This window comes from Lagopus leucura, unplaced genomic scaffold, assembly GCF_019238085.1.
Source record: "Lagopus leucura isolate 7727_CA_CO unplaced genomic scaffold, USGS_WTPT01 Super-Scaffold_100016, whole genome shotgun sequence".
NCBI classification, from domain to species: domain Eukaryota; kingdom Metazoa; phylum Chordata; class Aves; order Galliformes; family Phasianidae; genus Lagopus; species Lagopus leucura.
Genome location: NW_024962270.1, coordinates 7,846,091 through 7,918,179, shown reverse-complemented (window position 1 = coordinate 7,918,179; position 72,089 = coordinate 7,846,091). Strand labels below are relative to the sequence as shown.

The window sequence follows — 72,089 nt, the reverse complement described above, 5'->3', positions numbered from 1 at the left end:
CACACCAAGAAAATGACGGCTCATGCTGAGGAGGAGACCTCTATTAGAAACCATGTCAGAATTGCAGATTTAACTTGATAGGGTGTAAAATCACAGGGCATGGCTTTATGTCTCACTCTTCTGCCAGATTCTTTTGTTCAGATTAATCTGTTGTATGGTTTGCAGTAAAATATAGTTTTAGGTGAGAATATTCCTGAGTTGGCTCAGCACAGCAATCACATAAGAAATCATAAAGTCTTATAGAAATAGCCTTAATGTTTTGGAATAAGGTAGAGGTTATTTTTCAGAATTGCATAATTACTTAAACATTTTTATGATCCTGTACAGTAATTTCATTCCTTTTTATTTCTTTTCTGTTTTTGCAAAATTAAAGCATACACATTTTCAAAGTGCAGTTAATACATGATGAAATAGGAGAATTATTTTGGGTTTAATAATCTATCAATAGTCGCATTAGGATTTAATTAACTTTTGTGACTTGTACTTAATGCTTGTTCACCATCTATACTTTAGTAGCTCCTTTGGAGCTCTGCTAGAAGAAACAAATATGTGTTTCATATTATAGATCTTTCACAGAGTATAAACTGTTCACAGAGCTATATAACATTTCAGTAAGCCATAACAATTTCTTAGAAAACTGCTTTACACTAAATGATACTTCATTATTTTACAGACCTCAAGTATACATTTATAATTATTGTAATAACAGTCACTACAAGGGCTGTTCTGAAAGTAATGCCTGCTATTTAATGATGTTGGCCCCATGACATCAGACATGGATTTTGGTGGGATGGCAGTAGAAGTTGAACGTTCCCACCAAAATCCCACTTCATTTTGTTGCTGTGTGACAGATAGCAGCAGAGGGGCAGAGGGGCCTGACAGAATGACATCTGACATGGAAGTGCATATGAAGAAAAGATATGTCACTGACAACACTGTGAATAGAATTCACAGAAAACGTATTTTCTGTGCATTCATAAAAGACATATTTTTTCCAAGAACATTAAGGTGCTGACTCAAGTACAGTTTTCATTTTCAGACTCTGGATAGTTAAGATTGAAATTTTGATCTTCAAATCTTCCACTTGTCATCTCACTCTGGAGCCACATAATTTCTTCAGGCATGTGAGAGTTCCAAAAGTGCATCCAACCCACTCAATTCCAAAGTGATTCTCTCTTTGGCCCTCCGAGCAAATAATTTTTTTAGTGATTTACAGGAAGTGGAACAAATTTGGAAATTAGTAAGGAGAAGGTTATGGAAAATACCTCAGTGTACTGGCACAGTCAGGACTACTTTCCTGAATTTTCTGTTAGAAGATACAGAACTGAGTGAGTTCCCTGACCTGAGAAGAAAAGCATCGTTGTCAATCCTGAATGAGGAATGCATCATCCTCCAATCCAAATTGCAGGCACATCCAATATATTTCCAATATATTTCCTTAACATCCTGGTTGTTTCCAGCCACTGACTTTCCAAGGTTAAGTGCTGCAGAGATAAACTTACATCTTAGCAATGTCTCCTGTCTCTTTTTGTCTCCATTTTGAAAATGAGAAGACTATTTATTTGTTTTATAGGGGATACTAAATGGCAAATAAACATAGTACTTGGAAGACATGCTCAGATGCACACCCACTAAACTATACATATAGGAAGGTCTCAGAAAGTCCAAGCTCTTCCTCATTAAGTGCTGCTCCTGAAAGCATTGGTAAACCTGACTACGACTTTGTCTGCTGCACCTATACTCATTATTCCTAATTCATGGGAATTTGCTTGGTTGTTCTGAAACTCTTCTGATGAACTGGTACTCATGCAGTATTGATTCGTGTTCACTGTTGAAAGATGTGACCAAATTATGTTGAGTTTCACAAAAAATGACCTCAAAAGATCACTGTTGTTTTTTCTTTTGCTTCATTGGGAAATTTAGATAACTAATCAATTGAGATAACTTTCATCTCCACTATGGAAAAAAAAAACAAAAAAAAACAACAAACCTCAAACTTGTTCAAAATATCCTAAATTCCCATGAAGAAAAACTAAATTTTGTCCAGCTTTGATCTAAGCAGCAAAGCCTTTTCCAGCACCAGAGTCTAATTTCATCTTTTAAGGAGCTAGTAAAATACTGAATCCTTGTTGTGATAAATCTGATCCGGTAAAGGAAATTTTAGTGACAAAAATCTAAGCTCATGAAAATTCTGCCAAGATCATAAGAATACTATTATAAAAAGAAACACATACGGTTTACCTCAGATTTTACTTAACATCAAGTTCCCTATGGGTTCTTGAGCCAAGAAGCCTCACAACAACCAATACTCAATTTCATGGAATTGTTTTAAAATCAAGGCATGGTGAGGTGACCTCTAATGCTCATGAACTGGTGTAAAACACAGTACATCTCTACACTGAGTCATGGAATCATAGCATCACACTATGGCTAGGTTGGAAGGACCTCAAAGATCATCTAGTTCCAACCTCCTGCTGCAGTTATACACTTTATAGCTATCTCACTCCTAATTGCAATGCCTCATTTCATTTTTAAAGAAAAAACAACGCTGAAAGTGAATTAATAAAAAAATCTATTTCTGTTTACAGCCTTGATCATTAACGTTGAGTTGGCCGTTCTAAATAACCCCTTTTCCCTCCTTACTTAGCCATCTGATTCACCATTTTCAGCATGACTCCCAGAATATGCTTCATTTATGTACTTACGTTCTGTAACCCTTCTGCCCCATGGAATAAAATTTTTCCACGTATTTTGAAGAGCCAATGAGGATTGAGTGGAGGAATTCAGACCACCAGCTTTACTATCAAAGATATCTGCTGGGAGAAAGGCAATGGGCTGAGACCACTTACAGACTGTGAAGCTCTTAACTGTGCTACAGCAGTGAATATTCAGAGACCCCTTTCATAAACAAATGACCAATTTATTTTATGTGTTTTGTTTTTTTTTTATGTTCCTATTCTTCATATTTCCTCCAGTTGCACTTTTTTTCCTCTCCCCTAAAAAGGAGATGATAAATTAAAACCGTTTTCCAATATTCTTCATAATGCCTTCTGGTTCTCTTTGTCCACCCATGTATGTAAGAAATGAATCTGGCTCTTCTTGCAGCTGTCAAATTCCCACTTAGCAAATAAAAACAGAGTTCTTAATTTAGAGCTAGTGGCAGTAGGAACTGAGTCAAGATCAAAACCAAATTATATCAGGCTGATATAATAGCAGAAATTGCTTGGCAAGTATCTCAGCCAAAGGAAATCCAACACCTTCCTCTTGATATGTCTAGCATGCTTCATGCAAGGATATCATTGTGACTAGCAGTATTTCCTCTGTGTAAAATATCTGTTATTGCTCAACACAGAAAGAAAGCATCAGCGTAAAAAGAAATGTGTGATGAGCGACTACAACCCAATAAGAAGTTGTCATGAATATTTTTAACAGTGCGCATGGGGAGGACATTCCATTTAATTGCTTCTCATGCAGCAGGCAATAATATTTAGTAATTTAAAAAAAATTAAAGTGAGCTTAGATCCTCCATAGGGCTGATATGGCAGGAATAATTGTGATATTGAAAACAATAGACTTCTAATATTTGGGCTGAGCAAGCCTATTCTTGAAGGGTGGGTGTTTTGTCAAACCTTTATTTATAACTACTTCTCTGGCTTTGTAGGTTGGCAGAATAGCAGAGCACTGAACTGGTATTTTTGAGAAGAGAACTATCCACATAGAGGTATTGCAAAGAATCTCAGTAAAATATTCTTCATTTCTCAGCTGGAATATAAATGGACTTTGAAACTTCAAGGCACATACCTGTCTAGTGGTTCAGACCTATTGCTAATGTTTAAAGTAATGCCTTGAAGAATAGGCAGAAAAAGATCGTTGTGTATGTGTCCAATCATATTTTTGTTTCTATATACTGTTTCTAGTACTCAGGTGTATTACAAACTTAATGCTGTCTGTGATATTGAATATGTCATAATGCTCTATGTATTCTACTGAGCCAATTGTCACTGTTCCCTGGTGGCATAAATGCTTAGACTTAAGTATATCTAACATCTGAAATTTACCCCATTAATCTCTTTATTTTTATTTATTTATGTTGGATCAGAATGTGTATATAAATAATTAACCCTTTAATTATGGCAACTTTATAAGGCACTACACATTTAACAGTTGTTCCACCAAAATCAAGGGAGAGGCTCTGGGTTTACACTGTATGTAGAGCCTGCTGGCCCTGAGTATTAAATTGCAGTATAATGAGGACCTTGTGCTTGCTGTATAGTAGACAGGGATTTAGCTTATACTGCCAAAGATCTGGCAACGATGAAAGGCTGAGCAGCAACTGCCAAAAATTACTGGATATTGTGTAAGCCCTTGTGCTGTACAGTCTGATAGTTGAAAAGGTTCATGTGCAAGAGCAGAATCTGCGAAAGAAATGTATACAATATTTGTAATAACCATCTGTTAGGCCTCCCCTCCTTTTCCTCAATGCCTGCACACATATACACACAAATTGCATAGCAATAAAACAGCTCTTTGGGATTAATAATATGGTGAAAACATTTTGTATTTCACTATATAATATTTTTGTCTGTGGAGAGGAAGAAAAGTTATTTGAGCTTCAGAGAAGTGGAAGCTGAGATTCAGCTCTGCAAAAGTGACAGATTTAAAGTGGAATGTCCTTGTTATATTTATTTAAATTTGCAAAGTGGACCTCAAAGCATTGCATGCAAGCAGATTTGGGGTGGAAGGAGTGGTTTAAATTTTAGAATAGATTTCAATTTTCTTTCTAAAATAGCAGTAATGAAAGATTTTGCGTTGGCAAAATTACACCAAAGATCATTCTAATGCTTCTGAACTGGATGAAAACTTCCATTTATTTTTAAGCCAAAATACTGAAGGCTTTTCCTGTGTAACTCCTGCTATCTTTGAACAGAAGTGGTTCTAATTAGTTGCTCTTAGACAAGCACTTGAATAATCAGTACCTGTGTACCTTGCTCATGTCTCCCACCTTTCTCCAGCAACTGAGGCAGAGGTCATTTTAACATAGCTTTATAATATTATAATTTTAATCTCTTTGTAGAGCACACTGTGAGTTCCTGGAATTTTGTGAACACAGAAGCACAACCTTGCTTTAGTCTTTATTTACACTTCAAGATGGTTAGCCCAATTACAAGAAAGTCTCAAAAACAAAATGACCTTTAAAAATTAAGTATTTCTTGTGCTCTAACAATTCTTCTCTCCTTGGAGCATCTCAAAGAGAATGAGATGGATAGTGGCAGTACTGAAGGAAATTAAACTGTCTGTAGACAAATTGCAGACATACTAATCTTGGTAATTTGCATTAAAACATAACACTTACCCAGACCTCTGTAACGTCAGAAAGCTACAAAAGAGAAGCAGCTCTAATTTCTCAAGTGCACTTCAGCTTAAATTATTTTCTTCTGCATCTGCTGAGGAATCCTATTAAAGTATGTTTGTAACTGCAATCCTCAAGTCAAATTAAGCTGGTTTTACTTATTTATTTATTCTTTTATTTATTTTTCTGGTGATACTAGATCACTGTTTTAGTTTATTTGCTTGCACTTCTTCCCATCTTCTGCCAATTGCTTTCTTTCTCCCAACTGTTACCAGTATGATATTCATCATCATTATAGAAATTATGCAGAACTATTCTTTAGTTGTATAATCTTATTCTACCATACTTTGTTGCATTAGAGTAAAATTATATAGTCAAAACAACTTCGACTGATTGTTTTCTGATAAGTACACACAATCTAATGCTTATAAACCATGCAGGTGACAAAAATATGTATGTAATTTGTATAGAATGTATCTCACGTGATTTTAGCAATCAAAAATTAAATACGTAGTCACAGTTAATCACCAGGATTCCCTGTAAAGTTGACGGTTTAAAACTAGCAGACTGTGATTCTTTTCAGTGATTTTAGATACTTGTCTTATGCTGAGATTTAATAGCCACACCATCTCCTGAAAGTCTTGGGTTCCCAGGAAGCTCAAGCTACTATCTCAGCCATTTCAGTGTTAGGCATCGTAGTCAACGTTAGGAAAGATAAAATCTCACCCTTAGGATTACGGATTGGTGAGGGTGGTGGAAAGACAAGTTTCCGAGCCTGATTTCCGTCCTACATGGAGCCACAATAATTCACAGTTCTGTGCCGTTTCAGAGGTCTAATCCAAGCTCTTACAGTCACATACATAAGAATGAGTGATTCAGCATTTCTCAAATATCACAGAAAAATGTTTTGGTTCTGACAGCCTACTGAGAACAACAGTGTTTCATTTTGTCAGGATTTAGACTCAGTGGTTGGGTGAGCTGTCTGAGATCTGGGACTCTCCAGGAGAGCACTCACCATATGACATATGCCATTGTATTTTAACATCATCAGTGTTCAAACTGTGCAGTACGAAGAAAAGTTACACATCTTGATTAACAACTTGTGTTCCATGGAATTCCATTTAATAGGGGCAACAGGTGGATGTTTTAAATCTTTAGTAGATGCAGAAGAATGATATACTGATTAAGAGAGTTTCTCCAATTCAAAACAAAAGCCAAAACAAGATAAATGTTTCCCACTTATATAAGTAGGTGGTATACAGCTGCAGTAAAAATTGTTGGCATTGGTAATTTCATACACTGTCTGAAAACAAAATATATATTTATCTTTTTCTTTTAATGAGCATTCCAAATTTTTGCTAGCTGCCAATACAATTATTTTCACAGGCTGTTGGAACAGAGGAAAAAATGGACTGCACTTCAGTAAGGAAGTCATTAATTGTTCTAACCACATCTTTCTGTGGATTTCCATACCTAACATTGAACATTTTTAAGCAGTAACTTGAAAAAAGTATCGCTATGAAGAAATTTCCTACATTATCTGAAATACAGATTTAGCATTGTGGAAGAATGACAAATGAATAAATACATATTTGAAAAACTGTGAATTGGTGAAATGGAATAGCATTAAACAAATCTTAAGTCCAGACTAACAAATATAAACCTCCTTAGAGCCAGAAGAGAAATGTAATGTAGTCATTCTCAAATAAGGCTGAGGATTAAATGATGAAATATTTGACAGAAGCTAATGAGCCATCATCATAAGCAATAGGGTGTTAAAATGGAAAAAAGGGAATTGCTATGAAACACATTTTTTCTGATTAATTTTTAGATTTTTCTGAGTACATTTTTCCCACATGCATATGAATTCCAAATTGCTGCTTTCTTGCCAATTTGGAGTCAAAACTAATGGCTTGTGACCATATAATGAGTTGTAATATTTAACTTGGATTCTGTGATCCCAGAAGTACTTGAAAGTTTTGATATTTTTATTCTTCATGTAGCAGTGCAGGGAAAATATCTGCCTAGTCATATGGAGTTATACAAACTTTAATAATTAATCATGAGATACAAAATTTATACCTCCACCCTTTCTCTTGTCCCACGCTAGCAATGAGAAGACAGAAACTGCATTCACAGACTTCTCACAAGCACTGTGCACTCAATTCTCAGCAGGTGAATGAAACGTCTTTGTGTATTGTGTTTGTTGGAAGAGGTGACCCAATGACCTCTCTGTTTCAGTTCATGTCTTGTTATGACACATTGGCTGAAGTCATTTAGGAAAATCTTTGCAAAGGCCATCAGCCTTGATTTCTCTCTCCTGTTGTTGAGGTCAATGGGAGAGTTGGTGTTCTCTTGATTCATGCTCAAAAATATTTATGTGAAAACTCTCAACTTCAGCAGGACAGGGTGATTACTAGACACTTTTGAAAACCCCATCTGCTCAGCTGCAGTATAATGCTCCATAAAAAGGAGTAGTGACTATACTGCATGATGCACTCAGAAGGTTGAACTACTAGCATCTGAAAGAACATTTAATTCAGGTTCAGGTAGGTGATAAGTAAGTACCAATTATTATTAAGATTTTGTCACCTCAAAATATGGACATGAATTTTCTCAATCTGACAAATGGAAAGCTTATGTGCAGTGACCTTGTTTGGATATAATTGTTTCTCATTTGAAGAGAAATCAGAAGACAATGAGTAAATGTTGCCTACAATAGTTTTGAACCACTCACTTCCTTCTATCAAAGTTGCCTATGTCATTTTGAAATAATTTTGAAACCTTTTTTGTGCAGTGTCTTTGATATAGAACACAGCTAGGAGGAACTGTTATTGTTGTTCTATTGCAAAAAGGCAGACCATTTCTTTTCCTGATTCTTTCTCATTTCAAGACAGTTTGGCAGCTCTTAAAGCCTGGCAGTCTCACTCTTACAATGCTCCATTCTCTGAAGAAATAATTTTTCTCTGAGGTTAAGAGATTTCATAACTCTTTCCACCATCGTATCATCAGAGTTCCATCCAATCTCTCTGAGTATTTAAAAGTACCCTCTCAGTGCTTAAAAATGTGAGAAATTTTCCCCCCCCATGTGTGTTTCATGTGTGTTTCCCCCACATGTGGGGGAACTTCCACACCTAATAGAAGTTCATTTCCTCTAGGCCTCTAAGGGTGATTACTGTACTAGATATTTCTTATTGATGCTTTATAACACTAAGATGCTAGTTTGCATATAAGAACTGCAAATACCCAGAGGCTGGGATAAAGGTTCATGGTCTCAGTGTAAAATAATTGCTTATGGAATAGTTTGTCATGTTTACAGTATCGACAGACAAAGTAGTGCTTGGATGACCATATGTTTAAAATGCTCCCTTTAAGATGTATTCAAAGAATGGTGCTAGACTGTACTGCAGAGTCATAAAATCATCATGGAATGGCTTGGGTTGGAAGGGATCCCAAGGATCATCAAGTTCTAACCCCTGAGCCGCAGGGCAGGCCACCAACCACCAGATCTGGTACTAGACCAGGTTGCCCAGGGTCCCATCCAACCTCGTCTTGAACACCTGCAGGGACAGTGAGATAATATGGGAAAATCTTGATCACATGTGGTTTTACAGAAGACATCTACCCATGCCTGTCAAATTCATCAAGTCTCCTGAAGATTCAATTTTTTAAAAGACAGCCACAGTCAATGTAAAATCAAAGAACACAGCTATAAATTATTCATGATAATAAATCTCAATAATTGAAGTATGCCACATGATGCAAAACACTAAAAATTTGCATTGCTTGTCATTTCCAGATCAATATTAGAAGGACTGTTGAATTAAGATCAGGGGAAAACAGCAAGCATGGAAAAAATCAACACGGAACTGCAATCTAAAATCCATGAATCACTCAGTCATAAATAATGAAGAAGAACATTCCTTTTTGTACAATATACAATACATTTAGGGATCGGCACTTGTTTTAGTAACATTTCAAAATGTACAATATGCAACTCTTTGGGTTTTATTATGTAATTGTTAGCAACACTAGTTGTCAGTTCATTGCAATTTATATGAAAACACAGAACTACATTTTTTGCTGATTCAAATCTATTTAACTCCGCTAAAACTGTTGCAATTCTTACTCAGCAGTTGATGTGGTATCTTACATCATGGTACAGTCTAGCTAATAAATCTGATTATAATTTAAGAAGTAAAGAAATGCCTAAACAGTATTAAAAAGTGTTCCACTGGTTTTGGACAAGATCTGCTGTTATTATTTCATTCTCAGGTCTAGAAGTTCAGAGATCACAACTCCAGTTGTAAGCACAGAGAACACAGAGTCATGAAATTTCCCTATCCTGAAAATATTTAATGCAGTAGGCCAAATGAATTATCACTGGTCTTCTTTCATAGGTGAGTTCTATATCCCAAAATAATGGCATTGAATTGCCATCAACTATTAATTTTCTAGACCTAAGATAGCAATTACAGGTCCAGATTTTTCCAGAAAAGTGTGAAAAAATGCAGCTACAGCTGTGACACATGCAAATCTCTCACGTTTCTTAGTTCTCATACCACTGGCAGGCTTATGTCCTCTTATATTGCATCCTAAGATATGAGTGTTGAGTTGGGTCATACCACCAGCCAGGGGCTACAATGCTTTGCTGTGGCTGAGATGTAACAGGCATTATCAGTGGTCAGCTGCACTACTCTAGATGATCCCAAATGGGCAAAAAACTAAACTAATGCACAACATCACCTTCAGAGCAATCTGCTGACATGTCAGCATACCAAAAGTATTAAGCATTATTGGCAAGATTCCTAATTACCCATTTTGAAGTATTGTCACATAGTATTCCAGAAGCAAAAAGAGATTATTTGAGGATAAAGAATTCTGCCTACAAAATTACTCTAGCATACCATAGCATTAAAGCCGAGTTAAAAGTATGTTGGTATGTATAATGCACAATGAATTCAAGTTATGTAATTGATAACATTTCCTAACATAGCAAGTACTGAGAATTCACATTGTATTTTCTACAACAACCTTTTGAACTGAAGGAAAAGAACACCTTAATTCTGCTGGAATGAATGGGCATGTGGTCTGCAGTGCCCAGAGGCAGATGTTGAGGATCTTAGCCTTGATCCTTTCCGATTCACTGATTTCCATTCTAGTCACTAGCACAAAAAGCTGAATGAAAAGTTGTGCTTCCCTTGCTATCCGAGAACCCTGTTTAAACTATTTCTGTCAATGCAGAGTGATCAAATGCACTAGTTTTTTTTTAATACATACTGCTTCCCTTTTCCATTTTTATCAATGTGATCTAGTTCCTGGTTAAAAACACAGCTTAATAGACTGCTTTACATGTAAAAAAAGCATTCATCCATGTAATATGCCAGTACTGTTTCCTAATGTGGTACAAACCGCAGATGTGTTATAACAAGGATCTCTGTCCTACTAAATGAAGGACTTCAACTACTACCTTCAACTTCAGGACAAAAAAAAAAGGAAATTTTCCAGCAGAATACTGTGAAGATACCCAAGGGAAATAGTTTCAAAGGGAAGTATTTGTGGTTCTGGTTGTAAACACCAAATTACTTGCATACATATGAGACTACTTGCATTTCTTTGATGAGATTGAGTTTTGGGGCTTTCTGTTTTATTTATTTCATTTGTTCATTTTATGCTCGTTAGAGGGACCATAAAAATGAAAAGCAGAATGGCTTATTCCTTGCAGTAAACTTTGCAGCGGGAATGTTTCCAGCATCATCTTCCAAAACATAGAATGTATTGCTTTAAACAAAACTACACAATCATCATTTAAACATGTTTTTTACACTAGAACAAAAGTGTCATCAGCAGAGACTTGTCTATTTGTGCTATGGACAAGTCAGATCCTCACATTCTTCTCTTTTCTGCTCAGAGACTCACAGTGTCTCCAGCTCTACTTGAATGGAATACAGATTCTCACAGTAAAGGCAATAAAGGTATCAGCTCAGGATCAAATGTCTTTCCACCCGTAAAGAACTACTGGAGTGTTTCAGAGCTAATCTGGCTTGAGTTGGAAAGTTATGAGCCAAACATGAAGCAGAAGGGATGACAAGACAGTCATACAAATCAGTGGTGGAACCATCAAAAAATATAAAAATAAGAATGAAGGGCCATTGATAGCACAAGTTGTGCTGTGACCATGAGATTCACAGGGGATGGGGGAAAGTGCTGTATTACTGATAGCCCTCAGAAGCTACTTGTATTATTTGTGCTTAGTTAAGTAAGGCTTCAAGCACTCAAGAAATTCTCAGAACCACAATGGGTCCATTATCATCAAGGATCTGCAGAAAACAAACTGCAGACTGGAACTGCACGGAAGATTGGTGAGGTCAATGTCTGCAGAAAATGTAGTAGCTAAGGAAGCTTACAAATGTTAGGGTATGAGAATGAGATACTAAGGTGGGTTTTACTACATTTTGTTTAGGGAAATTCCCTTGAGAAATGAAAAAATGTTAAATGGGATGGGGGAGCTTCCATATACATCATATACATTATTAACATATGGAAAGCAGAGGGCTTTTTTTGTTTGATTGTTTGTGTGTGTGTGTATGTGTGGTTTTTTTATTTGTTTTTGTCAACATCATTTTTCTCTATTCTTTCTGTTGGCAGATCTGTTCCTTTCAAAATACTGCATAATCTTAGCCAGATGTCTTTGGATAGGGGATTTCAGACAGCGATGGTGACACAGAGATCCTAGTGAGTTTGAATTCAGGAAGTGGAAATGTATCTCTTGAAGGAGGATGGCTGATGACAAGAAGCAGTAACACAGAGGTCAGAAAAAGAGATAATTTCTCAGACTTTCTGATGAATATGAAAGACATCCCATTTGTGAAGAATACAGGGGGAGCAATGTGTTCCCCGTTCCAAGCAATGTGCTCTGCCAGCAGGTGCTGGATTGCCAAATGCATGGGCCACTTCAGTTGGCAGAGAGCCCTGATGAAATCATCCTATTTGGCAGCTCTGAGTTTCTAATGAGCTGTTTTCCTAATTCCATAGAGAGAATGGACAGTGCACCATGGGAACCTTGCAGAAAAGATGGTGTCAAAAACATGCCTAGAGCATCAAAAAGCAACACTGATGAGCTTTGCAGAGTCTTGGGTACCATCGTACTAAGAGTGGGCCTTCAGCATAACCACATAGGAGAAACTGGTTAAGTTAACCATGCCTCTCTGAGATTTTGGACTCTGGCACAAATCTCAACATTGCCATTTACAAAGAAATAGGAAAGCTTTCAGTTTTGACCACTGTCTTTGTTTCTTCCTCATACACAAAGAAAAAATGGCAAGAGATTGTGGCATTTGATGAGGTTTATGGCACAGTGTGTAGGCTGAGCTAGCCTAGATGATTCAAAGGGAAGGACAGTAGGGTCTGATGAGTACCACTGTAGAAAGTCAGGTTTGAGAATCTGTATTTGCTTACATGAGAGTAAGGGCCAACTGCTTGTGGCAGTTTCTCTCTGCTGTGATATAATTTATTATGACAGAAGCCAGGGTAAGCGTTATCTCACCCAGGTGCTGAGACAATGATTGTGAGCTTTTCCTTGACTTGATGCAGAGGTGTCGCTCCCTTTAAGAGAACTGGTGTTTGCAGGGTTTCTGTATTTCTGTAGGAATTTTGCCAGCATTTGGCACATAAGCTCTGCAATATGTACTTCTACAGCAAGAATATGCACCTCTACAACAACCTTAGAAGGAACGTGGGGCAATCAGGTGAGATAAGTCCCCTTCTTTCTGCAAAAATACTGTGTTCTCTTCTAGAAATAATAACTTCCATTTTAGAAATAGTAATACACAACCAAACCAGGCAAAACACTACACAAAGCAGTATCAAAATGTTGGTAAATCATCATGTTGTCCCTTCCTGTGCAGGTAGGAGAGGGGCCCTAGAAGAAAAACCCAGAACACAGCACAGAAAGTGCTAGCAAATAGCCTGAACTCCTGGACATCATTAGCTCAACACATGTTCCTTCTACCTGCTAATCGTGCAGAGTTGTCAATCACAACCTCACTGCAAGTGAAACATCATGATTAATCTTAACTAGATATATAAAATCTGCATTGAAAGGTTTGTTTGTTTGTTTTTAAATATATGTCATAGATATTTGTTATTTTACACATAACCTTATTAAGAAGCAAACCGCTTACAGCTCCAGCTGCTTTGCAAATAGAATTCATGGCCAAGTATGTCAGAAAACAACATGCTCTGCTTCTCTCTTTCTTCACTGTTTCTGGAGATAGACCAACAAGGTGACACTCAAGCAGGAATGGAGCACTGTCTTGATACTGCAACAGTAACAATAAGGAAGCTGAGAAATGAAGGTGAAGAACTCAGAATTCTCAGTAAAAACAGGAGGCATAGCCTCTCCAACACAGTACAGGGAATTTGATATAGAGAATACATTTTAAGAGATTTTTCTATTATTGTCAACTAAATTTAGGATGTTGATCTGCTCTGCTCACAAATATTTAATGAAACAGAGGCATGCAACTTTACTTTTTATGAGAAATTAAGAAGTATAAGGGTTACATAACGGAGGAAGGAAATGAACATCTGTGGCTTCATGGTGCTTTTTACACATAAGAAAATTATTTGGGGGATTTGTTGCTTACAGACATCTGCTTAGCAGTGATGCCAGAGCCAGCCCGCCTCATTAGCTCTGACAGATGACCAGTACCAACTAATAGCTTTGATTCTGACAGACAGATCATTTGCTTCAGCCATGTAAATTCTTTATAAATAATTGATAAAAACAGACATATGTACAAAATTAAAAATTTGAAACTTAAATCCAGAATCTGGCACAGAACAATGACCACAGTTTAGACTTGCAGAAAATAAGACCCCTGTGTCTTACTTTCCTGCTTTTGGGGCATAATAGGTAATCTTTTGCCTACATAGTTGGAATGACCGAAGCAGTGACCACATAGGTGCTTGTTGTTGCCTCCATGCTGAAAAACCAAGGAACCTCAATATGCACTCATCTTTTTTTATTACCTGTTTGGAGTCACCTAATTTGTTCTGTCATTAAGTTTTTAGTTTCAGTCTTGTAAATGAAGTAGATATATCAAGCAGTAAATATGTTTAATTTCTGCTATCTACCCGTGAATAATAAGCTATTCCACAACAATAAAAATATAAGGGAAGAACTATGAATTACAATTGATTGTGGTTAAAGTGATTTTTATTTCTCAGAAATACCTTTTGAAAACACTTCAGAACTTGCACCCATGATTTATTCAGTTGTGATTCTGTTTTGCTGATGCATTTACATAGTTTCCTTCATGTTTAATGATTTAGTATCACGGGGTGGTTTTTTCTTTTTTTCTTTTTTTTTTTTCCAGTGTAAATGAATAACTGACACTTGTTCAGTATTTACATTTTACCGCTGTATATCTCAAATCATTTTACTGGTATTCAATTTAATGATGTAATGTTATGAGTTCTCACTTTCATGAATATGAATATAAATGGAAAATGCTTCAAATGATCTACAAGTTTTCAAAAATTAAATATTTGGAGAAAAACTCATTATGAAAGCAGTATATGCCTTGAAATGCATACTTTTAGAAAGAAATTGATAATAATGTCAAAAATAGATGTCAAGTGTGAGACTACAATTTGAATTATACTCATCAATTAAAGTCCACATCAGGTTGTAAAAGCCAATTTTTAATATTGCTTCTCTATTCAATTTGTGATTTTTTTTCCTCTGTCAAAGGGTAATCGTGCAAGCCACAACCTCAGCTGCTGTAAATCAGCACGGATGGGTTCACTGACATCTGTAAATATAACAGTTTTCATCAGCAAATGACTAACCCCAGTTCTCCAGAGGATGCTGTGGTGTACCAACAGCCCTGAGAATATATCTTCTTCCACAAACTCACGAAATCTATGACACGTGTAATACTAAAAAATTCTGACAATCCTGTTGTAACTGTAAGCACTGGATGTTCCTGTCCAGCTGAGGAACTCCACCCAGTGCTGCTGAATACTGATAAGGAGCAGCACTTTCCCACCTCCCAGGTTTTGCTTGGAAGGTGGTCTCAGCTGATGCAAAAGTGCTTGCAGCAAACCAGGCATTATGTACATTCTTATCATCTCCCATGGCTTCTGTGTGGACATCTTCTTGATCACTAAAAAATTCTACCACATGTTGCATTTATGTTCACAGTTTGAGATGAGCATTGAATGTGTAGAGGATGGACAAGTCTAGAGCACAAGCAGTCTTCCCAATCCCCAGTCTTATTACAAACACAGGGTACAGCACACCTCTTCAGGTACACAAGCAATGAAGAACCAACTCCTTTTCTTTCAGGAGCTCTAGTTTGCATGCAAAAGCAGGTGGATGTTGGAGGGTTTGCCGCAGTACAGACCCAACAGGGATAGGGAGTACTCCCAACACAGCACTACAAGCTCTGCTGCTACCATGGCATTTTTCTGGTGAATAAATTGAAGATTCTGCTCCTAAAGAAGGTTAATCTAGCACCTTTCACAGGCACAGCACTCATTAATATGTATTCTGCATTTCTAAAAACCCTGGCTTCAGCTAAAAAATAACCCTCTTACGCATAATTATTCATATTGTCTTCTCATAACTTCCTAGGGTCTTAACCATGGAGCAAATTACTGCATTGCATTAGTACACCCATAAATGGCAATGAACCTTTTAAAATGTAAACATCAGTGTGGATTTACATAACTTTGGAGAGCAAATTTGATGGGAGAACTTTGGAACCCAGTACATTTTTTCATTTGCTTGTATAAACATATAATTTAGTTCTAATACTCTGTTCTTGTCATTACAGTATGGATCCCAGGTGCTGAAGCTCAGGCCTAACTTTAAACCTGTGTCTAATCCTGCTGCCTTCGGTGGGACTTGGCAAGAGCCCAGGCACTGCAAGGAACTGGAGTCTAGGCGATGAGGGAGGGTTAGGAATTGTATAAAAGAGGATGGAGGTTTATTATTAGGGGCTGTTGTTATTGTGGATTTTACAGATGAAACTTTCAGCACATGAAGACTTTGGCACTTGTATGACTGTTCTTGATCACAGGTAGAGGAGCAGAGAAGGGAGTGTTGTCTCCCACCATCTTTTTGTTAACATTCCTGACAAGTGCATTTGGAAAACACTGAGAAAACATCATATTGCTAATACTGCCATCCGAGCAATAAGACATGCCAAATTCTAAAAAACACCTCCCTCAGGGGTGCAACTGAAAGCTGTTTATATTAGATGAGAAAATCCTGTCTGAGATTTATCAGTGACTGTCACAGGTGAGAAGTCTTTACTAACAAAGCCACAACAAGTCACAGTGAAGGTGATGACTCCTTCAAGATGCTCAGCCTTTGGTATAATTCATCTTCTAGCAAGCAGCCCTAGCAAGTCCCAAACAAAAGCACTCCTCTGTCTGGGCAGATCTAATCTAGTCCAACTGCATTTGTATATGCCCCAAGGCAATGGAAAATGGATCAAAGTTGATCTGATTCCTACTTCCATGAAATCCCTGCACAGTTTCATTTCCCCATATTTGATTTGCTTGAAATCTTGGCTGATGGTCAGGCCATCCAATAGATATTCATCTTAACAACTGAGTACTGTGCACACATCCTTTTTACTCCTACGTATTTTTATAATTTCTTTAGCAATGTGAATTGCCCATGTCTGGAGAGAGGAAGGCTGGGCTCAGCAGTTTCAGAAGCAGGTTACTGACCTAAGCTATTGCTGTAATGCAACCCCTTCCTCCAGAATTCATTTGCATTCTTGGACAATGCAGCAGGCACTTGCTCACAAGATGGGTATGCTTCATCCACTTTTTTTGGTAACAGTATTCTACTTCATTTAAAAGCATTTTCTCTAAGTGATTTTTCAGGCCTTTTAGAAATAAAAAAAAAAAAAAAAAAAAAGGAAAGAAAAGGAAAAAAAAAAAAAAGGTACAGCAACAGACAATTTGAACTATTTGGACATCTGGACTATCAACTGCTTTTGATATTTTACTGTACTCCGAAGTTTTACCTTCACACAAATGTAGGCACCAGGTCACTGGATTAGACCTAGTTGTGACTCAGAAAGAATTGAGGAGATCAACCAGCAAAGATGCTGCCTTGAGAAAGTATGGCTGGATGTGGTAAGTTATGGGAGACTTGCTCCTATATCTTTTCCCTGTACTTACCTAAGAGAAGCAATTCTTAGGTCAGCAGAACAGTAGGCATCTTCTGCCTTTAACTACATAAAGAAAGTAGAAGCTTTGCCTAGCTAGGGACTGGCCATGTATTGTGTCAACTGTATCACAAAATCAAAAGAAATATTTGAATATCAAAATTCATAAATTATAATCTAGGAACAAAATGGAAGCTGCAGTTGGCAACTATAAAACAACATCAGTCACTTTATGGAAGAAGTCAGGACTTTCTTTTTCTTAGACATTTCATTTCTGTTATATGTTAACTGCTCTTTTTAAAAGAAAAGAAAACCTTTATTCCAAGTTTGCTACTGCAGCAGAAATGCTAAATCACCGCCTGAACCAGTGACTGAGCACCTGGTAGGAAGGCAGGGGCAACCCAGGAGAGCTAGGGCGCATACAATGTATCGGAGTAATCAGAAGGGATGGAGCCACAATCCACCCCTCCCCAGACCTCTTTTAAGGGTTGACAATAGAGGTAAGCGTATCTTTCTGGAGATCCCTTTGTACCCGAGGCCTTCTGAGGGTAAGCAGTTTCTTTCTTTTGTTTCTGTGCTGTGTGTTGTGTTGTGTTGTGTTGAAGAAGTCTTTGCTTGCTGTAGCCTAGGACCTTGCTGCTCTGCAGTTGTTGCTGTACTGTGTCTTTGTGTTGCAGCATTATACTGTAGTACATTAATGCCTTTTTCAATTTAAGAAAGCAAGTTTCAGGCCCTGACAGATATCTTCTAGGAAACTTATCTTAAATAAAGCACCCAATGCCATCTACAAGTAGGTTCCTTTAGAGGCAACTAAAAGCATCAAACGAGTAAGTGTAAATTGCTACATGGATCTCAGCCCCTCCTTTATTTAGGAGTTCAGATGCCAGTAATCTATCCCATTCTTATAAGACTTAAATTTTTTTTACATGTTTACCTTATTCTCAACACAATATAATCTTATTCCCTCACCACAAAAACACACACTGCTTGTTATACTGTGAACAGGAAGGAAAGAGCATTATCTGATTTGTTGGGTGCGTAGCATTTCTGTGTCTATGGTTAGATGATACTTTGTGCCAGCAACAGTGTATCACAAAGATGCACCTTCGTTGTTCTGGGGAACCCTATTTTCATATTAAATGTCTGTTATAAGACAATATGCATTGAATTAAGTCTAAATGAAGATAGCGTAAGGAGAATAGTACATCTTTTTTAATTCCTGAGATTATTGTTAAGCTTCTGCTTCTAGTGGGGCTTCCCTAGTGGCCTGGATTGCAGAGCCTTAGCAAATCCTCATAATAACCGTTCCTTTCTCCTGCAATGATGCCCCATTTTGACTAGAAGCTCTTTGGGAAGTAGATGACCTTTACTGCCTAGATTTAGAATGAAGCAAAACTGAGCTCTAATCTTGGTTGCTGCTCATGTGCTGTATTTTACGTAATGCTAAATGTTAAAAAAAAAAAAAAAAAAAAAAAAAAAGACCCACATTTTTACATCTACATTTTTACAGTAGTCCTTAAGAAGTTTTCCAGCAACATGCACATTTAAAGGCTTAACACAAAGTTCTACTGGAACTCCACTGGGTACCTTGAGGTTACAATACGCTGTGATAAGCAGCAGTTTGCAAGTGGTAGCCTGCAGCCATAACAAGAAGCTTGCTTGATTTCTCTATTCAAGTGATGGAAGAGTAAAGCAATGAATATGCATTGTGCTCTTCTCTATGAAAATACAGGAAAACAAAAAAACAAACAGGAACAGACAACAGCATTTGGAGAAAATGATACTAAAATAGAGACAGGTTGCAGCCTGAGGGTGCTAACCTGCTTTCCCTTCTACTGTGTAGAACCATTGCCTACAGGATTTCCATTCTGCAGAACTGTTTAGCATCCATTGATCAAGGGATGAACTACATCACACCAAATGGTGACCAGATGAACTTTTACTCTATCTTTCATCTTCTCTCTCTGTGCATCATAAATTAAACAAATTTTCATTATCCTTCCTGGATAACTCTTCCACTTTATTTATGTTGATCTAGATATCTAGAATTTCTTTTTTTTTAAATTATGTTTTGAGGAGTTTTACAAGAGCAAGAGGCAAACAAATAAAGAAATTAGGCAATATTCATGGCTTCTGAAACAGAATGTGACTCCACTGACATCAGCAAACTAAGAAACATATATAGGTATATATATTTCCTTTGCTGCTATACATAGTATGAACACTGCTAGAAGAATCCCTTTACTTTCTACTAACACAATGTGATCTTGATCTTCTCATACACCCAAATACACTTATATCTAAATTATAAACTTTTTTTTTCTGATATGCCTTTATGGCCACTTCCCATAGTTGCTGCTTCTTTCAGCAAAGCACATAAATATCCCTCAAAGTAAATAAGCGGAGAATTTATTTTAAGAGGAAATGGCTGGACAAATAAAACATAGCGATTTAAACTATATATCAAAATACTTGCCATTTTGAATAAACTGAAAATGGAAAGCCTGATACAGATCTGGTTTTGGAGCAGAACCAGAGAAAGTCAGTCCCTTGAATAGTTCTGCTCTCTCAAACTGAAGTACTTGTGATTTCTTAATTCAAAGCCATGAAAAATTCCTTCCTGTGGGCACTGTAGAGAAGTAATTATTTTATTAAAATGAACAGCCTGAACTTCTATCAGATTAATTTGTTGGTTTTGTTGTTTGGTTTTTTGTGTTTTTTGCTTTTTTTTTTTTTTTTTTGTCTTTTTATTGTTAAGATTTTTGTGGGTTTTTCCAATCAAATTACAAATTCAATGCATACAGGGAAGATGGTATGTTAAAGCTTCAGTGAAACTGCAGATAGATTCTGAAGTCTGACTTCAGAAGTGGAATGGAGTGCTTATGTCAGCAACACCAGAGAATGTATTGTAAACTTCTTTTGGAAATGCTTACCATTTCCAGTCTACCCCAGAATCTGAAGTGTGATGTTTGTAGCATTGAGTTTAATACATTAACACGAGGTTTTCAACTTCAAATATTTGTAGCTGTAGGGTTTCTTTTTTTTATTAAACAAAACAAAACAAAACAAAACAAAAAACCAACAACTGAAGCGCAATGCAGCTGATTGCCCGTATGTTATTACTTTCAGAGAGACTTCCTCTGCTCCAGTAATAGCAGCTTAATTTTTTTTTCCCCAGTGAGTCAGAAATTGTCCTTTCCGTAGCCTGAGGCAGCCATTACTGCTCTTTTGGGTGGTACAGCACTGTTATCAGTCTAGAGTCTATGGCATCCAAATGCCATGTCATCTACTAGGGGAGATAACAGGACTGCAGAGCTTGCATTTATTTTTACTGTAACAAAGTAGTTTGTTTCGTGTGTATGCAAATCTGGAATTAGGGAGTCCTAGAGCACACAGGTAATTCGGTGTCACAGAATCCCTGCTCAGCACAAAAACCAGATGTAAGTAGTGCCAGTCCCACTCATCCCTATGCTTTAATCAGTGGCTAAGGGAGAAAGTGACTCCTCCTTCATTCTAAGGACTAAACACTGGGTATTTTGTGCTGCTACTTAAATGCAAGAGCCTAGTGAACCTTCTTCCTGTGAAAGCATACTGTAGCCTGAAGAGTTGAGCAAGTCTGAAGCATGGCTTCCAACCTCCGATTGCTTTATTCTTCAGTGTTTTTAGTGTTTCCACATCTACATATGCCTGTGAGTCAAACAGATTCTTCTAGGAAGGTGCTTAAAAAGCCAGGTATCTATTACTACTATTAAAAAATAATTTATGTAATTTCTTTCCTGAAAGATCTTAAACATAAGCGTCCAGGGTACTATATATGGCTTGACAATTTATAAGGACTGACAAGCTTTTGTCTATGAATGTTTACATTTATAACAGTGATCTGTTGCTCAGTACAATTAGCACGTACCAGATCTACAGCCCTGACAGGGCTTCTTTGTTCCTTTCTTAAAGGACATAAACCATTACTAACATGTGACTTATCACTCTTTATCCGAGTCCATTTCTGTGAAGCCAAATTAATAGCTATCCTGTATAAAATGCATCTAGATACACAGGCTTTTAAAGCCTCCTATGGTGCTTCATCTGACAGTCTAGAGGATGAGAAAAAATAAAAAATAAAATATCAATTTATTTCTGTCCTCACATTTATAAAAACTGGGGGGGAGGAGGGGAGGTATTATTTGGTTTTGGGAGTATAAGGATATTTAAACTGGAATAATTGTCTTTGTATGCCAAGGACTTAGCAGTCAGATCTCAAATAAGAAAGCAAAATCCACTCTCATTTCATTTAATAGAAGATGAAATTGTATTGAATTATGTCAATGCCTCTCCTTCTCCTTCATTTCAAATAATAGGTTCTGTTGTAATAGGTTCAAAATCGGTCAAACAGCCACAATTAGTACCCACAGCCAGGCCAGTAGAGAACAACAACATGAACTTAGTAGGGCTGCTCAGCTCTGTGGGGTAGAGCAGGATGGAGATTCCAGTATTTGTTCCACTTCTCAGCAATCACATAAACAGGCTTTTGAGCATGCTTGTGCTGGAAGATGGTTGTTCTTTACTCAAATACAAACCAACAAAAGCAAACACAAATCTGTAAACAGGAATATGCAAATTCCTCAGTAATGCATGGAGCACACCCCACAAGTATGCACTTCTAGGAGCTGTCATATAAAAATGTTCTGACTTATCTAGCATAGGTGTGGAAACAATACCATCTGATTACAAAGTACAGAGGATTAACACTTACTGGCCATCAGCTGGAAGGACAGTATTAATTCTCACACTTTCTCAGTTAACATGAACAAAAAACAGATCTGCAGAAATCAAAGCTTGTTATTGACGGGGTTCAGAAACAGAGTAAATTTTCTTAGAAAAAGTAGTCATAAGTTACTTTGCTACTTTCAGCAACATGCAAAATAAGAACTAGCTTTTTTTTTCATTATTTTTTTTTTAATGATGTATTTCAGTATACCTCCTAAGCCTTTCACTGAAAATCTCATCTCAATCTTTAAGAATTGTTTGTACTCACTGGCTGTACCTTTAAATGACCAGCAACCAAGATTGAACTACAATACAAATCTAGACTTCTGGTTATGGATATTCAATTATCCTTAACTACTGTTTCATTCCTTCGGTTCCTTATTGCCTTTTTTTTTTTTTTTTTTCAAAACAAGATCCCTGTTCAACAGTCATTCAAGACAGCAGTAGTCAGCCATTAATGAGGTTTGGATCTGTACAGCTTTTTTCAGCTGCCTTACAGAGAACCAGGAACGTAGCAGAAATGTTAAGTCACAACTTGAAGCAGTGATTGAGCACCAGGTGGGAAGGCAAGGCCAACCCAACAGAGCTCAGCTGCATGCAATGTCTCTGAGTGACCAGAAGGGGTGGAGCCAGGATTTTCCCTTTCCCAGACCTTATTTAAGGATTGGCAGTAAAATCAAGAGTAACTTGCAGAAGATCACTGTGTACCTGAGGCCTTCTAAAGGTAAGCAAGTTTTTTCCCCCCTTTGTTTCTGTGTCCATGACTGCTGAGTTTGGGCTTGTCTTCATTTGCTGCAGCCTAGGACTGTGCTACCCTACTCTTATTGCTGTACTTTCCATCACATTATAGCATTACAAAGGTCAAATCACAGCCAAAGATGTGGTAAAAACAATTATCTCAAGAGCATCAGAAAAGACAAATTCTGACTTGTACCTCTTGCAACTCCTGTTTCCTAAAGACTACTATAGTGGGCTCTGCACTGCATATTTCCAGTCTCCCCACTATTACTGGAATCTCTGAGAGCATCTCCTTCTGGACCCCCTGGGCATTATGTTGTGATGGTACTTCTGCCTTGTGCTGTGCTAGCAGGAGTTGCCTGAAGGCTGACTGCTTGTATATGCAGCTGCTTTAAATGCAATGGAGAGCAACAGAGTTCTCTGTGCTTTTTCTATAACTAAAGGCTCTTCCCCATTCACCCAGCTTCCAATTTTAACAGAATGTGTAGGAACTTCTAGATCTTTCTGTGCTATCAGATTAGTTGATATTTGCAAATCTGGCTGTGGTTTGCTAAGAAAATCAAATGCAGGCAAATAACTGACTCACATATAGATGGGCAGCGTCATCACAGAAGTTATGTTTCCTTAAAAAGCCAAATAAAAATGTTCCCAGAAGAAGGTTCCAGTTTTATGAAATCACAGACCAGGTATCAATTATAGTGTACTGGCAGCCAAATCATTCATTTTCGAGAATGGGGTCGTAAAAGAAGGGCTAATTTGCTCACAAGAAGTAATTCTGATGTGCATTTGTAGAGAGTGTATAAAGCTCTGAAGGTTACTCGGCATGCTGTGGGGAAGGCTTGCTTCCAGCCCTGCTTGCAGGTCATTGCAAACCCAAGCCAGTACTCGCAGCTAAATAGTTAATCCTGTTTATTCTAGAGTTTAAACAGAACAGAAAATCTCAACTCCCTTGGATTTTGTATCTGGAAACTGAGCCGAACGTTCCCTTGAAGGCTTATGTCTTTGTTAGACTGAATGGCATCCTGAAGCCCAAGGTGCTCAGGTGCAGTGGGGATCATTTTTCTTTATCATCTCTGAACTCTGCCTCTCACTTCTGCTTTTTAAAGGGAAAAGAAGGTAAGCTTTGCTCATCATGAGCCCTCATGCAGAATGTCAAACTGCTGTCCTCCAGCTACGCATCCAGCAGATGTTTACATCTGCCACATCCACTGGAAAAAATAAACACACTGAGCAGCACTGCTGTCAGTTAAAGTACCATGCTGTCTCTTCACGAGACAGCCTGTGCATAGCTAAATATCAAAATATGTTCCTGCTACTCTTATTATCACGATATGACCAAATAGTCTCCACATTTTAACATTTTTAGCTGCTAGAGTAATAACAATTTAATCTGCTCTAGTAGAGATCATAAAACAGCTTGTGCTTTTATGCATCTCCCTGCTGTCAGTACTGGAATTTTTCCACATTTTTCCTTGTTCTATTCTAAAAATCATATGACTTTTGTACAAGAACAAGTCGGCCCTTACTAAACACAAACAGTAACTAGCAAGCTGAAATATAAATCATAAAAATCATCATCATAAAAATGACCAAGATCCTTGACTTTTTCTTCCCTGTCCTTCAAGCAGAAACAACTCTTAAAAGTTAACAGAGTTCTCTCTTGGATGGACACAGAAACACCAAACAATGCTTGAAACACTGCCCACATCTGCGAAACCTATCTCTAATCAAATTCATGCCTGCTCAGGTTGCCTGGGCAACAATCAGACAGCCACTCGCACAAACAAACTGCAAATAGCAGAGAAAATGTGCTCTAAGTGGAAGCATCTACTTCTTGGAGCTCGAGTCTTTTTAATTTAAGAAATAATCACATAAAAGTATCTTATTCACAAGGTAATGGATGAATAGAGGGAGAATATATAATGGTTGGCTCGCTCAGGAGGATAAGAAGGACATGGGAAAGGTTGTGAGCAACTGAATTTAAAAGCACAGTTCCATTTTTATTATTCCTTCCTTTTCTTCTCCCCAAGCAGCACAGCATGGCATTGGGATGGAACTATATGTCACTGCATAAAAGGGTGATTCATTACTTGTTTTTAAGCACACAATTTAAGTTACTGTCTATAGCACAGAAGCTGAATTGATCAGCTTCATTTCAGACCCCCTCCTAATGACACAGAGAAGAGATGGCTCTTCGGAACGTATAGAGATGCGGTAGCACTGCAGACAAAGGCCATCGTTTCCACAGCAACAGGGCCCATGCGGAAGCTCCGAGCCAAACTTTGGCTTCACCCCATCCCTCCCCCGTACATCTGACCACACAGGTTTCCTTCTTCACACTTATCACAGATGCTTCCGGCCACATTCGGATGGGTGAACGTCCCTCCTTCAGCTCAATGCAGGAGCTGTGCAGACAAGAACTGGCCGCGGGGCTTACATGATTCTCAAACTATTCTAGGTTGTTAACCTCCAGCATTGGAGAATTAGGTTTTAAAAAGTAAGATTTGCTGTAAAGGAATCTCGACATGTGGAATGTGAATATCTTCACACACAACTCAGCCTTCCAGGTTATGAGACTGTTAAGCCTCTTTCTGCTCTGAGGTTGGCAGGAAAGCCAGATGGGTGCTCGTTGTGGCGCTTTAAATTAATAACATATAAGCTTCTTACAAAATAAGTCAGATCCAGGATATAGAGGATATAAGATAAACAGTCATTATCATAATATTCATAGTAAAGTACTGTAAATTGGCATATTGTAGTCTCGCAGTAACACTTGTTTAAAAGGGGGAGAAAAAGGCATGTTGAAATGATGCTTCTTACTGAACCCTGCATTGCCTGCCTGCTACAGGTGAGCACTGCAGAGGAACATTTTTATTGCTGATTCCCCACTGCTGCTTACAGTGCAAACCCCTTAAATACTGCCTTGCATCAGGGTGCTACAAGTTGGTGGGTGTAACTGTAAAAACTGAAATCATCAGTGAGAACAAAATATAAAAATGATGCTATCTGGGAGCTGAGCTGACATCTAGTCATGGCAGCAGAGCTAACTGAGAAACAAACCCAGTGTGGGAAAGTGGCATCAGTGGTACGGTTCCTCACTCAGCCATTGAACAAACCACTGTAATAGCATGGATCAAATGATGTCTTTTCTTTATGGTCAGTTTTCCCACTGAGTGCATAAATCTGTTTAATTTGGGGAGACTGCTTTGCTCCTAGGCAAGCAGTAGGCACATGCTGCATAATGCTGCAGTGTTTATATGGCACAAGACAACAAAAACCAACTGTGAAGTAAATGCTTTCTTCACAAATCTTTGCAACTTGTCACGTTTGTATGGTAGAGTGATTTTGTTAAAAGAAAGGGGGAGGAAAAAAAAAAAAGCTTCACCTTTGTGCATGGGTTTGAATGCATGAGTGAACATCTGCATTGCCACTTCCAACTGGCTGCAGTCAGCTGGCAGGGAGTTCCCAAATTGCCTGAGACCCTGCTGTAATTCCAAGTCAACAAGAGCTGCTAATTATACAGTGTTTAAGTTTAACCTCTGTTTAAAAACAGAGGGGCTATCTGAGAGGACAGTAAAGCTCAAGGAAATCTTCCTCATTTATCAAGAGCTCTGAGCACATCTATGGGTGTGTTGTGGAGGAAAGGGGGAATTTTTATCTCCTGCTGCTTTAAATTGAAGTATATTTTAATGATAATGTTATACTTTCATTTGAGAGCAACTGCCCAGCAATCCCTCATCTTTCATCTCCTTTTCAGACCACCATTAGATTGTAAAATAGCATGCACAGCACTTGAGCAAGAGCAAGAACCACATCCCACAGCTGCTGCAGGCAGTCACCTCCTGCTACTGCCATTCTAGCTTTGGTCAGTGTCTCCACGCAGCTGACTTCTGTGGCTGCTAATTCATATGCTTTTCCGTGTTGACTTAAATACACAGGAAAGGATATGACATAAAATTGTGAACATGAGGAATATGCCTTAAGTATTATTAATGTAATGGCTCAAGTTATTAATGTTAGGGCTTTTACTGTATGTTTCTCTTGACCTTACCTGAAGCACTACGCAAGGTAGGATGACTGTTCTTACTGAACTCAATGACATAAGAACTTTGCTGGAATTTATCAGGACTGATTTTTGTTGTTGGTTTTTTTTTTTTTCCCCTAACTCTGGAAAAATCTGGGGAATTTTCAATTTCATGCAGAAATTTCCATGTAGGGCACACACATCAATACATATCATGCAGGACTTTGGCATACATATCAACCTGAAACAGATTACTTTGTTTTCAGCGAGAAAAATGAGCAGTTTAGCAGCAAACATTTAAAAATTGTTTAAACTTTACAGTAAAGTAACACATTTTAATATTTAATGGTTTTTGGGTTTGTTTTGTTTTGTTTTCCCCCTTGAGCTATTTTTCATCCTCTCTGTGGCCTCCTGCTACCCTATTCAGGTCTATTGAAAAAACAACAGGTCATGATGATACTTGTGAATCTCTGAGAAAGCATCAGCAGGAAGGGTGTGTTGCTTTGGGTGACCTTGTCCTGAAAGGGTTGTGTTCTTTTGTTTGTGTGTTTTTACTTCTTGTTATTTGTATTATTAGCTAGGCATCCTTTCTAAATCTAGCTTCAAACTGAATGATTAAAACATACAAAAAAAGGAGTGAATAAGTGAGTGAATGGAGAAGACATTAATCTGCAAAGTGGAAACTGAGGCAACAGTATGTTGTATTATGAAGTAGGACAGAAAGAAACAGATGGTGATTGCTGATACTAGAACTATTTATTTTCATCGAATCATAGGTTGGACCTTTAAAGGTCACCTTGTCAAACTCCCCTGCAATGAGCAGGGACACCTACAGCTCCATCAGGTGCTCAGAGCTCAGTCCAGCCTGACCCTGAGTGTCTCCAAGTATGAAGCATCCACCACCTCTCTGGATCTCCTAAGAGCCTTCCCTTCTCCAGGCTGCACAGCCCCAGCTCACTCAGCCTGTCCTCAAAGGGGAGGTGTTTCATCCCTCAGATCATTTCTGTGACCCTCCTGGGGTCATCCTTTGTACCCTCCTTAAAAATGGGTGTGACGTTGCCTTTTTGCCAGTCACCAGGAACTTCACCTTACCACCATGACTTTTCAAATGCAATCAAGAGTGGCTTGGCAACTACATCAGCCAGTTCCCTAAGGAATCTGGGATGTGCCTCATCAGTGCCCATAGAGATATGGATGTTTAGGTTTCTCAAGCAGTTGCAAACCTTTGCTTCTAACAGGAGAGGTGATGTTCCCCCATTTCCCACCTTTCAAACAATCCACTCAGTTCCTGTGTGTGGGGCTTCACTAGTGAAGACTGAGGCAAAAAAGTTGTGGAATACCTCAGCTTTTTCTGTTGTTACCTGTGTTGCTCATTTTGGGAGTAAGAAGGGGATAGTATGTCCTCCTGGACTTTCCTTTTCCAGTTGATGTATAGATAGAAACCTTTCTTATCTTTCTTTGTGCCCTTTGCCAATCCAGTTCCAGTTGGATCTTGGCTTCCTAATCCCATCCCTATGCAGTCTAGCAGTATTCCTACACTCTTCTCAGGTTACCTGTTCCTTCTTCCACTACCTGTGCATTTTATTCTTGCTCTTCAGTTTGACCAGCAGATCCCAGTTCAGAAATGCCTGTCTCTTGTCTTCCTTTTGTGACTTCCTGCACCTGGAGATGGAGAGATCTTGTGCCTTGAGGAAAGCCTCCTTTAAGGTCTGTTGGGTCTGCTTTACCCCCGTGACCTTGAGGACAGACTCCCAGGGGGTTTTGTTGACTAACTCCCTGAAGAGCTGCAATGTGACTTTCTTAAAATTAAACTTCCTGATTTTTCTCTTTGCCAATCAATGCCCCTCAAAAGAGTGAACTCCAGCATTGCACTACAGCTCAAGCAGCCTGATGTCACCAATCAGTTCCATAGTGCTGTTGAGCAGCAGGTCCGGCATTGCATTTTGTCTGAGGAGGAAAAAAAAAAGGCTCTTAGCAAACCAGCACTAAATGAGATGCCCCAATCTGCCTTATATGGGGAACAGTGTTAAAATATAACAAGCATTTCAGAGACGTTTTTTAAACAAATGAGCAGTAGTTGCTTGATGCAATATCCTATGCAAAGAGAAGCCTCTTTGTTAGTGATATGCTACCCCCTATCAACATTAAATAAGAAATTCAGACATCAAAGTCTACCATAGCCATCAAAGCCACAAACCCGCTGCCATCAATGTCTACTGTAGTCAGAATAGCTTAAAGTAGAACACAGAACACTTTCATAAGTGTAGAAGACTATCATTATTTTTACTTTTCCTGCACATATGTCCCAGGGAAAACTTGCAATCTGTGCTTCCCATTTCTGGAAACAATTTACTAAACTTTGTAAACAGTGGTGTTATGCATCTTCTGGGTACCCATGGTTACATAGATGTAAAGAACTCCTGAATTACATCCTGCTTCTCTTCTAGTTTCCAAGTCAGCAAGTGTTGCTGCGGCAGCAAATACCATGGGTATGAACCCAAAGCCTATCTCTTTCACTCTCAGAGGGAAGACAAGACTGAGCACACTCCCAGCCCCCTAGCAGAGAGCCGTGGGTTTCATGGAGGGTGAGCTTCCTGCAAGTTGTAGATACAAATGGACAGCAAAGATCAACCACACCTGCCCCAGGCAACCTGGAAAGTAACACAGATTACAAAGCTTTCCATCTCTTCCACTCAGGTGTACAAACTCAGCACAAAACCACTTTTCTGGGCATCATCTGCACCTTTCACTATGTATTTTAGATCACATATTCCTAGGAAGCCGAATTCAGCATTGCCTAATCTTAGAAAACTGATTAAAAGTTTTCTGTTGTGTGTGGTTTGTTTTTTTTTCCCTGTTGCGTCCCATCCCCAGTACACATCTACTGATATTTAGAAAGATGTCTGCTGCTGTCCTCTAGGTGGTCACAACAAAATTAAGATAGGTGAGACTGGAAGTTCATATACACCCTCCTTTGCTCACTGTATTAGATTAAGGGATTTCAATATTCACAAAGGGAAGGGAGCTGAAATTCTCTGCTTTTACAGAAGCTAAAGCATACAGTGGCTCTTTCCAGCCTGTGGTGTTCTAAAAATGAAGGCGATTTGTGTTCTGCCACCCCAATCTGCAAATTGCTGTTTAGTCTTAGATCAGAGAACAGTTTGACAACACCTTGCTGTAAAAATAAACTGATAGATTTGGGTCTGCATTTTACAGTCCCCCAACATAGGTCTTTGATATTCCTTAGGAAAACTTTTTGTTTGAGGTTTGGAGGTGCTTTTGTTTTCTCTTTCTTGGCAAAGATTTGTTGCTCATATCCAACCCTCTGTCAAACTTCTTTAAAAAAACAGCATTTGATCTTGCAGTATAAATAGTATAAATAATTCATGAGAAAGACATTTTAAAGATCAAATTCTACCTTTCCTTTTTTCCGTGTACTTTTTTTTTTTTTTGCATTAAAACTATAAACAGACATTTTGGTAACAAGCTGACTCCCCATGGAGAGCAGGAATGTCATCAATTACAAAAACCAAACCATGCCCACAAAAAAACACCAAACGTAAACCAGTGGAACAATAAATACTGCCATTGTAGCACTGATTCAGACTATTCTTGAATTATGCTAAAGCTTGTAATTCCTTGTTCACTTTCTGTCTTTCCCTAAAAGTGTATTGCACCCTTTTGAGACCTCACGCTCCAGTCAGAGCGTTTGAAAATGAACATGAGCATTAGCAGCATTTTGTTTGTGAGCAATGTTATTTATTTCCTTTAAAAACGTGGCTCCACAAATCTCTACTCCTAAGCTAACAAGAATATTTTTTCCCACTAATATGTTATGTAGCCCACTATTTAATACTTACTTCAAGTATGCGACATATTTCAAAGGCTTAAACTTATCACATGGTTTCTTGAGGGATGGGCACTGGTCAATATTTTAAACTTGAGTTCTAATGGACTAACATCAATCTCAAAAATCTTTCAAACCCGACATGGCAAATTATACAAGCTACTCTTTAGTAAAAGGGAACAGCTTTAAGGATACATCAACAGTTTGTGCTCCTTCGAAATCTTCAGAAGTGCTACTAGAAGAGGAGCACAATTTATTTCAAACATGCTCCAGCAGAGACGGGATGATTCATCATAAAGAAAAGTCCTACTTGCTGAGTGCAGTCCAGCCACAGCCATTTCTTGGTGACAAACAGTGAAGACTGCTGTTCCTTGACTCTGATCTTGTAGATACAAGTGAGCTTCACAGGTTGGATGACACATCTTTGCACAGAGGGTGGTATTCTTCCTTGGAATGGGAGCAATAAGGGCAAGTATGATCACCAAATCTCCAGCCTGCTAGGGAACTCAAAGCCACCTCCTGGCCTGGAATTGCTTAACTGCTTCTCACTTGCTTTGGAGCACACCTTTCAATACTGCTGCTCTTACAGCTCTCCTGAAGGCTCACAGAAGAACATCAGGGTAAATTAGCCCATCTGTTTTCTTTTGGCTGAGATTCAGCAAAATGCAGTTCAGCAACGTGCTTAAACAAATGCTTAACCTTAAGCTTGCTATTAAAGACCTAAGAAAGCTCTCTGTTGGATCCAGAGCATAAACTACTGGAGAGGAAAAGGAAGGTGTTCATGGTCTGTCACATAGTGAGAGGCTTGAGAAACAAACTAAGAGAGAGTGGCTTTCAATTTATACCAGGATTTGTGCATGGTACAAAGTGAGGTGAGGTGGTGGCCACATGAGATAACAAAAACAGGAGAGATTGTGTCAGGGGGGTTTCAAGTGACATCACTACACAAAAAACAAAAGAGAAGGATTGCAAAACACCACTTTCTGGTAATGTTTCATCTCTCCTGTCTTCTGTCTTGGTCTGCTTCACTGGCTCCAGTCCCAATGACACAAGCACTATAGTAGCAAAGGCCTTAAGTCCCAAAGGTGCGGAGAAATGGCTGCACTGCTCAGCACAAATACAAGGATGCTGTGTAGTTTCTATCTTCCTCGCACTAGAGCCTATGCTAATGCAAGTCCTCATGTAATCACTGCTTCATCAGCCATGAGAGGTAGAAGCAATGGTCCAAACTCAAAAGTGATCATGGAGATGATGAAGGTGGAGGTGGCAGTTTCACTACTGTTTCATGACTGCCTTTTTGCTATACAGACACTGCTTGCTGATACTGACTTTTCTTCTAAACTGAAGCAAGACAACACATCTGCACAACCAATCTCTTTGTAATACATTTTGCCTCCTGCAAATTGGATATAAATATTTCTCAAAAGGAGAAATAAACCAGATCTTTATAAATGGATTCTTGTAGACAACACAATCCATCACCTTTCCATTAAAGAACTATACAGAATGAAATATTTAATATGTGATACATTAACTATTAATGCCCAATGCATCACAGAGATCTCCGAAAGTTTACCTGAGTATATAAGTTAGAGTGCACATTTTTGTATCAGCTCAGCCTGTTTCACATAATTCATTGATTTGCTTACTAAGTGCTTCACAAGCACCTAAGCAATCCTATGATCCCAAAGTCACCTCTAACAAAAAATCCATCTCTGGACCTTCAAAACAAATTGCTTCAGTTTGTCCCTCAGTGTCTCTCAAATATGCCTTTAGCTTACCATGAGCTACTTGCTTCATTTGTGACTCTATCATCCCACGTTGTTTTAATGTAGCTGGAGGCTGTGGTAGAAGGATGCTGGCACAAACAGAGATGATTAACTGCTGGTTGTCATTCAAACCTGAGCAAAAACCAGTGTTCCATCCTTCTCTGTAGAGGGAACTGCAGTTTTCTTGTCAGAAGAACTGGGCAGGCAAAGAAGGTGAACATAAGCAAGGTTCAGAGTGAAAGCAGCTGGGGAATGCTGTGTGCAGAAAAGAGCACCCTGCTGAGATAATTAAAGAGTTACTACCAGATTTATTCCAAGATCAAGGCCCTAAACATATTTAGTTATTTAACTCCCAAATCTTTGAAGAACTGCACACAAAGGGCTTCCAAAATGCCTATTGTGTGAGAGAAGAAAGACTGCAAGCCCTAACCCAAAAGCTCTTGCTTGCTGCTGAACTCCTGGGCCCTCTCCTTGGGCGATGCTGCAGAGCCGGGGTTTAGCAGCACAGCTTTCATCCAGGGCCTAAAGATGGTCCCCACATTGGTTTCCACTTTAGTGCCAGCATGCAACACAGCCAGAATCACTTTCACAGCCACATGTTTTTGTGCCTATTTCTTTCTGCCTCCACTAGAAATGCCTCACATAACACTTCTCCCCATGCCCCATGTGACTGTTATCCTTCCCACTGAGGAACATGAGCTAAGGATGTCTGAGGAAGCAAACAACAGTTGTTAATCGATCAGAAGAGCCTGTGCCAAGCAAAGCAAAGTGCTGCTTTCTCTCCCTCCCACTACACTTGGGCTAACGCTGGGGCTTCTAAAAGGAGAAAAAGCAACAACAAAAAATCCCAGCAGGGAGGACGAACAAGCACACTGCCACAGAAAGGGATGCTCAGGAGCCAGGACTTTTAACCAGATGTGACCACCTGAGATTTGTGCACATTTGTGTCTTTAGGAAAACATGCAGCATCTGGCTAGCTTTTTATCATTCCTGATACAGACAAAAAAGTCAAACACCAATCAGAGAGTCATTTCTCTTCCTGCAGCCCAGCGCCTAATCACCATATTCTGAAGGCTTTGAACTTTAAACTTGCTGATAGAGATTATTAGGTCATTTGGAGGAACTGCTGTCTATCATGGAAATTTTTGGACCCTGCATTTCTTCAACATTAAATAAGCAAAAATAAATAAATAAATAAATAAATCCCTCAATACTAAATAAATAAACAAGTGAATAAATGAATGAATACGTAAATAAATGAAGCCCTGTGGTGGTAGTTCACACGAACAATCCCACTAGCTTGAAATCCTAAGAAAAAAGCTTGAAATCCTAAGAAAAAAGTTTCCATTTTTGATCCCCTTCAGAATCATTTAGGTACGAATGATGGACATAGCGGTGAGGAAATAATTGCTGCACAGGGGGCCAATTACTTACACACTTCAAAACAAACCAAAACTCCCACCTGGCCTGATTGAAATATTTAATACAGGTGGATAAAGAAATGGATAAAGAGATTACTGTAAACTTATAGAACTGTCAGCTTAAATCTGTTTCATTTTCTTTATTTTTACTACAAATCGTCAATAACCAAATTGTGACTCTTACCTATTGCTACCACTCTTTGTATGTATGTGCTTGTTTATATATTTAACTTGAAGATGCTGTTTCACATGAATAAAACCCTCCAAACTCTACAAGAAACTGATTTTTTGAAGGTTTACATAATGAAACCAATAAGCTTGAGGCCCTGCCTTGGGGTCTGCCATGTCTTTAGGGATCTGTTGACTTAACACAGCCCCCAAGGTTTACAGACGTGTAAAAGTGACAACCTAACAGCTAGGATCTTCTTTGTTACATTTCCAGTTTCTTTGTAATTAAAGAAGCTTTGTACACAGAGAATTATAAACTATTCCACCAGCATGGGCTGGGTCAGAATCTCCTTGCAGATAAATCCAAGTAAAGGAAACACTTCTCCAGCCTTAATTACAACAGCGTCAGGTGATGCTCCATTAATCTGACCTTTGGCTTTATGTTAGCTGAGCTAAATAAATAAAAAATCACAAATTCTCAGCAGCAAACATAAGTATACCTTATCATTCACAGTGTGAAGTTGTTACTACAGTGCCATCTTCAGTGCACTACACAAATTGGTGCTTTCCAGTAGAGGATTTTTCATTGTTCTTTATGGATTGGAAATGGACTAAAGGAATTTCTGCTGCACAAAGGAATAAGATTAAAACAGGAGAAAACCTTTCTTTGTTGATGAAAAACAGAGCATTTTGAGAATTATTCATTCATGTTCTGAATAACAAAAGTATAAGCAATTATCAGGCAAGAGAATTGGTCTGGCCACCACAATCAACTTTGGGATAAAAAATGGTTGTCCCAGTCCACTGTCAGTAATAATTACCAACAACACATGGAAATGATAATTTTGCACATGCACATGTATTATGGTTGGTACTTTAGAGAGTCATTAAGCATCGTTAATGCAAGTTTTACTGCATGCTATTGACACAGAGGGAAAAAAGATACACATACAGAAATTAGACAAAGGATCTGCTCTAGTTGTACTGTAGAGAACACCTCATATGAACAAAAAAGCTTTTCTAGACTGGTCCCACACTTCATGTCTTCTAGTCCTGCTTACTTTACTTCCCTGCAATGTCAATACAATGGATTTACTGAGCTCTGATCATTAGGCTGGACATTCTCTTTATTGTTCCTTGCCCGGGCCTTGTACATGATGGGCCATGCAACAGAAGTCTGCTGCAGGGGGTACCGAAGATGACACATCAGCAAAATTCATCTCCATGCTTCTGTTGCCCCTGGGTACATCTTCTGATAAATACCTGCATAAGTAGATACAGATACACATTGGTTCATTCAAGCCCATGTGGCCCTGAGCAACTTACGGAACATTGACCTCATGCATGTCTAATGTCAAAGGAAATATCTGTGTGAATAAAAGAAGTAGGAGCTGACTCCAGTTCAACACCTCAGCCCCACAGCTGGCCAGCGTAAGCTGGAACTACCACAGGTTTCAATCACATATTATTGGGCTAAAAAAAAAAAAAAAAAAAGATTTTATTTATATAAAGCAAATACTCTCTTTGGAGGGAATATATTTGCTTATCTTTTTTCAGCTTCTATGTTTTCTTGCATATAGCTGAGAGCTGTATTGCTCTGTATAGAGAAAACAGCTCTATTCAACCGCTGAAGGAGAAATGTATACAGAAAGGAAAATCCAGCTTATTCACTTTCAGTTATATTCCTCAACCTGAACAATAGAGTACTATATACAGTGCAGTGGTAGTCCCCTTTTGAAATGGATTGTATGTTGATAATAGTCATCATTTGCATGTTGCTTTCATTTTGAAAGCATATTACAAATGTAAGGAAATCCTTACCAACACGTTTTAAAATATGTAATCCTTTTGTTGCATGCTGAAGTGGTGAAGGGTATAAATTACTCGACAAAGCCACACAGAGAATGTGTCACACTACTGTTCCTGTTGGTCATTATTTCTGCTAGTTGCTGACTGTGTACATTACTATTTTTAACAAAATCGCAAAATCATGTTCATGGCATAGCTCCAACAGCTGCAGTCCAAAATATACTTAAAAAATAAAACCACTTAGTTAAGGAAAAAATCTTCTGCTCTGAATTAAAAAAAAAAAAAAAAGAAATCTTAACTGTAGGATACTCATGATACAGCTTCTCTTTATTTACATCTTAGAAAACCATGGGAATTAAAGGCAAAAGGTTTTTTTTCTGAACATTTAGACACCATCTCCTGATTGCATTTGAAAATGTACTGATACATTGAACTGATCGCAAAACTAAGGATCTTCATAGGATAAAGCAGGGCAACCACACAGCAGCATTAAAGAGAGAAAATATAGGAACTCCAATTATTTCAGTACTAATTCCATCCAAAGGCATCACTCTTTGTGTGACATCTGCAGTATTGTTGTTTATGTCACCAAATTGCAGACGCACCTCTGGCTGCAAGCCAGGAGCTTAAGACCAGTCCTGATCTAATACCCATTGAAGCAAACAGGGGAGCATTCAGAACCCTGCGTTTAGTTTCTACCACACAAAAGGCAGCAAGACAGTTAGGATGCATCTTAGCAGATAAATTGTGCCTTGAGCTGCACATGAGTTCCTTGCCTCCTAAGGCATATACAAAGCCAACAGTGGAACAAGTTGAAAAGCTGCATGCTAAAAATATGACACAAACTATGGGCTTTCCATCCTTTTCACTAAAATATAAATACAGACATTACCCAGCTGACCATTCTTTAAAATAGTTTGGGGTTGGTTTTTTTTTTGTTTTTTTTTTTGTTCAACGGTGAAACAAATTTAAATTCATTCCATTTCCCTTTTCAGAAAAAAAAAATATATATATATTAGAAATGGATTCTTCTCCCACTCCTCTCCTCATGCGTTATTTTTGGGTACAAACAAACACAAGCAGTACATACACCAGACTGGTAATCTGGCATCTTATTTATGGTGTGCAGATGAGAAGAATGTCTCACTGAGAAGGGCTCACAGAGTCTCCAAAATCCTGCCGGGGAGCAAGGAAATCTGCTGCAAGGTACATTGTTTCCTGCAGTTTCCTGCAGTGAAGAACTCAGAATCTGTCAAAACACTCTGCCCTTTGTGACTCTGTTCTTTGAGATATACTTACTGCTTAGTGGCTCATATTCAGATAAAAGCACCAATATATCTCATGAAGAAAGTCTCAAAAATAAATAAATAAATAAATAAATTCAACAAACAGGCATGGAGTATACTGCCTAGAAAACAATGCCTTACACACAAAAATATCCATAGCTAACTTAAAAGCCTCACCATTTCAATCTGAGTAACCTATCCAAGGCAGGACAGTGAATGGTAACACCAAAACCTTTCTTTGGTGGCTTGCAGATCTCACAGATGTCTGCAAGATTTAACTCACGACTGCCAGGATTCAGTTGACTGAATCCCATCTCCTCGACACTGCACAGCTTACAGCCATGAAAAGCTATGACTGTCCAGCTTCAGAATCTCCCTACCAGAAGCTTAAGCCATTTCCTATTCCTCTCTGGATCATGTATCGCCTGATGTTCTGAAGATTGCATGTTCTGGATCACATATCATTTGATGTGACTCAGAAACCAACCAGGAAAGACTCCTAGAGTTTGCTTTTTCATTATTACTGATTTTTATTTTATTTTTAACATTTTGACAAGTTCTATTTCTCTGTCTCGTTGGAAACAGTTATTTAACACTTCAGACAAACATTTTGCTGTAGAAGACGGGAAGGTGAAGTTGAGCATGAATGGAAAGGACAGCCCAGCTGGTCACAGGACACACATGTCTAGGAAATGTGGGCATGGTGCTGATGAGCTAACAATTGGACTAGATGATCTTAGTGGTCATTTCCAACCTTTATGATTTAATGACTTTATGAAATGACATTGAATTAGATCAAGAAATGAAATGCTTATAGGTAAGGGAAACAGACTGAGAACAACTTGTTATTGCACATATCCAAAATTGCTATTACGATTAAAGATAAAGATACAAAGATTACATTTTGGTTGCTGATTAAACAAAGCCCAAAAGGACTCATAGAAACACTTTAAATCTTTGTGCATGCACACAAATGCATATATATACACTCACATACACACACACATACATAAAATTTAGCATAAGCACCACTTAGGTTCTGTTTCTTTGGTCCTGGTTGTTATTTGTGGTTTTAAGAAACGAGTTAGTGTGAAAAGACTACAACAATTCTGCAATTGTTGTAAGACAATTGTTGTAAGCAAGACAAAGAAAAATCAATATAGTAGAGCATCAGTCTGGGACTAATTATTGGTATTTTAGAAATAACAGTCTGCTCAAAATGTCCTGTTTTCAGGAAATTAAAGAATTACATCAAGTATTACCAATGACCATGAATAAAATGAAAAGTAAAGTACAGATACTTCCAAGTAGATTCTATTTACTGAGTGAGAGGAGCAGGGAGCATTCCACCTTAGGGAATAACTTGTATTAGTAGATAACTTGCATTATTAAGATAGTGTATTTATTTTATCTAGTCTGTATTCCAAGTCTTTGTATTAAAATAGCATATTTTAATAGTTTTGTATCCATACTACAACAACAGAATGCCCACAGCTCTTAAATCAATAGAGTTCCTCTGACATCAAACGGGCACGGAACTGCACTTACTCTATATTCTGTCCCACTGTTATTTGAAATTAAGAACAGCTCTATCACACATGATTAAAAAGTAAGACTGCATTTTCTTTCAAGTAAAAAAACCCCAACAAAACAGTATAGTTTGTTTTTTTTATTCCATTGCCATAAGGATCAGCTCCTCACATAGTACGGTAAATTTCTGCTTTAGTCTTCAGCAGAGTAAAGCTGATTTGATTCCACTGAAGATTGCTGAGTTAGTCCGATTTCTATTTCCATGCTTACATACTGATATATGTCATGCTTACATACTAATATATGTTTACAGAGTGCACTTCTGAGACGAGCTTTTCCATGAGTATTAACATTCCTACTATTAGTTTTCAACACAACACCAATCAGAACACATAAGGATGAGTAAAGCGTAATTAGAAACATATTCTCCCCTCCCACTAAGTTTTTTACCAGACTTTGATAAACATTTTTACTATAAAATCAAAATTTGGAAGCTAAACTGCCAGAAGATGGCTTTTCAGATTTTATTGGAAAAAAAAAAATAACCTAGCCAATTTAAATAGTATACAGATAGTTGTTTTTTGTTTTTTTTTTTTTTCTTATAGGTAAAGAATTTAAGATAAATAAATTTTCTTCCTTTTATTCAAAATGGTTAATGAGGAGGGTGCAGAATCAAGGCATTATGAGATTGTCTCTCTCAGCATTTCCGTGTTGAAGATCTCAGAATCCAAACAAAAAATAAATACTGCTCATGTTACTAAAGCAAACAACTGTTTTCTGAGGTTCTATACATACTACAAAAGCAACCAGGATTTGGTTAAGACAATAGAAAAAAAAAAAACCACAAACTATCCAAAGTAGTTAGAAAATGTGTATGGTTAACTACATGGTAGATTCTCTTTCTCCAATATACAAATGTTTTGAAAGAGAATATTACAGGCATGTAACAAAGTCTAGTTTCAGAAACACCACTTTGGTACCAAACAATTTTATTAATATTTCATAAAAATTCTACGTAAATGCTGGCTGATGTTTTGACATTGTGGAAAGCAAGCAAAAGTCATAGCCTACAGTTTTCTGTTTCACATTGGACTAGATTTTATAAGGTATTATTAACTAATCTAGGATAATAATGACTGAAGCAGGATAAAACCAATGTTTCTTTTTTTATTATTTTATTTGAAAATAGAGTGATTATAAATACATTCTTTTGATATTTCCTACCCAACTCTTTGGATGCAACCAGTAAAGAAATCCCACAAAACAAGCAAACAAAAATACCCAACAACAAAAGCAAAACAAAAACAACAACAACAAAAAAAACCCTCACTGTGTTCATTTCATACAATATCAATATACAAATCATGCAAAAGATATAATAGACATTATACTACCATCAAGTTCTGAATGGGTTCTGTTGATTCTGACACATTTCTTAACATTATTTCAAGAGGCCATGCCTTTTATAATTTATAATGTCATTATGGCTTTTTTCAAATAAAAATCATTTTTAAAAAGATGTTATTATATAGACTTCTATATCGCTGTCAATCGTGAACACTAAATGCAAAATATAACTCACAAAACGGCCTCACACTCTTGTACCATAATAATTGCTTTCTGATAAAATTGCACAATTTTTTTTTCAAGGAAATGATCACACTTTATTGATTTTGTTTAAAAATGTAAACTTCTTTATAATACAATGAACACAACAGGTTATGTTAACACCACCATAGATTTAGTTGATGTCTATGGGTCTTAACAGCCATTTTACAATCATGGCCACTCAAACCAATATAACAAACATCTGTTAAGCCACATCCAAAGAGCCACTTTCCCAGAACGACTCACTGTAGATTTGAATGATGTTACACTAAAACTGCTGTACAGACGCATACACTGTTTGAAAACATGGAGGAAATAAACTGACAATAAAGTTGTCATTCCAAGTAACAGTGTCACAGAAATAGTGTTTTGCCAACTTCTGCATTCTTTACTCACAGTATTATACCTACGTATTGCACCACAAATGTAAAACAACCAGGGAGAATTTCAACAGGAAGGTCCAGATTGTGCAATCTTTATGCTGGTGAACCCACATTCAGTTGCATAATCCCATAATGGTCAATGGACAACTTGAGGATGAAGAGCAACCACCAGCTTGTAGTTAGTTAGACAGCAGGGATCTACGCATTATACACAACACTTCTGCACCTGCTCTCTTAGAAGTCAACAACACAATTCCACCTAACCAAGCCCCACTCTTGGGCAGGTGCTACATTATTAGCTCAAGAATAACAACTCCATACATGATTTAATTTGTTTAAAGGCTTTACCAGATTGGGACCTCAAAGGGTAGGAAAATCTGACCCAATGTAATGGTACAGCATAATGGCTCAGTTCTTCCTGCCTTAGTGAATGCAAGATCATAGGTAGGAAAAAAAAAGAGAGAGAAAGAACGAGAGAGGAAACATTAATTTAATTTATTTATCCTAGGAATTTGTTAAGTGTTCTTTTAACTCAGGGCCATGCTCACTGTAAATGTATCAGGTTTACATCATTTCAGAGTACTAGTGAATTTGCTACTTTTCATATTTTTGACATCTGATTCAACAAAAGAGTACGGGACTCTACAACCTCTGACAATGCCCTGAAGCATGTCAGAAGCCTCATGCTTTGCCAAATCCCTGTGAACAATGACACATCCTTCAAGGCGCCCAGCGCTGCGCAGAGCAGTCCCAGGATCCTTTATCCTCAGCCTGCCAATGGAGCCATTATGGTCTTTCAAGGCAATGCGTCTTTACCAACTCCTTGATACACAGAATCTCAACGCAATGAGCTCAAATGTTCTCCTTCAAGTGTTGGCCATGTATTGTGCTACTGGCCAAGAACTTTTTATGCCAGAAGTGCAATGTGCATAGTATCTCCTGAAAATCCCTGTGACAGCTTGAAAGAAGTAAATTATTGTGCATGGACAGCAGCATCTTTTTGAAAGAAATCCAGCCATTCATTAATCTGTTATCATTTTATTATCTGCAGTCATTTAAATACTTCATACCATGGATAAAATAATAAAATAACCCTCTTTCTAAGTTACAAGAGCAGAAACGAATGCCTGAAAGTAGAATGCCTTTTTGTTTTGCTTTCTCTGGAATAAAGAAGCCATGTGGGAATTTTTCTTCTTTTTTTTTTTTCTCATTTTTTTTTGGAATCTTTGTAAAAATATACTGCAGGCTGTTTGCCAAGTATCATTCCGGAATAAAAATTTTACAGCAGTGTCATAAAGCCCTGAAATTAGCAGTTTCTAACAGAAAGAGCTGACATAGCCTTTTCCACAGTGGTACTGTTGGGTCTTGCTGTAATATTTGCTCCTTTCACATTCATGACAAAGATTAGTATTTACATTCTTGTAATCTTGATTGATTTATGTATTGATTATAAAATGTGGACAAGGATTTAAAAAGAAAAAAAAAAAAAAAAGAGTTCTGGAAGCAAAGGAGATAGAGGGCCTAATCCAAAGCTCTTTGAAATGAATGGGAAAATTCCTGTTCGTGTCAAGGAACTTTTGTTAATCTCACAGTGCAGATTTTCTGTACGATGCTTCAGCAATATATCTCAACTCTTATCTCAAGGTACCATCTACTAGTGAGATAAGTGGGGATTTTCCATTCTCCTGAATACTCTTTCTTCCTAGCTATTCACATTCAGCTTTCACAAAAGCAAGTTTTACTCTCTGGATATGAGATACACAATACTCTGAGCTTAGACCACTATATTTATTTTACACTGTGTTTTTAAATAAAAGTGATTTGCTATATTGTTTACTCTTCTGATCTTTTTTTTTTTTTTTCCCAACTGACAGAAGCCAGACAGGTAAGAACAGAAAATGTATGCATATACAATGGAAATATTACCTTTATCATGAATTACTGTAAATACATGTAGTGAAAACTACTCAGATTAAGCTGTAAAACCCTGAAAAGCAAGACAACCAGTGGCAAAATAATTGCCTGAGACGCAATACTAAAAAACTAATGAATCTATTTCAAAATGCATCATTGGTACCAAATCTGAAATAAGATAATATGCTAATTTCACAAGAATAGTACAGAACAATTTTATTATTATGATACCTGGTCACTTAATTCCGGATTACTCTATACATTACATCCCCCGGTTTCAGTTTGGTATATTGTTCTGCTTTTATTTATATCGAATGATTAATGCATTGCGATCAGGAAAACAAGTCAGGCATATTAAATACATATTAAGGAGTACATATTTTCCTATTTAGTATACAAAGTATTTCATAAATATGAATTATGTTACAAAAATAATTTCTGCTACGCTCACACAGTAAGCATTTTGACAATTTCGGACAACCTGTTAGGGTTGCAAGTTTTTCACATAACTGAGAAGGAACTCTAGGTTTAATTGGAGATGAGTCTTACAACAGGTTCTGCATAAACAGCAAATATTTTCTTCAGATGCCACAAATATCGCAGAAGTTGAACTGTTTTCTTTCCTTTTTTTTTTTTTTTTTAATGTTATGTATAGACATGTATGCTTCAAGTGGTCAAATTTATTTCACAGGTATGTAAGTCATGGTATATTTTAAACAAATATTTGCACAATTTAACATTATAATTCCAGTGGTTTCAAGATGCAGGCCATAAATGTAACCAATTTACACATACTATCGAATGTTCTCTCTTTGCATGCTTGTTACTTTTCAGATAATCTTTAAACAGTGCCATTACAACACCACAAAAGGATTACTCCAGTTCCACCAACTTAAATCCACGTGCAGGATGAAGGACCCAGCTGAGGTATGAACACCAGTACCAAGTTTCTTGTGTTTGCTCTAACAAATCACAAGGAGACGATGGTTTTGCATTTAAGGTACAAAACATATATGCCTCTTGAGGTTAAATTCAGTGTAACGTGTATAAAGCATCCCTTTGGCAATAGAGTTTGCAGTATCCCTACAGGATTCCACAGGGCATGAGCTTTATGTAGTAAAATCTACTAAGGAAATTCTCCTCTAATTGACAAATCATATGCAGCTACAGTTAATCAGACACCCTCGGATACACCTGCCTCTATGCCTACCGATATAATATAGTATTTGGAAGTTAGAAGTCAACAAAAGGCACTTTCATCATTAAATAAATGTCCTCTGTAGGCAATTAGATTGCATGACCTATATTTTATTCAAAGCTGTTTGTTCTTCAAGGACTTGTAGGTAGTCAGGTGAACCTTGAAGTTTAGCTTTTAGTTCAAAATATTCACTTTTCCTTTGTTCTACTACAATTTTACTATGATTACCACCTATTAGAGATTTCTTGTTTTTTTTGTCTTGTTGTTTCTCTGGGTAACGTATTTCAAAGCCACTCACCCCTATGCTGTTGTACTCTTTTTTACTTTCGAGAAAATTTTGAATAAATACATTGGAATCCCTCCCAGGGAATAACTCATCCAGTTCATCGATTGTGCTAAGTCTTTTTCTGGAATCCACATGCAATAAATCCTTCTCCTTGTCATTCATATTTCTCAGAATGACTTTTTGCCCTGGTGGATCAGCAAACGTGAAGCCCGTTTCAGACTCCTTTAAGCCACAGGTATGACTTTTGCTCATCTGCTCAATGGTTTGAGGAATGAAGGCCTCTGCGCCTAATCCATCTTTTTTGTTTGACTTGTGATCGTGCTTTCTTAGCTGCAGTTGCATAGTACTGCATTCTTGATTTCCAATCCCTTCATGCTTTACAGTTGGTTTCTTGTTGCGCCGAAGCACAAAAACAAGAAGACAAAAAGCAACAAACACTGTTAAAATAAGCACAACTAATATGCTTAAGATTAGGATGGACAAAGGAACTGGGCCACCAGGATGACTCCTGACCGGTCCCAGTGGTGTTGTAAAAGAGACAGCGGGCACAGGACTAGTGAACAGAGCAGATGGCTTGTTTAAAAGTTTAGGACAGAGGATCTCATTTTTCAGAGATTTAAGTTCAATGTTAGCAAACTGTACAGGCGTTTCACACTTTAATTCCTTCACCACAATACCTTCGTTTAATTTTTCAAGCCACAGTTTCAAAGCAACTAAATCACAAGTGCAGTCCCATGGATTACCTTCCAAATCAATTTGCGTAAGGGATTTCAGCTGATCAAGAACGCCACTTACAGGTAAATACATGAAATGATTGTTCCTCAGATTCAGCCTGGCAAGTGGTGCCCCGGCAAAAATGTATGCTGGCAAGCTTCGCAGAAGGTTGTTGTTCAGGTAGAGCAACTGCAAGTTTGGCATCAAGTCAAAGGTGCCTGCTAAGATTTCTTTGATAACATTGTATTCCAAATATAGATATTGCAGGTTGTGGAGGCCAGCAAACATTTCTGGGCTCAGGCGCTCTATTTGATTGCCATTGAGATACAATCTCCGTAAATTTGTAAGGTTGCGGAAAACTTCTCCTCTGATCGCCGAAATCCGATTGCTGCCTAAATGGAGTAAATCCAGCCCCTCAAATTCAACGAAATCCATAGTGTCCACATCCCTAATATAATTGCCATTTACATGCAATTTCTTGGCATTTAATGGTTTTGGTAGGAGTTCAGCCATTGACTCTATATTTCTTTCTTGACAATTTACACTTAATCCCAAGTCAGAAGGATGTGTTTTGCAAACGCAGGGAACCGGGCAAGGACTTAAAGGAGGCACCCTGGTCTGATAGGATATAATTTGACTGAGGTTGCGATTAGACAGTGCTTTGCCTGCTACTATCCCCGAGATCTTCGAAGGATTTGTAGTCTTCGGTGGCTTTGTGACTAATCTGTGCACTGATGTTTGAGTGGTGTGACCATTTGGAGTGCTGTAACCAGGCTCCAGCTGAGAGGGAGGGAGAATGCGTACATCAAAATCACTCCCTGTCCCCATAGAGCACAGCTCTTGCTTATTGGTTTCTTTCAGCAGCCTTCCATACAAGTCACTGGGTGTTTCACAGATAGCTTCTCCAATATAGATATTATAGGGCATGTTCTCCAGCCATGCTTTCAAAGGCAACAAATCACAAGTACAATTCCAGGGGTTGTCTTCCAGCTGCAATTCGACAATTCGCCCAATGTGTTCCAGAACTCCAATGTATGGAAGCTTCTGTATTCGATTCCCTCGTATGTCCAGATGGGTAAGAGAAGCAAATCGAAAAATATTATCAGGAAGGAATGAAATCAGATTGTCATTAAGGATCAGGACTTTCAGCTTGTGAAGCTTATTGAAGGCTCCCCGTTCAATAAACTTGATTAAATTGTAGTCAGCTTGGAGATACTCCAAGTTCTCTATGCCCAGGAAAGTGTCAGCTCGGAGAATCTTTAATTCATTGTTGTTCAAGTGCAACTGTTTCAATGCACTAAGACCCAGAAAGGCCCCTCCCTCAATGTTCTGCAGCTTATTATTACCCAACTGCAGGGATACTGCGTGTGTAAAGTTAAGAAAGGTATTTGGATATAGAATAATTAGCAAGTTGTTTTGAAAGTTGAGGTGGTAAAAATTAGACCATGGTGGCTTAAGCTGATTTGGTCTGTAGACTGCAACCTTCTCACAGTTGACATAGAGTACATTCTCAACCGACACACAGGAGCAAACATTGCAAATTTCCACAGATATATCAGCATCTGCAGTTGTAGAAGAAACTGGAGATGACAGAACCAGAAAGAGCCACAGAAACATCTTCTTGTGATCAGCAAGCAACCTTAGGCTCCTGAACAAAGACAAAGTATCTAAAGAAGAAAGAAGGAAAGAAAAGAGAAAATGTTTTTCAGTTGTCATTGTTCCAAAAAGTCATCGGTATTCCACTGAGCTACTGTACCTGCCAAGGATTATAGATAAACTACAAGCACTGAATTTAGAACAACATGAAAGATTTCAACAATCAAACACACGAGAGCTAGAATTTCAAATACAGAATGTAAATTGCTGTAGATAAACACAAATAACTGTAAGGTCTGTCAAATATTCCTATCTGCCCTACATGACAAACATGCATAACTAACAAAGTGAAATAACCAAAGGAGATTCCAATTTTATGCATATATACTCTCGCCGATCCTGCACTGCTCATACATTGCCATGCATTTCAGGGATATTAAACACAAACACTGACGTTACGCGCACCCAAGTATCTGAGTTGGGAAAGCATAATATAGAAAAGATGAAGATGCAGGCACAGAAAGCAATGCCAGTACTTAGTGTAGGTATCTATAGCATCGACCCATCCAAACTATCATCACTACAATAGTGAAATTCACGCAAGGGATACATAGGCATGCACACATCGTGCTTCTGTTGCTCAGCATACCTCGTTTGAATAGATAAGTAGGAAATTGATCACAGAAATACAATGAACTATTCAGAAAATGAGAAGATCAGCTGTGGGGGACCAATGGAAGCACACAGATATGGAAGAAGCATGCAAAGGCGTTCAGCCCCATCCCCCGAAATAACAATACCCCGATTCAGAGGGTGTAAGTCGCAGTTCGCCAGTATGACACTACTGAAACCTGAGAAGAACTTTTTTCTTTTTTTTTTTTTCATGCAAAACGTTATGTAATTTGCTCTCATCCTGCACTGATACAGAGGTGGCTTTCAAGAAGCCTTCACATACAGCCCATCCAGCTGAGCTGCCATTTTTCCACACAGAACTAGAGCCAGAGCATTTCAGAAGCTAGTTCCCCCCAGTCCCTTTAACAAATCAGTCAATAATCGATGCATTGCCCCCCCCACCTTCCCCACTGCCCAACTTGTTGTCCCTCTCACTTCCCGTTGTAGGAAGCTACCGAGTTGAAAGGAGGGAGCCAGGATGGAAGTGGAGAAAGCAGGAGTCAGCGGGAGGAAGGGAAATCGGAGCCACAGGGAGGAGAGGATGCGGTGAGGAACCTGGAGGGGAGGGCAGAGGAGGGACAAGGGAGCAAGGAAGGGAAGAAAAAAAGGACAAGAGGAAGGGGGAAAACTAAGGAGCAAGGAAGGGAGAGAGAAAGAGACGGCTGAAGGGGTCAAGGAGGCCCCGGAGAGGAACCACAGGGAACAGAGGGCGCGGAGCAGCTGCTGTTAATTCCCGCAGGCTCCCGGCCCCGGGGCAGCTCCATGCCCGGGGGCAGCCCCACGTCCGCACCCCTCCGCTCCATCCTCTCCTCCGTACGCCTGCCTCGCCCACGCTCCGATCCCCTTCTCTTCCTCTGCCCTGGGGCCCAGCCGGTGCTGAGCGGGGGCACTGCGCGACGCTGCCGACGGGTCGCGAGCCCGGCCAGGAGTGCGGGCACTACCGCAATGTTTTGCCGCAACACGATGGCCGGAGCCGGCTCGGCTACTGCCGGCTCCCCTCTATCGCGGGAACCCCGTCGCCCTCTGCTTCCCGGCGGGGGAACACAGGAGAGACCCGGGCGCTCATGCACCGCGCACACTCCGGCTTGGAACGGGCACAGCGCGGCGATGCAGCCCTCGTCCCTTCCAACCCTTCGCAACAAGGTACAGCCGCGCTTCCCCCACCCTTTCCCCGCACCTTTGCAAAGTCCAGCCCGCAGCGCATTCACACGGCACAGATCCCGTCCCCCCAGTCCATCTCCACCTCCAGCGGTTAAGCGGTTATCCCGGCCGCAGCCCCTCCGCCGGAAGGAAAGGGAAGCGGGCAGCGCTGCGCGGAGCCGCTGGCCCGGGGCTCCAAGAAGAGGCGAGCGGACAGGGTCCGGCAGGAAGCACTGCCGCCTCGGCTTTGCCCCTTCTCCCCCCCTTTAAAATAACAGTAGTAATAACAAGACGTTCGGAATAATTCAGAGCCATTTAGAACGCCGACACAAACACAACCCCTCCGCGGCCCCGTCCCCGCCCGCACTCACGCCCAGCGGGGCTGCCGCCCGCCCCCGGCAACGCTCCCGGCGGCGCTCCGCGGCGAGCTCGGCACCTTCCCTACCTCGGCGGCCGAGCTCCCCCCGGCCCCGCTCCGCTCCGCCGCTCTCCCCGCGAGGTCTCTCCTCTCCGGCAGTTCCGCGCACGCACCGAGCGCCGGGGGCAGCCGGGAGCCCGCCCGGGTGTGCCCCCTGGCCGCGTCGGGTGCCGAAGCGCGGAACGAGGCGAAACCCGGCGCTGCGGTACCTCGGCGGGCTCCGCCGCATGCAGCAATCGCCCCGCCGAACCCTGCTCCGACACCGCGGTCCCACGCACGCACACGGGGAGAGGATCCCTCTGCACACAGGCGCCCGCTCCCATCGCACTGCTCTCGCCCACCCCTTACACGCAGAGAGAGCCCCCTCCCCTTCGCCACGCACGCACCGAGCGCTGCTCGGAGAGGAAGGAGACTCCGCTCCGAGGAAGCGATCCCGCAGCCGCTCCCGCACGCTGGGAGGAGCTCCGCTGCCGTTACCTTTCCCGGAGAGAACCCCGCGGAGCTCACGCGGCAGCGGCGCGGCGGGAGGCGCCCTCCGGGGCGGTGAGAGCGGCGGGGCCCCGCTGCCGGGCCGGGCGCCGCGGGGCTGCCATGGGGCGGCCGCAGCTACAAGTGTGGTCCCGGGCACAACCGCGACGGGGCCATCCCGCCCGCACAGCGCCGGGGTGCGCGCCGCGGCTGGGAAAAGGAAGGGAAGGAAAGGAGCCCCTCCCGCCCCTCCTCGGCTTTTCAGGCGGCTGCCCCCCTCCCCCGCCTTGAAACAAAAGTAGAGGTGGAAACTGAGTGGGCAGGATGGTAACATTTACTGCATTTAATGTGAATCGCAATTATGGAACAAAACCACTGTGAGGAGACGCGAGCGATCCGGTCTTGAGACAACGCAGCTATTCGTGTGCCTCGTTCTTTGTGGCTAGGTGGAATTCCGCTTCTGCTTAGGTAACAGCTGCAGTCTGATGTAAAAATCCTCTACAGCTATGGCACTTGTGCAAAGCAGATTCTGCTAATTAACAACTCCTATTTACGTTTTCTAATATGATTTTTAAAACCCCCAGAGAAGGTGACATCTCCTTCCCAGGCAGAAGGACCAGTTAACCAAGTGACATCTCGCAAGAGGAGTTCAACTGTTTGTCCTTTACTGTGAATGCGAACGTAATTCAGGTAGAGAACTGCTTATGTATTGCCCTCGTACTGCTTGTGAGCGGTAGGTAGTTCTGGGCAGTAAACATGAAGGGTGGAAAATAGCAACTGCTCTCTTCATTGGCAGAAATGAAATACATAGCTTGCTCTGAAGGCTGGCTGCATCTAATTGAAATAATTGCAGAATGTTACTTTGCATGATGCGGATAGACTGATACCTGAAAACAAATACATCTGAGACATCAATAATTTGCATATCACAACAGAACTGAAAGTGATCTGTGATTAATATTCAGCCAATTAAAAACTAAAGTGTTTAAAATGTAAACTCCCTTAATTCTTGAGCCATTAACAAAGTACTGTTCACATAAAAGGGAATGCATGTATTACTTACAAGGATTTGCATATAGTGTAAGCTAAATTTCTCAAATTCTTAATTTGAATAGACTTACAAAATAGGGAGCAAAGGTTTATCATAAAACTCCCTTTGGAAAACATATGGTCTGTAGATATATTTTCACAGGCACAGAAACAGAGGTGTAAAGATGAAGGTCCACTTTTCTTTAACCAGCAATATTAAGGTGGGAGTTAAACCACTGCCTTGCTTATTTACTAGATTAAACAGCATGCAGACAATCTCAGAGGCACATCACTACTCCCAGTGCTATTCCAAGCTGAATCAAAAACCAAACATGGAGCACAACAGTATGTAGGTCACTCCAAAAGTAATGCCTCCTAATTATTTCCGTGGAAACTACAACTGATACAAAGAGAACAATAGCACTATTTCATAGAGCAAATTCTCAGCTACAAAACTTTTTTTTTTTCAACACAGTCGCCACCATCAGCTGTGCATTTTCACTTGTAATGAACAAAAGTCTGCATGCCATGCTCATGACAATCTGCACCAGCAAGGATGACCCACTGTCACTGATGCCACTGCTGAAATGCAGCAGCCACCACCTCTCTGTGCTCACATCCACTTTTGGTATCCATAAACCGTCATCAAGTGTCAATAAATGTCAGTGGGCACCATTTTTTCTGTGTGGAGAAATTCAGTGCCACCCCTTTGCTTCGTACACACTTCCATGTCAGACACCATTTTGTCTGACTCTCCCTCTGCTGCTATGCTGTCACACAGCAACAAAATGTCATGGGATGTTGGTGGGAAGGTTCAACTTTTACTGCCAGATCACCAACATTCACTTCTGACCTCGTGATCCAACATACTAAAATAAGAGGCATTACTTTTGGAGCAGCCTTCGTAGGTCATATTTTAATCAAGTAAACCAGGAATAAGCATCTAAGAGAACTAAAACTGTAATTAAATATTCTTTGATGTCTCTATTGTAAGAGGTTATTGGCAATGATATATGTTTATGACGTTGTAGAACTTATCTGAAAATAAAACTTAGTTACACAACTGAATTGAATTGTTCAGATTTTAGTATGTCATATTTTAATATTTACTTATTTGTAGTCATGAAAAATAACTAACTCCTCCTCCAAATCTTATTTAAGTGATTTTGGCCACTTGTCCTAACCTGCATCATGTCAGACTCACTAAGATTTAGGCTTGGAACAACATCAGGACAACAAACAAAACCAAAATGAGTATAACATGAGCACAAGTTTAAAGTGAAAGCTGTGATCCAAGATGATGATGTGCATAAGGAAGAATTCACTTCAGGGGCGTAAGTCCATAAATTGCTTCATTTCATCCATGGTAATTTTCTGAGAAATGAACTGATGGGAAACGAGACAAACAGCTTACTCATTCTTGAGGGGATTTGCCAGTATATTTAAAGATACATTATGTGAACACGGGCTGCATGTGTGGGTTGTTTGATAGAAGTGCTTATGGCCGACCTTTATACTGCCTATGGCTGTAAGGGCATCCTAAATGCTTTTTCTACAAGCACAGAAAGGCGCATCTCTGCTCTCTCTCTGTTCTCTTTGTCTGCTGTCATCCTGAGAATGAAAAGAGGTAGACCCCATTTAGTTTGAGCTAATGAGCGATTCTGATTGTCCAGACACCTGTGGCTCTTGAAATCAGAAGACCAAGACAAGAAATAGCCATCTCCATGACCAGCCAGGGAGCATGCCTTCCTTGTTGCTGTGCTGACTTATGTGCTGGCCGGCTGTGAGCAAGCCTTCTATGAACAGGAAAACAAAGGTTAATGTGAGATTTGTCTGCTTCTGGAGTTTCCGTAGTTAAACAATCTCTGTTTTACAATCCTACAGCATGGTTCTGCTCTCAGATAAATTGGTAGCTCCCACACTCAGCAAACAACACCCAACACTGCAAAATACAACAATGACTCTACAGAAGTATCTTAAAATTCAAGTGACAGGACGTCGCCTTTTGAGGAGAAAAAAAGGCGATAACTATTCATTGTCCTCGTCTTCTGTGTATTTAGCCAGACTGTCAGAAGAGGGGGAGGGAGAGCATCCTTGAAAACTGTGCGTACTGGAGTGAGTCTCTGCATGTGCATCCTTTTAAAGGTACAGCATGATAGGAAACTGTGAGTGCAATACACTGAAGACAGAACCACTGTGAAAGAGTACTGTGCTAAATAATGTGGAAGAAATGCTGTCAAATACATGTCTCTGCTTGGCTCCATATTATTTCCACCTAACTCACTTCAGTTCATCTGGGAGCCCTGTTCAGTGTGCAACAAATGACTGATCACCAGGAAATCATCACCTGAGAGAAAGCTGCCATAAATGCATCCTGCCAGCAGGAATTGGTAGGGATTTTCCATTCTGTCTTTTCCTACTCCTTAGCAATGAGTCAGATCCTTGAAAGTTTGATAAAAGTAGGAATGCTTCTGGTAGTGGATCTTCTGTTTAATTATTTTTGTAAACTCAGCCAGGGGGATGTTCAGCCCCATAACAGCACTCTTGCCAGATTTTACCATCAGGGCACTGTGAACAGGCATTTATTCACTAAATTGCAAGATGTCGATGTAATGCTATCAGTACACATTTACTTATTTCCTTTCTCTGTGCTCATTTATGTAGGGATTGTTTAACCTCCAGCTCACTGGAGGCTACCAGCAAGCTTGGCCTATCCCTCTGTCTCCTGAGACAATGAAAAGTGTGAAATCAGAAAGAAAAAAACAAAAGAAAAGAAAGAAAAACTAATGGGTGCAGAAGTTATCTAAGATATTGTTCTGTAATAAAAAAAAACCAGAACTATAATAATAAAAAGTAGAAGTAGCTGTTGTCCTGCCCAACTCTGCTGCAGAAACTGCTCAGTAAACTGATTTCTCAGTAAAAGTAATGTATTTACAATAAGGATTCCATAGTAGATAACACTGATATTATTGAATATACTGAATCGGGAAATAACACTCCATATTCCCCAAATAAACTCAATAGTACAACTGAAGCCATGTACTGTTGAGAATTACCAAGTTTAAAATAATAAAAAAAAAATTGACTGTGGTTGGAAATGATGTAGGATAGGAAGAAAAAGGTGCTCTAAGAAGGGGGAAAATGTATCACGTGACAAGGCTTGTTTCTTTGGTTGCTTCTAGTAACTTATCTTGTCTACTACAGTGGAGCAGAGGCTATCTTTTAAGATGTGAATGCCATACCTGTTAGGCTTCTGGTCAGGTTTGGATGAGTTAAGGTCATTTGACATTAACAGAATAACTTATTTGGAATACTCTAATTCAAAATGCCCCAAGTTTTACTCACATGTGAGACTATCTTGTGTCAACTTCTGGAATTCCACAAACTTCTCACATGAGTGAAGGTGGATCATATAACCCTCTTATCAATTAACTGCAAGCAGAAAAGTCTCTTTGTCTTAGAAAGTTCAAGAACTTTCTCATTCAAGAGCTGTATGACAAAGGTAATTGTCATCTGATCTAGAGTGGAAAAAAAACAACCTTGCTCTTGTTGAAGTTTAAGCTGGTGCTGAAGCTTGGATGGAGAGCTTCAAGCTGTGACATTATGCAGCAGAAAATGGTGCAGAGCAACTTGCTAACTGTAGTGTCACTGTTCACAGGGAGGATCACTCCCTTCAAGTATTACTGTTCCTTTTCTCAGCAGCTAAAAGACAATTGTGGCAGAATGAATATACATCTACAGAATAAACTAGTGCATTATACTTGTTGCTTGGTTTCGGGAACAAATTACACTAGGGAAGAAATATCTGAAGCAAATTTAAGATATTGTATGAGTTTGCTTGTTGCTCTACTTTAATCTCCTTTTGCTTCTGGGGTTTCTTTTGCAGCTGCCCTAATTTCCTTTGCTTTAACATTTTCTATTAATTTCCATGATGATCTCCATGAGGCCTGAAGGCTCATAAGCTGACAGACTTTTTATTATTGTTTTTTTTTAAAGAGAGGCATATCCTAGCTTTCCAATTACCATCTGATGCAAAGGAAAGGAAAACTGTGGTCTTTCAAGAGAGCAGAAACTGCATCTACTTCATTAACTGTGTGGTGACATTTTCTTAAACCTAATGATTACAGACCAACGCTTGTCTGATATAAACAAGCTTCAGGGAATAAATGCTGAACAAGTAACCAAAGAAGAGAGGTTTGCTTTGAACAAGCATTGTGTTGCCAACATCAAAATTATCAGGAAAGAGACTGTGGTTTACATGGGCGTGTCATCTTTGAGAATTCCAATCCATTCTTGGTGGGTCTTTGCATTAGCTGGCTGCTCCACATACTTGTCTCCAAGGCCTGAGCAACTAACTAATTCAGAATAGGTCCCAAATCAAACAGAAAGAAATCTCCCTCGTCTTAGCAGAGGCATAAGCACAGCAATATGTAGAGGCAGGTCTATTATGCACTCTACTACATGGACACAGAAGGAAAAAGAAGCTGAATCATTGAAAATAAGATGGAAAACACAGGAATATCTTAAAAAAAATTAAAGTCAGGTTTGAGGTGGGTAAAATCATTACTTGGGGAAGTGAAGACTTTTGAATGATTTTAATTTTATTATTTTTTTTTAATTTTACAAGTACATCAAAAGAAAGAGAATTCTGATGATGTGACACAAACCTTACAGTCCTGGTGCTGCTGAGGGTGCCTGACGACATGGTACGCCTCACATCCACAGATAAAACTAAGATGAGTGTTTAGAAAGCCATGATGGAAAAGCAAGTGTTTATGTTTACATTTACGGGGAAGTTTCATGAAAGAGGGAAGAAATCATGGTCATGTCCTTCCTTTTCCTCTTTTTCATGTCCCTTCTAGCAGCCAAAGGGACTGATACTCCTTATTTGCGCCAGATTTGGCATTTAATAGACCTTCCTTGATCCAGCTCACTAACCTCAAAATAACTGCTTTTTTTTTCTTCTCCTGGTTATGTTAGTTTTCAGCCAGGTTAGGGAACTGAATTGGCTTATACAGAGCTCCAGTATGTGTCATTGCTGATGGGAGTGCCCAGCCACATGGTGGGAGACAGATGGGAGGAGGTATGAGGGGAGGATAAACTGGACTGACTACTAGCAACAGCACTTGTGAATTCATTTTGCAGTGTCTTTTATAACATCGCAATCATGTAAATCCAGTAGAATTCAATTTCAAGCAAAGTTTGTATAGAGAAGTAAAGGAGAAAAGTAAATTCTAGAATAATTTCTTTGCTTCACTAGAAAAAAAGTCTGGATTTTCTCACATGCAGGTCCTCTAAGATTTAAAAATGAATTGTATAATTTTCTTTCCACGTGTTCATGAAATCAAATTTTCAGAAGAAATATTTAAACATATTTACTAAATAGTGAGAGAATCAAAGAGAAATCTATGAGTAAGGTCTAAATGAATGGCTGAATGTTGAAAACATCATAGACTAAAGGGGAATTCTAATCTTATTTAAATCCACTTATGACAGTATGCTTGTAGACACGCTCTTTATAACCAAAGGAATCAAATGCAGTGTGTCTGCTTAACTGTATGTTTTTGACATGCAACATTTGATTTCTTCTCTGATAAATGAAGTTATAACCTGTCAGACAAATTGGAAGTCAGCAAGCTCTGAACATAAGTGGAAATATATGTAATGTAATAAATGATAGAATGCATTAGCATATCAATAAAATAATTTAGAAACATTGCAATGGGATGAAGAAGAAAAAACTGACATCATAACAGGGAGACCCTAGCAGAGATCACATGAAACAATTGAAGAACAAATGGAAGTGACTGGAGAAAGCAGCAGTAGGGAGAGTTTTAAGAAGCTTGTACTGAATTTAGGAGGTTGGCTAGGAGTATGAGTAATATTTAGAGAGACCTTTATCCACTAATGGAACTGACAGATGCTGACAATTATGACAACGGTAATGAACATATCTATTTCAAGATACCTTGTATAAAGAATTTTGAGAGAAAGAAAAAAAAAAGATTATTCTTTGGTTGGTTAAAATATCATAACTTCAAGGGATTCCCCTTTTCAGTCTGCATAGAAAATACACAAAAGCACCATAATTGCAGAACATTTAAATAGGTCATTTAAAATAGATCCTACAAAGTGAGAGGAAAAAAAAGTCCACCCTACTTTAAAGTCATTCTTCAACAAAAAAGAAAGAGGATTACTTTTCTATTATCTTCCATGCTTCAGAAGGCCAAGAAAGCCTGTAGATTTACTTTAGAAAGCCTGTAGATTTACTCTATATGGCTGCTTTGCTTTAAGATTAACCCAAATGTAATGTCTTCTCAATGTTTACAGATGCCAAGAGATCTAAGACATCTCATTTTCTCCCTTTTCAGTTTGTTCTGAATACATGCGATATTGACTTCATGCCTTTTTCTTACGCTATATTGCGCTATTTCTTCTATCTCCAAGATCATTGTCCTTCATCGTATTTGTTGAAAGAAGCTTTTGTTGAGGTTGCAATGGATATCCCTATAACACAGTTTCCCTTGTTAGCATTCCCATTAGTAACTGTGGTTTTAATTGAGGTCTTTAAACAAAGGACTAAGTCCAAGTGTAACACATCTTTCACTGAAGCCAATGAAAACACACCTTTCACTGAAGCCAATGACAACACACACTGTTTTATTTACAGTGAGAATTTCTGATGCTTTTCTATTTTACTCAGAAGTTCTGTAGTGTAATGACTGTTTTGAATATAAACTTTCATTCTCTACACAAATCAGGATTTGCTCTTACTATAAGTACATACAGAAGTTAACTAATAGCATGAAATGCTTTTCAAGTATTGTTTCCCTCCTAAAGTCGTAGCTTGTTAGTTTTGACAGGTACACAATGCAATATAAAAGAATCTGGAAATGTCTTTATCTGTTTCTTTTTACCCTTTAAAAACTGGTATGCAGGATAAGTCAACAGATACATGCATACAACAGTTCAGGATTCTGCTGAAGTTACCAGTGAGTGGGGGTGAAGCTGTCCTTCAGGTCCAACTTGGCATCTAACTTTTGGGGAGTTGCTTACGAGCATTTATAACATTTCTTTACCCACACTGATGTCTATTTGGGCATTAAAAAGTGCCATTTAGAATCCAACCTACAAAACAACAAAGGCAAATAAATTCTGAATGCTCAGTTCTATTGTTATCCAATTTTTGGAAGTACTTATCTATTCTGCATTATTGTTCTGCTTAGTACAGAACTAATATCTCACTGACATCTTATCTTAAGCTCGTGTTTTTTGTTCATATATTTGTTTTCTAAATTGTGGAAGAAGATTATCTCAATTCTAAAGATTTGCTGAATAGATGTTAAAATATAGACATTCTTTGAATCTACCAAACCTCATATTATCATTGTAATTAAGAATCAGTATTCTCAAAATGCATCATAGAGACTAACAGCTGAGTTTTGTGGCCTTTGTTCTGTCAACAATCAGCCTTGGATTTCTTTCAGATGATGTGACATCTCTATCGAATGAAAAATCCCTATGCAACATTTAATCATTTTTTGTACTTCCCCAATGAGCTGTTTTTTAAAAAAAAAAAACTATTTTTAATTAAAAGAGGTATATCAAAAAGAAACATTATTTTCAGCAATACTTAACACTAAGCAGAGCTGCTATCCCTGAGGTAGAAAAGTCAGATATAAAGTATAGGAGAACAGAGTAGGGAAATCTGCTCCAGAACAATTATCCTGCAACTCTTACACCCTGGTGGCATCTCTGGGCAGTTCTTTGATAAATGCTGTCACAGGTAATGCTCTCAGATTCTTTTCCTAGATGGAAGCAGAACACAGCTAGCATGTATGAATGGAAAACCAAACCTTTTGATGGCTTTATACATTTTACAAACTTTTGCATCTGAAAAGAAGATGAATGGGCAAACATAGGTTGGAACATGCAAGAAAACCAAATCAGAAAACACATTCATATCTTTCACTGAATTCCTCCCACACTGCTAATATTTGAAATTTATCAAAAATGTGTAGCTAAAATTTAAAATCTAGAAAACATTTTCACTCATTGTGGCAATAAACATTACAAATGGCTCAATACTCATCTGATAAAGTTAATTATAGGACATTCTATAATTAATCATTATTTTAAACTCACTCTCACTGATTTTCAGAAAGAAAAATTGCAGAACAGGGCTTGAGCCCATTAATTTTACTAAATCAGGTGCAAGAAACCTCTTGGTGCAACAAACTATGGAACAGTTTCTAATCTGTATGCATCTCTAGTCACGTAACTCTTATTCAGGTGTGTAATTTCATTCAAAGTGATGAGAACTGCTTATATGTTTCCTTACCTTCATTTCTTTTTCTATCAATAAACCCTGGGTATGGTTGTATAACCTGATCATGGATTTCAGTTCTTGAATTCCTGACTTTAATTTAAGCCCGAGTTCTATTTACAGGGCTGAACACAGCTGCCTTTATGCTGGCCTCTCTGATTAGAAAATCACATCCCTTTTCTGTGAGAACTGCTTTGAAGACTTCAAGTGACAAATAACAGGGACCTTAATCCTCTGTTTTTCCAAACAATTTGTAAATCAGAACCATCCAAACACACTTGCAGTGAGAGAGTATGGCCTGTGGTTTGAAGAACACAATGGTTCACTGCATCTCTCTGAAGTGGTTGGAGCTCACATTTCTTAGATTCATTTCAGCATCTCTCCAGTTTTCTCTCCAGCCTGCTTTTCTGAGGAGTGAAGCAGCAAACAGATGCACAGACCAACACTTGTTAAGACCATTTGTTAAGTAAAATTCTCATCTCCATTACAATTTTGCAGCTTCCTATCATTATGTCTAGGTTAATCAAAGACAATTACAGAGTCCCAGTGAAGCTGCCAGACTTCTATTAGGATGCACAGAGGAAGCCCATATTAATATACACAAAGGCTAGTGTTGCATCCTTTGAAATCATTATTTTCACTGCAATGAGGAATAGCAAAATTAAGTATTAAGAAAGAGCAAGCAGTGATATCTTTAGTGAGTTACTGTTTGCATAATGGCTCCTTAAAAATGATATGTTTTTCACAATGAAGAAAATAGCCTGCCCTTGTATCTGTGAAATATCATTCCAGCATTCTGGAAAACACCTTCAAGGACTGTACTTGTGTCCAAAGTGAAGTGGGTATCTGCATATCACCACACTGGTGTTGCTCTGAATCTCTCCCCATGACCTGAATTAGGCAATGAGCAGACAAAAAATTTCATATACAGTCCATGTGCAAAGCACTCAGGTGGGTAGGAGGTGATGGGGAAGAGAAGAACGTTTTGCTCCTCGCATAGCCAGAGCTGCTCCAGTTTTGCATCTGCTACCTCATCCCTTAACCTGACAGTTGATCACCACAGAAGAACCAAACCTGCACTCTTAGTTCTGAGAAAACAAAAGCCCTTCCTGTACTTCCTGATAGCTGGCTTTGCTCCCCCAGGGCATGCAGGATCAACCAACACTAATTCATAGCCCAGGTTTGTACCTTACTGTGCCTTAAGCTCCTCTTGATGTCAAGAAGTACTTAACATTGGCAACTCATTTCCCATCCCTCTTCTAGCTCCACTTTAAATCATTATCTTCCTGTTTTTTGTTTGCTTCTTTCTTTATTTTTAAAGAGTAGAAGAGAGAAACTATATGCACAAGAACAAGTTTGAAATAAAAAAGCTTGTTGATGACATTGGAGTCTGTAAATATTATTGCTGACCACAAGTTCAGCTAATGCAAAGCTGTGCTATTTGTAAACATCTTCCTGCCTGGGAGAAATGAACCAGAACATCCCACACTGCTGAGCATCAAGAGGAGCATGATTTGCAGGTGCTTTATTCTATCACCTCTGAGAAATGGAGGTGTTGTAGTGAAATGAATGCAAATCTTTGTACTTTCCAGCTGAAGGGCTGCTATTAGCCCAAGCCACTGTTTTTTGCCATCCAGAAATCCTGGATCTGGCAGTCTAGAAAATCTCTAGAGGTGAAGCTGTGCATGTGGATCACTTAAAAAATCAGAGTCAGTAAGTGAGCACGCTGATGTCACATTTTGCGTGGTAGAATCTGCCCTCTCCAACCGTTCCCGTTTGGGTTTAGGCCTCGGCTTCCTCACAACAGCGCATACTGCACACTTCCTGCAGGGCCATTCCTCTGACATTGAGCCAGCACTCGAAGGCAATTGGACTCAAACTCCAAATGAGTCAGAGATCACAGATTGATCATAAAGCCTCGTTCAGAGTCTTAGAACACACTAAGCTGCCTGTGTAGTTACACAAAGACTGAAGGCATTAAAAACCTCTGCCTCAAAACTCTTCAGTAAGACATTGACTCCTAACAGTATCTTTTTTGAAAATATGACTTCACTACTTTGGAAAATATTACTATTTAATTTGTGCATTAATTCCTGTGAATAAATATGCACCGCAGTCTTTGCTCCTGCTCTGTCATGTAATAGCAATTGGACCGAATCCATAATTTGTTTCCTCAAGGAAAGGGAATCAATTCATTTGGCAAAAACTGTTTTCTTCTGTTTCACTTGGTTATTTTCATTTTTTGTTCTACCAAACTGAGAAATACTTAAAACATAGATATTTTCTAAAGAGGTATTTTATGTACTGTGTATTACATTTCATCAGTTCTGAATCTGGAATAAGGTAGCTGCATTTCAATGTATCAATCACTTGAGTTATCAAAACAAAAGGCTTATCTGCTAAAATAGCTAGCATTACTTCTAAGCTCTTCCATAGGGTAAAAATCAAGAGCTTTTCAAATAGCAATCATAGTTAATTAGGTAGGAGCTTGTAGAAGGAAGCAATGAAATTAAAATAAGAGCTTGGTTTAATATATTTGAAAGTCCAAATATTAATATCTAACTGGGAGGAGCTTTGAATTATACTGAAATAAGTTCCAGAACTAGCTTCTTATTATTCAGCAAGCAATCCATTTGCAATATTTAACAAATCAGGCGTTTGATGAATAATTGTGGATGGATCTTGTCAGATCTTGTCTGTTTCAGTGCTTCTCACAGAAATGCATAAGAGAAGCTAGACACAGCATATGTCTAGAGGTTCCACAAACTTTCAGATGGCTTTGTCCGCTACATTTTTGAAATCCAACACAGAACTATTAATATTGTCCCTTACACAGAATTACTCCATAACAGGTCTGAAGAAACCAGAAATCTACAGAACATTTCCCTGGTGCTGCTAGATGGAACTATTATAAGAGCTCTGTGTTTGATTTAAGTATAGATGTTGACACTAATTCTGCTTTTACTTAATAGGTAAATATGCAACTAAAACAATACAACTCACATGATGTAGATGAAAGTAGAATCTCCCCCTATTAATACAAAGAGAGAAAAGCCACTATTTGCAATTCACTCTATATGTAATGTTTCATTCATGAACACAATTACTCACAGTGTATTTTTACTGCTTGGTAACTTCTTGTGATCCATCCGATAAGAATCTTCTTATGTTCAATTTGTTCGGATCTTGCAGATCATCCTAGTCAAGATTTAGGCTCTGAAGAATAACCTGGTTGTGTCAATGATTGATAGCTCTGCATCTTGTCTCCTTTGAATTGCAGGGACCTTCTGCAAACAAATAGCCCAGGTAGAGCTGGAAACTGTGGAGCTAAGGCAGAATGGCTGAGACTCCATGTTAGAAGGTGAGCAGGCAAGGGGAGGAGGGTGAAGCCTGTTATAAACAGCTAGGCTGCGAGCTGGCCACAACCAGCAGGAGAAAACAGATTTCACTGAAGTCATTTTTAAGCAGTAGTTTCTAGATACCTAAACCAAGCTTCCTCAAGCCTTGCAGATCTTGTGAGTTGTAAACTCATCTGTGAAAGAGCTCTGAAACATGACAGAGGGATTTTGGTTTTTATGGGGTTTCTTGAACCCAAGCCCTTGTCTTTACTGTGGAAGAGGAGAACATAAAAATCATTCCACCCTCCCTGTAAGAATATAGAACTCTCAAATACTAGTATGGCTAGGCTGTCCTTGCCACCAACCAAGACAAGAGCTGGCCTGATTGTGGATGAATGCAGTTTCATTTTTCAGTAAATTAGCTGAAAGTTTTGCCGCAAAAACTCATGTAAAAGGCATAAAACAAAAAGCTGTGTGGCACATCTCCAGTTTTCACTTATCTCTTTAAATTAGGAATAGCACATCTGGATCATTTTAGTAAGTCAACCTGCTCTACTGTGTTCACACTACATTTTGTTTTGCAGCCAGATGAATTTGTTGAAAGTTTCATTAAGAAGCTGAAAAATTCAGTGAGATAAACTGCAGTGCCCTTATTTCTCACAAGACAGTTTGTTTATCCCTCACACAACAACAGTTTAAGTCAAAAGAAGCCCAGATGATTTCCTTGTACCTACTTGACGCATCTCAGAGTGCAGTAAGACAACACTATTGGGCCTGTAGGCATGTGTGCACAAACACAAAGGAGTGCACATTGCATACACACACACACACAGACAGGCATGCACAGGGCAATCAAGGCTTTCAGCGTGGGTCCATTGCTCTGGTTTACCATGCAGGAACACATTGTTGTGTTAGCAAACAGCCATATTAGCACAACTGGCAGAGGTGCAAAAGGACAGAAGTGAGTTATGAGAAACTGAGATGCTTAAATGAGTTCGAAGACAATGCGTTTCTGAAATGGCAAATTAAGATGCTTCTTGGGCCATGGGCTGACAATACAGCCTCCCAGTGACAAAAACCACATCGAAGAAACTGCAGCCACAAGATGCAAAGTGCTATTTCCACTCTGCATAGCATTCCCACTTTACTGGTTCAAGTTGCAGTGTAGTTCAAGACATTTCTGTTAGACTAAACCTCATGCTGACTGCTCAGACACTCACCACTTTGGCTTTATGCTTTATCAGATGTTGCCACAGCCAGTAGAAACTCAGAATAAAAATTCAGAGCCATCATAACCCCTTTATCATATGCTATAATTTAACAGGACTGCATACAACTCTACATGTACAACTGACTTGCAGTGATTTTTGTGTACTTTTTGGTGATCTGATAAGGAACCAATACAGTACTAATAATGGTACAACAACAACAACAAAATCTAAGCAGAAGATCAAATTTCAGAAATGTATTGAAAATGGCCAAGAGTTAGAGTGAACAGAGAAATGTGTGTATGATTCTACTGATAGAGGGTACTGAATGGTATGGCATGACATGGCATAACACTGTATGGTATGCTATGGCAAGTCACTGTTTTTTTTCTTTCCTAATTTATGAACAGACTGCAGAGAAACATGCCTTAAATTTGTTAGTGGCTATTAATAGCCAGACTTTACTGATTTTGTCTATTCCAAAACTGGATTAAAACATAAGCTGCAGGAATGTTCTTAATCATTTGGACTCTCTAAATATAAGTTGTGACTGATCTTTACTGGCATCCAAAATATTAACATCTTGTGATAAAAATGGTACATTTTCCACTATGGGAAACTATTCTCTATTAAGAAACCATCCAAGTTAGTATCTGTAACGTATTATTCCCAGTAAAGTTCAAAATAATATGCTCCAGCATGTTTGGGTTCTCAAGTTAGGGTACCTGCCCTCTGGAACGCTTCCATTAAGGTTGCAGCTGTGGATCAGAGGGGAGAAGTATCAAAGTACCTGCAGCTTGCTATTATTCTGGGTCAATCTGTAGGCTGGCAGTGATTTCACTCAAACCAGTGGAGAAGAGCCAAGTCAGTTTTATTTGAAGTACAGGTTGTATTTATCCACGAGATGGCACTCTTTTTGCCATTTCTGTGCTAGACAGGACTGGCTACAGATGAAATACAACGGGAGAAAACGAATCCAGCCATAGAATACTGAAAGTTAAAAATAATAAAAAAGTATATAGTTTCATTCTTAATTTTTTTCAGAGAAAAAGTAACTGCTCATCGTTTTTATAGCTGTGTATTTCATCTGCTTCAAGCTCACCTTATAAAACACTAAACTGGACATTGCCCTTCAATGTCAATGTAGATAAATCTCCAAATCTACATACCCACATTTTGCCCATAGCTGTGCATGTGTTCACATTCATTGTTGATTGGGAACAATTGCCACGTAAAGCCACAAATGTTATGGGCTTGCTTAGAAGTCACTGAAATTTCACAAATGTTTCAGCCTCACTGGCAACTTGCACAGCTTACTACAGAGACATCTGCATGTCATACTACTATGGGTGGTGATCAAAGTATTTTAGGAGCTTTTCTTTATTTATTTAATATAAGATATTCAAAAAGCCTTCAAAAGAAGCCCAACAAACAAAATATCATAAAATGACTAAAAGACTCTTCTGGCATCATGCCCCTGTTGAACTAAACACTGCATAAGACAAACTTACAAGCATCCAGTATGACCATAGCAGTGCAGGTCAGTCTGATGGGCTCAGCTGGATATTGTTAGCTTTGTGATGAGAACTTGATGGCTGCTGACACAACATAGGCAGCATAGTTGATGAGCTGGATAGGTTCTGAAGTGGGAGTTCCAGGGCGGCAGCTCTCAGAGGGACCGTGATGGGGAGACCCAAAAACAACACCTCCCTACATGCCCAAAAACTTCTATTGCTGACAGCAGCAGCTACCAAGGCATCTCTCCAGTCTTTGGCACAGGAAAGAAGTCTAAGCAAAACACAATGTATTTTGCCCCCCCCAAGGCTGCCCACAGTTCAAAAAGGGTCTTTAAACAGAGACATGGTAGGGTGATATCAGTATCTGCAATAAGACATGGATGAGACTGATGCATTGCAATGCTTAATATCTATGGTGGCTTTCCCAAATTTTCTTTTACTTTAATGTATTTTTGTTGTCTGTGTTTTTGGAGGTCACATACAAAATGCTTAAATGCAAAGGGAAGAGGTAGATGTTAGATGTAGGTACAAAGAAAATAGAGACAAGTATTTTCCAGCAATCAAGCTATACATTTCTCCTCTGTGGTTCCTAGACTTCTTTAACTGAAGAGGTTACAGCTAGAGATTATGGGAGCAAGCAGAGTGGTAACGTGGAAGGACAGACACTGTGAGATACTGAAGCAAGAAACTGCCAAGCCTCTCATCAGTGCACTTCACAGAAACATGAGACAGGGACACTAGTGCAATAGTTTTAAGGGTAAGGGTTCTTTTTTTTTTTTTCCCCCTCATCTTAGGTCTCCTATCAAGAAGTGCCAGAACACTGAGCAACTCTTACCAGATAGCACTAACATAACACAACAGATAAGAAGCAGCAAGAAAAACACTGTTTGTGTGCTGCTGGTGTCATCTGAGTTACAGCTGAGCCTGAATACACCACAAATTCTGATAAAGAATGAGCAGTTTTCTCCTCAAAGTGGCAGGGAGGCCTGGTCTGCTCACAGCAGTCCTTCCATGTCAGGAGCAGCTGTGCTCAAGAAAGGCTCTGTACAACCAATCAGTGCAGTCAGTGAGAGTGGTAACATACATACAAGCTAGGTTATACAGCTTGCATACTTTTGATACACACAACTTTCAGAACTGTTGTGATATAGTCTCTTTTTCATATGACTGCTGTGTAGGAAAGAAGCCCACACATCTAACACCTTCAGTGGTACCTCAACCTTCCTTTGCATTGCTCCCTTCATACACTGAGGAAAAGCTCTGACTGCCAAACTCTGTCAAGGAACAACTATTCTCATGTACAGATTGAGAGCTGGAATCTGAAAGCATTTCAGCTTACATGTCCAGTTAGAAATTTTGGAGTCAAAAGCCAAGATTTCTTTCAAATAATTGTTCTGATGTATGGTTTAAACAACTCCTACCAAGCAAACATTGCAATGACTGAAATTAGACACAAAAGTTTTCTTCCACGAAAATTCTAATCCCTCAAGATTTTTTTTTTCCCCTCCCTAACTCCCAAATTATGTCTGGAGTACAATCTCATATTGAACTCTGGTTTTGCTTGTTGCAAAGGATATTTTTATAATTTCAGTCTTTTTGTTTTCTCCTTGCAATTCTAGTGGATTGTCATAGGCATATACGTTGTTTGATAACTTAATTCTAATGAGGGTCTCAAAATTAGAACAAGCCCTTTATAGTGACAGTGAATGATGACTCACTGTGTAAAAGAGTCTCCTAGACAGAATTATTTAGGCATGTATTTCAGGGGATCATCCATTAGGTGTCTCAGAGGAAGAGATTTTTTTTTTTTTTTTTTTTTTTTAAATCAACAGAGAAGGCACGACAGTAAGTTAAATTACCTTGAAGGCAATTCTGACTCATGAGGGGTAATGGGAAGTGATTTGAAAGATAGAAATATGCCCTGGCTAAAAATGGCTTTTCTTGTTTAGTATGTGGCATTTGAAGCTTACTAATTGTCACGATTTTCTTGTGCATATAGCTATCTGAGCCAATCCACTAGCCTAGCTTAGGGTTTGTTGCTTAAGAAATAATCATCTTGGAAGTGATTGTGTTCTAACATTGCCACCTCAGACCCAGCCTTGCAAAGAATTCTGGTTACAAGGTCAGATGGACTACATAGGACAACACGGTCCAGGCTGCAGACAGTGATGATTTCTATGGTGACTACAAATTCCACTAGCAAAGCAGCCAAGGTAGCCCCTGGGTGTGTGTATACTCAGTTCCATTCATCCTGAAAGAAATCATCACAGGCTGGGGGAAATTCATGACACTTTTTAGGTGCTTGAAGATGGATTTCAAATTGTTGGCTTGAAAATTGTTGCCTGAGTGGTATGACCATCATGGTGATCTTATTACATTTAGATGAACTCATTATAATACTACCTGGGGGCTTTGCTCTTTATATGGAGTCAGATGTTATCTTCTGTAGTAGATCTTGTCACCACCCACTGCAGCGGCACTCAGAGGTGCTTTGCCTACAGAAATCATTGAGGCTGCTTAAGGCTGACTATTTTGGGTATCTTGAGCTGGCTGGGTATAATGGGAAGTGTAAAGAGGTGCAAATGGATACAGCAGAGTGATTTCTGATATGAGCCAAACATTATGCATCTTTCAAATGCCTTATGAAAGTTTCCTCTTTCCCTATGTCACAAATGAACTCTGAGTTCTCCATGCAGCACTTCCCTAGTGACCAGTACCATGCAATGATTCTTTCAGAAAAACTGTAGGTTACAGCATTAAAAAAAAAAAAAAAAAGGTGCAATTCAGTGTAGAAGAGTGTGAACTCCTTTACTGCTACCCTGTAAAACAAATGTGATCCTTGTGACATGAAGGCAGTGCAAGACCTTCAGTTTATGATTGTCTGTAACATTCAGGGCAAATTAGATCTTTAGTGCTAAAAAAATTATATATCCCCAAACAACATCACCTCTGGAACTTAGGAACACTACCTTATTTCAATCTTTATATTAACAAAGGTAAAAAAAAAAAAAAAAAAAAAATCACTCTTCATAGGAAACTAGATGTGTAAGATAGGGCTCTTCAATTTGGATAAATGAATGCATCCTTTTAAGAAAAAAAGAAAAATAAAACAGAACTCATTAAAAGAATAAAAATTGCATTCCTTTATGTAATCATTGGTAGAGATTATGTCTGAGTTAATCTGACTTAAGTGCTTGCAGGATCCCATATTTCCAGTTTCTTTATCTACTGTTCACAGATTTCCTACTCTTTTTTAAAGCAAGGGATCTTGATTATGTTAAAATAGCTCCATAAAATATCTTATATTTGAAAATAAAAATGCATTCTATTCAAAAACAATGCCAATAAGTGAAGCAATTATGTAGCAGACAATGCTAGCATGTGAAGGCAGTTATCACAGATCAAATCCTGGAGCTTCACTGCAGAATAATCACTTGCACTGTGAGATACAGCAAACAATATTGGTGTTAGAAATGGATACAAAAGAGAGAAATGAAGAAAGCCATATGTACTCAATTCAGTCACTGAATTAGTACACATCCAATCTGTGTTACTGTGTTGTGTATACACAAAATGCAATTTATATATTAGATCCAAGTTAAAGTTAGTATTAAACTGATGAATAAGTCCTTGTATTAAAATCTGAAACCACTTCTATTGGAGCTCAATGAGAACTCTCCAAAGTAGTCTGAAAACATCTCACATCACTACAACACATTTATTTCATCATCGTTGTTGCAATAACCTACACTGAAGTGTTTGCTAAAATAATTACCAATAACAAAGATAGCCATTGCCAGCACTGCCGAGCAAATAACTGTTTTCCTGCCTGCTAGCCCCTTCTAAGCCATAATGTTCTGTTCCTCTCACGAAAAAGTAAAGTTACCTAGCTGTGCACATGCTTCATTAAAACACAACACAACACAGCACCACAGTGTTGTTACAGAAATCATTGTCTACAAGTATTTTAAAGGAATAGGTTAGTTTTCTGTTGCTATTTTTATAGTGAAATTTCAATATGTATTTGTCCCTTTACTTTGGGATTTAATTTCTGTAGTAAGTAGTTTCCATTTTCCTTCATTTATGCAATCAGTAGTTTTAGTCAATATGTACAACCATGGAGCTTCAGTAGCAGTAATTAAAACCAGCTAAGGACATTACCATTTGTCCATGCTTGTGTTGGGAAAGTAAATGTAAAAAGCCTTTCTCTCCAGAGAGTTAAGCAGTCAAAGTCACACGGAATCGCTATTAAAGCTTGTATCCAGAGTAGAAGTGTCAGAAATAAATAGAACTTTCTCAACGTAATGATTTCCCTGTTCCTTTTGAAAGTGCTTGAAAACCCATAGCGTTTTTCTGACTGTATGGATGGGCTGACCGTGATATGATTTTAGTTCTTGATCCATCCTGATGACTGTTACTCACTTCAGAAGGAAAGAGATCTTGACCTGCTTGCCTGAAATCAGATCCACCATATGAGTGCTCCAAGTTTTAGCCTCACGCCTTAAGAAAACTCTTAAAAGTAATCTGCAATTTTATTTTTTTAAGAAAAAGGGAAAGAGAAAAAAGAATGCAAAAAGACTAAATTACACAAAATCAAAATATTTTTAGCAATAGCAGAAATCTAGTTCAGATTCTGAAAATTGGAAATATGGAAACAGATTTCTATAATGAAAAATGTAATTGACGCTCTCTTAATCAAGTTTTCAGATAAATCTTGCGTTGGTGGATAATTTTAGCACTTTTAAAAACTATATTTCCAGGCATCTTCATAGAATAGGAAAAATATTTAAAGAAGATCTATCTGCATATAAACACACACACACACAAAAAGAATAGTTAAGGATAAGACAAAGATTAAACATAAACAAGAACTTTCTGGTGTACAAATATGGACTGCTAAATGATTTTTAAATCCATTCCAACTCAAGCAATTCTATGGAATGGCATATTTGTTTAGGTTTTTGTACAGTAGATTATTTAAAGATCTGGAAATAAGACACATCAAACAAACAAGAAAAACTTGAAAACCGTTATGTTCATTAATTCCAAAACCTATTATAAGCTGTGATAAATCACATTTAATTCAACCAAAGGAAGATCACAACTATTTTAATTTGGCAATAGATTGGATCAAACAGATCCCTTGTCCTTGGCAAGAGAAGGAAATATAATAATGAGTTGGAAGAATCTATTACATCTTCTTTGCATTTCATATTTACAATGTAGGTTACCATTCAGGAAGTGTAAAACTGCTAGGAATTTAGAAAGATATGATAAAAGTAATTCAGCATTGTACCTGAAAAACCACTAGAGTTGTTTACATACTTTTAATTCAGCTGTTCTGTAATATTCCAGACAACATTTGCATCTTAATGCTTAATAGAATGATCACAGAGCTGAACAATTCATTAACTTGTATTTTTTTTCATTTAACTTCATTGAAACTTCACTTATCCTTGCAAAAACATGCTCTTAAACTCTTCCAGAAATGGAATAGGATAACACTAACAGCCATCATAAAGGTATTTGAACACAGTGAGAAAATGTCCTTGAGCTCAAATAGAAGATAAGCATATAAAGAAGTGAATACTGTATTACTTGCCTTTTTAAGATGCCTAGCCAGAGGTATCTTAAAAAAAGATGTAGTACCAAGAAAGACATATTACACATATCAGGAAATGTTGACCATTATTTGTGATCTATATTATGCTACTAGGTACAGTGAAGGCATCTTTTCCAAAATACAAGTGATGAAAATGCCTCAGGAAGGGTAAATGTCCTATTAAAAAAAATATATATATATCACAAAATATTTCATAGAAATTCAAAGTGGGAGCAAGGGAGGTTTAAATCTCCCAGTAGTTTTTAAGCATGTAAAGTAGTGGTCTGTGAGATTCAGTCATCTGCTCTAACACACTAAGGCCTTGCTCCTACAACCTGGGGAATCAATGACATTCAAATCAAGTCCAGGGAAAACAAAACTGAGAGCCGTCACAAGTACATGAAAGTAGATACTGAATTTGATAAACAGCTCCTTGGTGGAAACTTCGCATGCATACCATTCACATGTATTTACTTAGCCTTTAACTTGACATGACAGTGGTGAATTATTTTGTAACAGACTGGTAGATGAATAACTCTAATAGATGGCAATATGAAAGTTCATAAATGAGAAACAAGTATTCAGCAATCCCATAAAACTCAGAAATTCCACTCCAATTTGTTTTGTTCGAAGCCCAGCATATTAACACCTGTTAGAAGGAAATACACTGATACTACTCCTAGAAAGAAAAAAATAAGAGCCACGTTGAATTGACACAATGATTACACTATTTTATCAATGTTCCACATATACAGTGATGTAGTTCCACATAACAGTGCTGATTTTAAATAGAATGTATTTGCAAAAGTCTGTATTCTAAAGTGTGGTGCAAATTTTATGTAAATTCCCTGATGAGCTTATATATATATATATATATATATATATATATATATATATATCTGGTAAAACTTGTTTAATAAAATAAAAAATCTTTGCTATCTGGGAAGAATGGATCTTTAATAATTGATTTTAAAAAAAATAGCAGGGGAATAATTAGTTGATAACAGCAGCTGAGATACATGAAGAACTAATTATGTCAAACCAATCTTTCGCTTGACAGTGTAACCAATATACTAGATAAGAAGGAATAAGTAGATGTGATAAATCCTCTTTTTCTCCTATCACTGATTTTTAAATAACTATTGAGAAATGATTTTCTGCAAAAAATAAAATAAAATAAAATAACCAACAACTCATTCTTTAAGTGTATTTCTAAATAACAATAATAATAATCTGCTTAGAGTAGCTTTGATGGGTTCATTGGTGAAGTGGGAATTCAGGTGGAGGTCCCTAAAGAAACCTGCCCTTGACTTTACACTACAGAACTTCATTAATGACTTTGAGATAGAATAAGGAGATACAATATCTAGAGACTGTCAACTATTTAATTTCTCATCATTTTCTGCAAAAATTGTTTCTATTTTGTATATATTGAAAAATCTTATTGTCATGGTTTTATGATTTTTGGTCATCAGTATTCCACACCATAACATCATGTAATGCATTGGGGGTGGGGTTTGATATCTGCCGAATGTTCGTCTGTCGGAGAAGAACTACATTTCCCCAGGAGACTTTGCGGTCAGCAAGGGGATATAACTCCAAGCAAGGTCACCTGATCCTTCTTCTTCGCCTGCTCTTCGCTGTCTGCGCTTCGCTATCTGCGCTTCGCTGCCTGCGCTTCGCCATCTGCACTTCAGTCTCTCAACTGGACTGCACTTCTCACCCCAGCATTGTGGTGAGGTCTATACAATTCAAACAGACTCTATCTCTCT

The 72,089-nt window shown here is 38.6% G+C and overlaps 1 protein-coding gene across 1 annotated transcript; it reads right to left on the bottom strand.

The window, feature by feature from the left end:
- Positions 1 to 42,982: 42,982 nt before the first annotated feature.
- On the bottom strand, positions 42,983 to 46,635 carry SLITRK4 (SLIT and NTRK like family member 4). Its single transcript, XM_042876870.1, has one exon. It carries the CDS (start codon positions 46,618 to 46,620, stop codon positions 44,107 to 44,109), a length of 2,514 nt encoding a protein of 837 aa, XP_042732804.1. The 5' UTR covers positions 46,621 to 46,635; the 3' UTR covers positions 42,983 to 44,106.
- Positions 46,636 to 72,089: the final 25,454 nt, after the last annotated feature.

Excerpts from the sequence above, each read along its gene's own strand:
- SLITRK4 (XM_042876870.1), bottom strand. The coding sequence starts at position 46,620 with ATGTTTCTGTGGCTCTTTCTGGTTCTGTCATCTCCAGTTTCTTCTACA.